General features: G+C 47.9%; 1 protein-coding gene across 1 annotated transcript; it reads right to left on the reverse strand.

Moving 5' to 3' along the window:
• Positions 1 to 3,690: 3,690 nt before the first annotated feature.
• Positions 3,691 to 56,321, reverse strand: NDUFC1 (NADH:ubiquinone oxidoreductase subunit C1). Its single transcript, XM_063946491.1, has 4 exons — positions 56,138 to 56,321; positions 52,156 to 52,259; positions 27,965 to 28,048; positions 3,691 to 3,799 (listed from the first exon to the last, which is right to left on the reverse strand). The coding sequence occupies exons 1-3, from the start codon at positions 56,205 to 56,207 to the stop codon at positions 27,989 to 27,991; spliced, it is 234 nt and encodes a 77-aa protein (XP_063802561.1). The 5' UTR covers positions 56,208 to 56,321; the 3' UTR covers positions 3,691 to 3,799; positions 27,965 to 27,988.
• Positions 56,322 to 72,089: the final 15,768 nt, after the last annotated feature.

Genomic DNA, 72,089 nt, shown 5'->3' on the forward strand with positions numbered 1-72,089 from the left:
GATTAAGGCGAGATCAAGAAACAAGTGGTGCAAATCGTTGTTTCTCTCTGACTGTTCTTTCAACAGAGGGAATGACTGTTGTTCCCAATGACGCAGAGTTCGGAGGTGGGTGTCAGAGTGGATACTGACCGGTTGAGGTTCTGTGTTTTTTCCTGTGGAAAGAGGTCTGAGGATCCAGAGTCGGATCAGATTTATTGTGACAATCCATCAATAGGTTCCGTTAATGAAGCAGGTGGGTGCGGCCTATGGGGCATTATTTGGTGAGCAAGTCATATGCCAGAGTGGTTGTCAAGGGACCAGTTGGAATGTGGTCCGGGCCTCACCTGCACATGCACCAGAATTTAATCCTAATAGCCGGGACTTCGCTCCTGTGGTAGCTGCTCGGTTCTCACCTTCTAGAGGGACAAAAGTTCGGGATCCAGGATTAGGTCCTGGTGTCCATGCATGCAGATCACCGAGGTTGGGGTGCTGTCCTGGCAAAGGTCGTATTTCCAGAGGTGACGGTCAAGCTGGGAAGCTTGTCTGCAATAAGTTTTCTTGGTTTTAAGAGCTATGTTCGACGAAAATATTCGTGTGCTGCTCGTGTTCGTTCTGTCAGTCGACTTGACAGGGGTGGCGTAAGTGAGCCGTTAGGGCGGAACAAGGAGCAAAGCGACGATGGCAGAAGATGCAAAAGTTTGCTGCTGGTGAAAAGACTGGTGAGCGCTTTATTAGCGGTCTTCCTTTCGGAGGTAAACGACGGAGAAATAGATTTCCTCTGCAGACGCGATCTCCGTCCGGGGGAAGACCAGTCGTCATCGAGATGTTTTCACTTAAGTGTCAAGTTTTTGGGGAGTGCCTCAATTGGACGTGTTGGCGCCTCACCCCAACGAGAGGCCTAGGGGATATTGTTCCAGGTCAAAGGACACGCAAGCTATAGCAGTGGATGCCCCGTGACACTTTGGGCGTTTTCAGTCGGTCTTTGGGTCCTCTCTATTTTCATTTTTTTCTGAGGGTGATAAACGTAAAAAGAGCAAAGGTTCAGGCGATCCTATTTGCTCCGGTCTAGCCAAGGAGGGCTTGGTATCCGGTTTTTCAGGGTTTACTCATAGAAGATCCCTGGACTCCTCCTTTACCTGAGGAACTGTTACAGCAAGTTCCGGGAGTGTATCAAGCATTTCCGCGCTTTTTCAGGCTAGAAAAGAAATAACGGCAGAGCTTTACCACTGGAGTTGGCGTATATTATATATATATATATATATATATATATATATATATATTTCCTAGAAGACTCCTATGGAAGTTTTTCAGCTGGGTTGTTCTGCTCCACTCTTTGCAAGCAGGAGTGGCTGCAGGCCTAAAGTTAGGCTCCATTTCGGTGCAGTTTTGGCCTCATAGATTTTCTTTAAAAAAGAAAAGAAAAGGGGGCATTGGCCACCTCTCCGGAAGTTCAGGCTTTCGTGAATGGAGTACTTCTCATCCGACCTTTTTTGTGCACCCTTGGCACCGTGGACACTGGTGTTGCGTTTCTTGTGTCACACTGATTGGAACCTTTATTAAAGGTTGTGTTCAAGTCTCTCTCTTGTAGAGTGGTCTTGTTATTGGCTTTGGGGTCCGCAAGGCGGGTGTTGGACGTGGCGGCTTTGTCTCACATGAGCCCCTGTTGGCTCGTTCCTGTGGATGAAGCGGAATTGAGAACTCGTATAATAGTTCTGCCAAGAAGTGGTTTATGTATTTCGCAGAAACCTGTGGTTTCTTCAAAGTCTCTTGAGGTACTCGGGGCTTTGAATATTTATGTCGCCGGTTTGGCTCATATGGGGAGGACAAAGACTCTGTTTGTCCGGTATGCTCCCAACAGGTTTGGGGCACCTGTGTCTAAGCAGCTTGCTACACACTGGATCTGGGATACGATTAGGTGTGCTGGGTCTACGGCTGGTTTGCAGTTACCGTTGTTGGTGGAGACCCATTCTATTAGGAAGATGGGCTTTCTTTGGGCGGCTGCCCGTGGAGTCTCGGCGGTTCACCATTGCCTAGCGGCTGCTTGGTCGGGTTCAAATTCTTTTGCTAAGCTCTATGTGTTTGATACCCTGGCTGATGTGGACCTCATGTTTGCTCAATCGGTGCTGCAGAGTTGTCTGCACTCTCCCGCCCGGTCTGGAGCTTTGGTATAGACCCCATGGTCCTTTTGGAGTCCCCAGCATCCTCTAGGACGTAAGAGAAAATAGGATTTTAGTACCTACCGGTAAATCCTTTCCTCCTAGTCCGTAGAGGATGCTGGGCGCCCGTCCCAGTGCGTACTATGTCTGCAGTTATTGGTTATGGTTGCATTTTGTGGTGTTTCCTTTCGGTCAGATTGTCACTGACGTTGTTCATGCAGTCACATGCGGTTTCTTATTATTGGTTGTGTTGACACACAGGTTGTGTTGCATATTCTCTCAGCATATGGCTGTATGTTTTGCATACCGTGGACTGGTATTCTGTTGAAGGCCATGTCTTGCGGTATGTTTGTGGTGTGAGCTGGTATAACGCTCACAGTGTTTAAATTATAAATTCTTTCCTCGAAATGTCCATCTCTCCTGGGCACAGTTTTCTAACTGAGGTCTGGAGGAGGGGCATAGAGGGAGGAGCCAGTTCACACCCAGTTTAAGTCTTTATAGTGTGCCCAAGCTATACCCCATGGTCCTTTTGGAGTCCCCAGCATCCTCTACGGACTAGGAGAAAAGGATTTACCGGTAGGTACTAAAATCCTATTTTATCAGTAATTGGAATCAATGCATCATACCTCTTGGGATAAGGTGAGAAATAAAAGCCGTTAACACTCCTTTTTTGTCAAAGCGTTTCGGTAACATGCTGACCTTTATCAAGACTCAAACAGAGCAACAATTGAATTGCTCCATTGGGCGCCATCTAATGGCAGCTGCAGGGGAAACAATTGTATCATTTATGTCCTAACCTATCTTATGGTGTTGCACACTACAAACGTTATTGTGCCCTAAACCCATGTACAGAGTATGTTACCTCTGTGGGTAGCAGATATCCACCATCTTAGTCTCTTAATGTGGTCCTGGAGACACTGCTTTCCGCACAAGGCCTAATTATAAAAACTTCCCATAAGCATAAGATTGTTTTGATAAATTTAGACTCATCCAGGATTTCTTCCAAAGACATAACCATTATAAGGCACACCAACACGAAGAAGGTGACAGACAGGACTTGAGTCCTAAGCATTTATTCTGATATGGACCCTGTTATGTGATCATAAAAACTTTTTTTTGTACCATACTAAAAGAAAGTTATTGCTACAGTAGCATATTGCAGTATTTCACAAACTTTCTGAAATCACGGCACCCTTGAGCTTCAGCTAGGTCAAACGTCTCTTGTTGGAAGAAATCAGTGAACATTAAAAAAAAATAAGCAAATTGTGCTTACCTGCCTTCTTAAGGTTCGTTCAGTTATGCAGTGGCGCATGTCTGTCCACGCATTTCATCATTAGCAGCTACCAGCACTACTGCTTATCACATGGACCATATAGATTACCGATTTTGAACAGGACCACCAGCCTGTGGCACACCTTCAAGTACCCTTCAGCACCCAGTTCGGCAGCCACTGGTCTATAGCAATAATTGCTGAGATACTCACAAAGTGGAGATTCAAATTTGAAACGTTTTTACATTTAACTAGTCATACTCAATAGAAATTATTCAACAAACATTTATAATAATGGAGATATTTATTGAATTGCACAAGGGAAAAAATATGTTCATTTAGGTACTTTAGCCTGTTCAGGAATCCACCATGTCAAGAAAATGTAGTAGTCCATCTGTAAGGAAAATAACATATAGGTCTCAAATACATTTCACAAGGAACATTACTACTACTTAATGACCAGGGTACATTGTAGCATTACTTAAGAAAAATGTATAGATAGTAGTGTGTCTTTAGCTCTACTTCAGCTTATAATACTATTATTATCTTTTTAAAGTCTAAAATTACTTTATTTTAATTAGAATGTCCAACATTAGGTAATAATAGACCTGAAGGGACACCACAGATATAATCCACTTAACGGTTTGTACTCAATTTTGAGTAAATATACCATGGGTTTGTTTTTTTTGCTACCATGACAGCTAATTAGGTTTTCTTAAATCCAGTGTTCATCCTATATCAGGGTGTGCTACTGCAATCATGTAATCATCGGAGGGATAGAGGATGCAGTCAAACCGTATGTTGTATACAGTTCACCGCATTCTGCTGAGCACTGTGCAGAAAGAATGCAGCAGTCATCAACCAATCATAACGTCTTTGAAAGCCCAGCTGCTATTCCCGAAAACAATATGTATATGTTAGCCAATTAGCTGGCTAATATTTTTCCAAAAACTGCTCAGAAATTGTCAGGTTTTTTTATGATTGAATGATGTCAAGAACATCTAGTTAAAACTTATCCAACATGATTTTATTTAAATAAAATAAAAATAGGATTTTAATTACCTACCAGTAAATCCTTTTCTCGTCGTCCGTACAGGATGCTGGGGTCCACATTAGGAATGTGGGGTATAGATGGGTCCACTAGGAGCCACTGGCACTTAAAGAGTTTAATAGTGTGGGCTGGCTCCTCCCTCTATGCCCCTCCAACCAGACTCAGTCTAGGAACTGTGCCCGAGGAGACGGACAACTTAGAGAGAAGGATTTTACAAAGATAGTGACGAGATTCACACAAGCTCACACGAAAAAGGTAAACCAAGCAAACTAGTTCGAAAAAACAACAACTCAGTAACAGCTGAATGACATTACTGAACCAAGTAATAACGCAGTACTTAACTAAGAACCAAGCAGTACTGAACCAAGTGACCACTGCAGGAGAACGAAGCGCTGGGCGGGCGCCCACAGCATCCTCTACGGACTACGAGAAAAGGATTTACCGGTAGGTAAATAAAATAAGAATTTACTCACCGGTAATTCTATTTCTCGTAGTCCGTAGTGGATGCTGGGAACTCCGTAAGGACCATGGGGAATAGCGGGCTCCGAAGGAGGCTGGGCACTCTAGAAAGATCTTAGACTACCTGGTGTGCACTGGCCCCTCCCACTATGACCCTCCTCCAAGCCTCAGTTAGGTACTGTGCCCGGACGAGCGTACACAATAAGGAAGGATTTTGAATCCCGGGTAAGACTCATACCAGCCACACCAATCACACCGTATAACTCGTGATATGAAACCCAGTTAACAGTATGAAACAACTGAGCCTCTCAACAGATGGCTCAACAATAACCCGATTTAGTTAACAATAACTATGTACAAGTATTGCAGATAAACCGCACTTGGGATGGGCGCCCAGCATCCACTACGGACTACGAGAAATAGAATTACCGGTGAGTAAATTCTTATTTTCTCTGACGTCCTAGTGGATGCTGGGAACTCCGTAAGGACCATGGGGATTATACCAAAGCTCCCAAACGGGCGGGAGAGTGCGGATGACTCTGCAACACCGAATGAGAGAACTCCAGGTCCTCCTCAGCCAGGGTATCAAATTTATGGAATTTTGCAAACGTGTTTGCCCCTGACCAAGTAGCAGCTCGGCAAAGTTGTAAAGCCGAGACCCCTCGGGCAGCCGCCCAAGATGAGCCCACCTTCCTTGTGGAATGGGCATTGACAGATTTTGGCTGTGGCAGGCCTGCCACAGAATGTGCAAGCTGAATTGTACTACAAATCCAACGAGCAATAGTCTGCGTAGAAGCAGGAGCACCCAGCTTGTTGGGTGCATATAGGATAAACAGCGAATCAGATTTTTTGACTCCAGCCGTTCTGGAAACATATATTTTCAGGGCCCTGACCACGTCTAACAACTTGGAGTCCTCCAAGTCCCTAGTAGCCGCAGGCACCACAATAGGCTGGTTTAGGTGAAACGCTGACACCAACTTAGGGAGAAACTGGGGACGAGTCCTCAATTCTGCCCTATCCATATGGAAAATCAGATAAGGGCCTTTACATGATAAAGCCACCAATTCTGATACTCGCCTGGCCGAAGCCAAGGCCAATAACATGACCACTTTCCAAGTGAGATATTACAGATCCACGGTCTTTAGTGGTCCCAAGGTGCCACAGGAGGCACAAACGGGGGCTGAATATGCAGCACTCCTTTTATAAATGTCTGAACTTCAGGTACTGAAGCTAGTTCTTTTTGAAAGAAAATCGACAAAGCCGAGATCTGTACCTTAATGGAACCTAATTTAAGGCCCATAGTCACTCCTGCTTGCAGGAAATGCAGAAATCGACCTAGTTGAAATTCCTCTGTTGGGGCCCTTTCGGCCTCACACCAAGCAACATATTTCCGCCATATGCGGTGATAATGATTTGCTGTAACCTCTTTCCTGGCTTTAGTAAGCATAGGAATGACTTCCTCCGGAATGCCCTTTTCCTTCAGGATCCGGTGTTCAACCGCCATGCCGTCAAACGCAGCCGCGGTAAGTCTTGGAACCGACAGGGCCCCTGCTGCCGCAGGTCCTGTCTGAGTGGCAGAGGCCATGGGTCCTCTGATATAAATTCTTGAAGTTCTGGGTACCAAGCTCTTCTTGGCCAGTCCGGAACCACGAGTATCGTTCTTACTCCTCGCCTTCTTATTATTCTCAGTACCTTTGGTATGAGAGGCAGAGGTGAGAACACATAAACCGACTGGTACACCACGGTGTTACCAGAGCGTCCACAGCTATCGCCTGAGGGTCCCTTGACCTGGCGCAATATCTTTTATAGCTTTTTGTTGAGGCGGGACGCCATCATGTCCACCTGTGGCCTTTCCCAATGGTGTACAATCCTTTGGAAGACTTCTGGAGGAAGTCCCCACTCTCCCGGGTGGAGGTCGTGTCTGTTGAGAAGATCTGCTTCCCAGTTGTCCACTCCGGGAATGAACACTGCTGACAGTGCTAACACATGATTTTCCGCCTATCGGATAATCCTTGTGGCTTCTGCCATCGCCATTCTGCTTCTTGTGCCGCCCTGTTGGTTTACATGGGCGACTGCCGTGATGTTGTCTGATTGGATCAGTACCGGCTGGTTTTGAAGCAGAGGCCTTGCCGGCCTCAGGGCATTGTAAATGGCCCTCAGGTCCAGAATATTTATGTGTAGGGAAATCACCTGACTTGACCAAAGTCCCTGGAAGTTTCTTCCCTGTGTGACTGCCCCCCAGCCTCAAAGGCTGGCATCCCATGGTCACTAGGACCTAGTCCTGTATGCCGAACCTGCGGCTCTCTTGAAGATGGGCACTCTACAGCCACCACAGTAGAGATACCCTGGTCCTTGGAGACAGGGTTATCAACCTATGCATCGGAAGATGCGATCCGGACCACTTGTCCAACAGGTCCCTCTGAAAAGTTCTTGTATGAAACCTGCCTAATGGGATTGCTTCGTAGGAAGCTACCATTTTTCCCAGGACTCGCGTGCAATGATGCACCGCTACCTGTTTTGGCTTCAGGAGGTCTCGGACTAGAGATGACAACTCATTGGCTTTCTCCTCCGGGAGAAACACTATTTCTGGTTTATGTCCAGAACCATCCCCAGGAACAGTAGACGCGTCCTAGGAACCAGCTGTGACTTTGGACTGTTTAGAATCCAACCGTGCTGTTGTAGCACTTTCCAAAATAGTGCTACCCCGACTACCAACTGCTCCTTGGACCTCGCCCTTATAAAGAGATTGTCCAATTACAGGATAATTAAAAATAAGAATTTACTTACCGATAATTCTATTTCTCGTAGTCCGTAGTGGATGCTGGGGACTCCGTAAGGACCATGGGGAATAGCGGCTCCGCAGGAGTCTGGGCACAAAAGTAAAGCTTTAGAACTACCTGGTGTGCACTGGCTCCTCCCCCCATGACCCTCCTCCAAGCCTCAGTTAGGATACTGTGCCCGGACGAGCGTACACAATAAGGAAGGATTTTGAATCCCGGGTAAGACTCATACCAGCCACACCAATCACACCATATAACTTGTGATCTAAACCCAGTTAACTGCATGATAACAGAGGAGCCTCTAGAAAAGATGGCTCACTACAGCAATAACCCGATTTTTTGGTAACAATAGCTATGTACCAGTATTGCAGACAATCCGCACTTGGGATGGGCGCCCAGCATCCACTACGGACTACGAGAAATAGAATTATCGGTAAGTAAATTCTTATTTTCTCTGACGTCCTAGTGGATGCTGGGGACTCCGTAAGGACCATGGGGATTATACCAAAGCTCCCAAACGGGCGGGAGAGTGCGGATGACTCTGCAGCACCAAATGAGAGAACTCCAGGTCCTCCTCAGCCAGGGTATCAAATTTGTAGAATTTTACAAACGTATTTGCTCCTGACCAAGTAGCTGCTCGGCAAAGTTGTAAAGCCGAGACCCCTCGGGCAGCCGCCCAAGATGAGCCCACCTTCCTTGTGGAATGGGCTTTTACAGATTTTGGCTGTGGCAGGCCTGCCACAGAATGTGCAAGCTGAATTGTACTACAAATCCAACGAGCAATAGTCTGCTTAGAAGCAGGAGCACCCAGCTTGTTGGGTGCATACAGAATAAACAACGAGTCAGATTTTCTGACTCCAGCCGTCCTGGAAACCTATATTTCCAGGGCTCTGACAACGTCTAGCAACTTGGAGTCCTCCAAGTCCCTAGTAGCTGCAGGCACCACAATAGGTTGATTCAGGTGAAACGCTGAAAACCACCTTAGGGAGAAACTGAGGACAAGTCCTCAATTCCGCCCTGTCCGAATGGAAAATCAGATGAGGGCTTTTACAGGATAAAGCCGCCAATTCTGACACGCACCTGGCCCAGGCCAGGGCCAACAGCATGACCACTTTCCATGTGAGATATTTTAACTCCACATATTTAAGTGGTTCAAACCAATGTGACTTTTGGAACCCAAAAACTACATTTAGATCCCGAGGTGCCACTGGAGGCACAAAAGGAGGCTGTATATACAGTACCCCTTTCACAAACGTCTGAACTTCAGGGACTGAAGCTAGTTCTTTTTGGAAGAAAATTGACAGGGCCGAAATTTGAACCTTAATGGACCCCCATTTCAGGCCCATAGACACTCCTGTTTGCAGGAAATGTAGGAATCGACCTAGATTGAAAATTCCTCCGTCGGGGCCTTACTGGCCTCGCACCACGCAACATATTTTCGCCAAATGCGGTGATAATGTTTTGCGGTTATATCTTTCCTGGCTTTGATCAGGATAGGAATGACTTCATCCGGAATGCCTTTCTCCTTCAGGATCCGGCGTTCAACCGCCATGCCGTCAAACGCAGCCGCGGTAAGTCTTGGAACAGACAGGGTCCTTGCTGGAGCAGGTCCCTTCTTAGAGGTAGAGGCCACGGATCCTCCGTGAGCATCTCTTGAAGTTCCGGTTACCAAGTCCTTCTTGGCCAATCCGGAGCCACGAATATAGTGCTTACTCCTCTCCATCTTATAATTCTCAGTACCTTGGGTATGAGAGGCAGAGGAGGGAACACATACACTGACTGGTACACCCACTGTGTTACCAGAGCGTCTACAGCTATTGCCTGAGGGTCCCTTGACCTGGCGCAATACTTGTCGAGTTTTATAAACATGTGGAAGACTTCTGGGTGAAGTCCCCACTCTCCCGGGTGGAGGTCGTGTCTGCTGAGGAAGTCTGCTTCCCAGTTGTCCACTCCCGGAATGAATACTGCTGACAGTGCTATCACATGATTTTCCGCCCAGCGAAGAATCCTTGCAGCTTCTGCCATTGCCCTCCTGCTTCTTGTGTCACCCTGTCTGTTTACGTGGGTGACTGCCGTGATGTTGTCCGAATGGATCAACTCCGGGTGACCTTGAAGCAGAGGTCTTGCTGAGCTTAGAGCATTGTAAATGGCCCTTAGCTTCAGGATATTTATGTGAAGTGATGTCCCCAGGCTTGACCATAAGCTCTGGAAATTCCTTCCCTGTGCGACTGCTCCCCAGCCTCGCAGGCTGGCATCCGTGGTCACCAGGACCCAGTCCTGAATGTGCGGCCCTCTAGAAGATGAGCACTCTGCAACCACCACAGGAGAGACACCCTTGTGCTTGGTGACAGGGTTATCCGCTGATGCATCTAAAGATGCGACCCGGACCATTTGTCCAGCAGGTCCCACTGGAAAGTTCTTGCGTGGAATCTGCCGAATGGGATTGCTTCGTAGGAAGCCACCATTTTTCCCAGAACCATTTCATTGATGTACTGAGACTTGGCTCGGTTATAGCAGGTTCCCGACTAGCTCGGATAACTCCCTGACTTTCTCCTCCGGGAGAAACACCTTTTTCTGGACTGTGTCCAGGATCATCCCTAGGAACAGAAGACGAGTCGTCGGAATCAGCTGCGATTTTGGAATATTGAGAATCCAATCGTGCTGCCGCAACACTACCTGAGATAGTGCTACACCGACCTCCAACTGTTCCATGGATCTTACCCTTATCAGGGAATCGTCCAAGTAAGGGATAACTAAAATTCCCTTCCTTCGAAGGAGTATCATCATTTCGGCCATTACCTTGGTAAAGACCCGGGGTGCCGTGGACCATCCATACGGCAGCGTCTGAAACTGATAGTGACAGTTCTGTACCATAAACCGGAGGTACCCTTGGTGAGAAGGGTAAATTGGGACATGAAGGTAAGCATCCTTGATGTCCCGAGACATCATGTAGTCCCCTTCTTCCAGGTTCGTAATCACTGCTCTGCTGTGACTCAATCTTGAATTTGAACCTCCGTATGTAAGTGTTCAAGATTTTAGATTTAGAATCGGTCTCACCGAGCCGTCCGGCTTCGGTACCACAACAGTGTGGAATAATACCCCGTTCCCTGTTGCAGGAGGGGTACCTTGATTATCACCTGCTGGGAATACAGCTTGTGAATGGCTTCCAAAACTGCCTCCCTGTCAGAAGGAGACATCGGTAAAGCCGACTTTAGGAAACGGCGAGGGGGAGACGTCTCGAATTCCAATTTGTACCCCTGAGATATCACCTGAAGGATCCAGGGGTCTACTTGCGAGTGAGCCCACTGCGCGCTGAAATTCATTGAGACAGGCCCCCACCGTGCCTGATTCTGCTTGTAAAGCCCCAGCGTCATACTGAGGGCTTGGCAGAGGCGGGAGAGGGCTTCTGTTCCAGGGAACTGGCTGATTTCTGCAGCCTTTTTCCTCTCCCTCTGTCACGGGGCAGAAATGAGGAACCTTTTGCCCGCTTGCCCACGAAAAGACTGCGCCTGATAATACGGCGTCTTCTTATGTTGAGAGGCGACCTGGGGTACAAACGTGGATTTCCCAGCTGTTGCCGTGGCCACCAGGTCTGAAAGACCGACCCCAAATAACTCCTCCCCTTAATAAGGCAATACTTCCAAATGCCGTTTGGAATCCGCATCACCTGACCACTGTCGTGTCCATAACCCTCTACTGGCAGAAATGGACAACGCACTTAGACTTGATGCCAGTCGGCAAATATTCCGCTGTGCATCACGCATATATAGAAATGCATCTTTTAAATGCTCTATAGGCAAAAATATACTGTCCCTATCTAGGGTATCAATATTTTCAGTCAGGGAATCCGACCACGCCAACCCAGCACTGCACATCCAGGCTGAGGCGATTGCTGGTCGCAGTATAACACCAGTATGTGTGTAAATACATTTTAGGATACCCTCCTGCTTTCTATCAGCAGGATCCTTAAGGGCGGCCATCTCAGGAGAGGGTAGAGCCCTTGTTCTTACAAGCGTGTGAGCGCTTTATCCACCCTAGGGGGTGTTTTCCAACGCACCCTAACCTCTGGCGGGAAAGGATATAATGCCAATAACATTTTAGAAATTATCAGTTATCGGGGGAAAACCCACGCATCATCACACACCTCATTTAATTTCTCAGATTCAGGAAAACTACAGGTAGTTTTTCCTCACTGAACACAATACCCCTTTTTGGTGGTACTCGTATTATCAGAAATGTGTAAAACATTTTTCATTGCCTCAATCATGTAACGTGTGGCCCTACTGGAAGTCACATTTGTCTCTTCACCGTCGACACTGGAGTCAGTATCCGTGTCGGCGTCTATATCTGCCATCTGAGGTAACGGGCGCTTTAGAGCCCCTGACGGCCTATGAGACGTCTGGACAGGCACAAGCTGAGTAGCCGGCTGTCTCATGTCAACCACTGTCTTTTATACAGAGCTGACACTGTCACGTAATTCCTTCCAACAGTTCATCCACTCAGGTGTCGACCCCCTAGGGGGTGACATCACTATTACAGGCAATCTGCTCCGTCTCCACATCATTTTTCTCCTCATACATGTCGACACAAACGTACCGACACACAGCACACACACAGGGAATGCTCTGATAGAGGACAGGACCCCACTAGCCCTTTGGGGAGACAGAGGGAGAGTTTGCCAGCACACACCAGAGCGCTATATATATACAGGGATAACCTTATATAAGTGTTTTTCCCCTTATAGCTGCTGTATTTTTAATACTGCGCGTAATTAGTGCCCCCCTCTCTTTTTTAACCCTTTCTGTAGTGTAGTGACTGCAGGGGAGAGCCAGGGAGCTTCCCTCCAACGGAGCTGTGAGGGAAAATGGCGCCAGTGTGCTGAGGAGATAAGGCCGCCGAGAAGGGGGCGGAGCCTATCTCCCGTTTTTCTGTGTATTCTGGCAGGGGTTAAATTCATCCATATAGCCCAGGAGCTATATGTGATGCATTTTTTTTGCCATCCAAGGTGTTTTTATTGCGTCTCAGGGCGCCCCCCCCCCAGCGCCCTGCACCCTCAGTGACCGGAGTGTGAAGTGTGCTGAGAGCAATGGCGCACAGCTGCAGTGCTGTGCGCTACCTTGTTGAAGACAGGACGTCTTCTGCCGCCGATTTTCCGGACCTCTTCTGTCTTCTGGCTCTGTAAGGGGGCCGGCGGCGCGGCTCTGGGACCTATCCATGGCTGGGCCTGTGATCGGTCCCTCTGGAGCTAATGTCCAGTAGCCTAAGAAGCCCAATCCACTCTGCACGCAGGTGAATTCGCTTCTTCTCCCCTTAGTCCCTCGATGCAGTGAGCCTGTTGCCAGCAGGTCTCACTGAACATAAAAAACCTAAAACTAAACTTTTCACTAAGCAGCTCAGGAGAGCCACCTAGTGTGCACCCTTCTCGTTCGGGCACAAAAATCTAACTGAGGCTTGGAGGAGGGTCATGGGGGGAGGAGCCAGTGCACACCAGGTAGTTCTAAAGCTTTACTTTTGTGCCCAGACTCCTGCGGAGCCGCTATTCCCCATGGTCCTTACGGAGTCCCCAGCATCCACTAGGACGTCAGAGAAATTCCCTTTTCTCTATCGTCCTAGTGGATGCTGGGGTTCCTGAAAGGACCATGGGGAATAGCGGCTCCGCAGGAGACAGGGCACAAAAAGTAAAGCTTTTTCAGATCAGGTGGTGTGCACTGGCTCCTCCCCCTATGACCCTCCTCCAGACTCCAGTTAGATTTTTGTGCCCGGCCGAGAAGGGTGCAATCTAGGTGGCTCTCCTAAAGAGCTGCTTAGAAAAAGTTTAGCTAGGTTTTTTATTTTACAGTGATTCCTGCTGGCAACAGGATCACTGCAGCGAGGGACTGAGGGGAGAAGGAGTCAACTCACCTGCGTGCAGGATGGATTGGCTTCTTGGCTACTGGACATCAAGCTCCAGAGGGACGATCACAGGTACAGCCTGGATGGTCACCGGAGCCGCGCCGCCGGCCCCCTTGCAGATGCTGAAGTCAGAAGAGGTCCAGAATCGGCGGCTGAAGACTCCTGCAGTCTTCTAAAGGTAGCGCACAGCACTGCAGCTGTGCGCCATTTTCCTCTCAGCACACTTCACACGGCAGTCACTGAGGGTGCAGGGCGCTGGGAGGGGGGCGCCCTGGGAGGCAAATGAATACCTATAAAGGCTAAAAATACCTCACATATAGCCCCTAGAGGCTATATGGAGATATTTAACCCCTGCCTGAATTTTCTAAATAGCGGGAGACGAGCCCGCCAGAAAAGGGGCGGGGCCTATCTCCTCAGCACACGGCGCCATTTCCTCTCACAGCTCCGCTGGTCAGGACGGCTCCCAAGTCTCTCCCCTGCACTGCACTACAGAAACAGGGTAAAACAGAGAGGGGGGGGCAAATTTATGGCGATATTTTGATATAACAAAGCAGCTATAAGGGAGCACTTATTATAAGGCTATCCCTGATATATATATAGCGCTTTTGGTGTGTGCTGGCAAACTCTCCCTCTGTCTCCCCAAAGGGCTAGTGGGTCCTGTCTTCGTTAAGAGCATTCCCTGTGTGTCTGCTGTGTGTCGGTACGTGTGTGTCGACATGTATGAGGACGATATTGGTGTGGAGGCGGAGCAATTGCCAAATATGAGGATGTCACCCCCTAGGGAGTCGACACCAGAATGGATGCCTTTATTTATGGAACTACGGGATAGTGTCAACACGCTAAAGCAGTCGTTTGACGACATGAGGCGGCCGGACAATCAATTAGTGCCTGTCCAGGCGACTCAAACACCGTCAGGGGCTGTGAAACGCCCTTTGCCTCAGTCGGTCGACACAGACCCAGACACAGGCGATGACTCCAGTGGTGACGGTGACGAATCAACCGTATTTTCCAGTAGGGCCACACGTTATATGATTTTGGCAATGAAGGAGGCGTTACATTTAGCTGATACTACAGGTACCACTAAACAGGGTATTATGTGGGGTATGAAAAAACTACCTATAGTTTTTCCTGAATCAGAAGAATTAAATGACGTGTGTAATGAAGCGTGGGTTGCCCCTGATAAAAAGCTGATAATTTCAAAGAAATTATTGGCATTATACCCTTTCCCGCCAGAGGTTAGGGAGCGCTGGGAAACACCTCCTAGGGTGGACAAGGCGCTAACACGCTTATCTAAACAAGTGGCGTTACCCTCTCCTGAGACGGCCGCACTTAAAGATCCATCAGATAGGAGGATGGAAAATATCCAAAAAAGTATATACACACATGCAGGTGTTATACTACGACCAGCTGTAGCGACTGCCTGGATGGGCAGTGCTGGGGTAGTTTGGTCAGAGTCCCTGATTGAAAATATTGATACCCTGGACAGGGACAATATTTTACTGTCGTTAGAACAAATAAAGGATGCATTTCTTTATATGCGTGATGCACAGAGGGATATCTGCACACTGGCATCACGGGTAAGTGCTATGTCCATTTCGGCCAGAAGAGCTTTATGGACGCGACAGTGGACAGGCGATGCGGATTCAAAACGGCATATGGAAGTTTTGCCGTATAAAGGGGAGGAGTTATTTGGAGTCGGTCTATCAGATTTGGTGGCCACGGCTACAGCCGGGAAATCCACCTTTCTACCTCAAGTCACTCCCGAACAGAAAAAGGCACCGACTTTTCAACCGCAGCCCTTTCGTTCCTTTAAAAATAAGAGAGCAAAGGGCTATTCATATCTGCCACGAGGCAGAGGTCGAGGGAAGAGACAGCAACACGCAGCTCCTTCCCAGGAACAGAAGCCCTCCCCGGCTTCTACAAAAGCCTCAGCATGACGCTGGGGCTTCTCAAGCGGACTCGGGGACGGTGGGCGGTCGTCTCAAAAATTACAGCGCGCAGTGGGCTCACTCGCAGGTAGATCCCTGGATCCTGCAGATAATATCTCAAGGGTACAGGTTGGAATTAGAGACAGATCCACCTCGCCGTTTCCTGAAGTCTGCTTTACCAACGTCCCCCTCCGAAAGGGAGACGGTTTTGGAAGCCATTCACAAGCTGTACTCTCAGCAGGTGATAGTCAAGGTACCTCTTCTACAACAAGGGAAGGGGTATTATTCCACTCTTTTTGTGGTACCGAAGCCGGATGGCTCGGTAAGGCCTATTCTAAATCTGAAGTCCTTGAACCTGTACATAAAGAAGTTCAAGTTCAAGATGGAGTCACTCAGAGCAGTGATAGCGAACCTGGAAGAGGGGGACTTTATGGTATCCTTGGACATCAAGGATGCGTATCTCCACGTTCCAATTTACCCCTCACACCAGGGGTACCTCAGGTTCGTTGTACAAAACTGTCACTATCAGTTTCAGACGCTGCCGTTCGGATTGTCCACGGCACCTCGGATCTTTACAAAGGTAATGGCCGAGATGATGATTCTTCTTCGAAGAAAAGGCATATTAATTATCCCATACTTGGACGATCTCCTAATAAGGGCGAGGTCCAGAGAACAGCTAGAGATGGGATTAGCACTGTCTCAAGAAGTGCTAAAACAGCACGGGTGGATTCTGAATATTCCAAAATCCCAGTTAATGCCGACAACTCGTCTGCTGTTCCTAGGGATGATTCTGGACACGGTTCAGAAAAAGGTTTTTCTCCCGGAGGAAAAAGCCAAGGAGTTATCCGACCTTGTCAGGAACCTCCTAAAACCAGGAAAGGTGTCTGTACATCAATGCACAAGAGTCCTGGGAAAAATGGTGGCTTCTTACGAAGCAATTCCATTCGGCAGATTCCACGCAAGAATTTTCCAAAGGGATCTGTTGGACAAATGGTCAGGGTCGCATCTTCAGATGCACCTACGGATAACCCTGTCTCCAAGGACAAGGGTGTCTCTTCTGTGGTGGTTGCAGAGTCCTCATCTATTGGAGGGCCGCAGATTCGGCATACAGGATTGGATCCTGGTGACCACGGACGCCAGCCTGAGAGGCTGGGGAGCAGTCACACAAGGAAGAAACTTCCAGGGAGTATGGACGAGCCTGGAAACGTCTCTTCACATAAACATTCTGGAACTAAGAGCAATATACAATGCTCTAAGCCAGGCAGAACCTCTGCTTCAGGGAAAACCGGTGTTGATCCAGTCGGACAACATCACGGCAGTCGCCCATGTGAACAGACAGGGCGGCACAAGAAGCAGGAGTGCAATGGCAGAAGCTGCAAGGATTCTTCGCTGGGCAGAGAATCATGTGATAGCACTGTCAGCAGTGTTCATCCCGGGAGTGGACAACTGGGAAGCAGACTTCCTCAGCAGACACGATCTTCACCCGGGAGAGTGGGGACTTCATCCAGAAGTCTTCCACATGCTGGTAACCCGTTGGGAAAGACCAATGGTGGACATGATGGCGTCTCGCCTCAACAAAAAACTGGACAGGTATTGCGCCAGGTCAAGAGATCCGCAGGCAATAGCTGTGGACGCGCTGGTAACGCCTTGGGTGTACCAGTCGGTGTATGTGTTTCCTCCTCTGCCTCTCATACCAAAAGTATTGAGAATTATACGGCAAAGAGGCGTAAGAACGATACTAGTGGTTCCGGATTGGCCAAGAAGGACTTGGTACCCGGAACTTCAAGAGATGATCACGGAAGATCCGTGGCCTCTACCTCTAAGGAGGGACTTGCTTCAGCAGGGTCCCTGTCTGTTTCAAGACTTACCGCGGCTGCGTTTGACGGCATGGCGGTTGAACGCCGGATCCTAAAGGAAAAAGGCATGCCGGAAGAAGTCATTCCTACTTTGATTAAAGCAAGGAAGGAAGTAACCGTGCAACATTATCACCGAATTTGGCGAAAATATGTTGCGTGGTGCGAAGATCGGAGTGCTCCGACGGAGGAATTTCAACTGGGTCGATTCCTACATTTCCTGCAATCAGGATTGTCTATGGGTCTCAAATTGAGATCTATTAAGGTTCAAATTTCGGCCCTGTCGATTTTCTTTCAAAAAGAATTGGCTTCAGTCCCTGAAGTCCAGACCTTTGTTAAGGGAGTGCTGCATATACAGCCTCCTGTGGTGCCTCCAGTGGCACCGTGGGATCTCAATGTGGTTTTGGACTTTCTAAAATCTCATTGGTTTGAACCACTAAATAAGGTGGATTTGAAATATCTCACTTGGAAAGTGACCATGCTTCTAGCCCTGGCTTCTGCCAGGAGAGTATCAGAATTGGCAGCTTTATCTTACAAAAGCCCATATCTGATTTTCCATTCGGACAGGGCAGAACTGCGGACTCGTCCGCATTTTCTCCCTAAGGTGGTGTCAGCATTTCATCTGAACCAGCCTATTGTAGTGCCTGCGGCTACAAGTGACTTGGAGGACTCCAAGTTACTGGACGTTGTCAGAGCATTAAAAATATATATTGCAAGGACAGCTGGAGTCAGAAAATCTGACTCGTTGTTTATATTGTATGCACCCAACAAGATGGGTGCTCCTGCGTCTAAGCAGACGATTGCTCGTTGGATCTGTAGCACAATCCAACTTGCACATTCTGTGGCAGGCCTGCCACAGCCTAAATCTGTAAAGGCCCACTCCACAAGGAAGGTGGGCTCATCTTGGGCGGCTGCCCGAGGGGTCTCGGCATTACAACTTTGCCGAGCAGCTACGTGGTCAGGGGAGAACACGTTTGTAAAATTTTACAAATTTGATACTCTGGCTAAGGAGGACCTGGAGTTCTCTCATTCGGTGCTGCAGAGTCATCCGCACTCTCCCGCCCGTTTGGGAGCTTTGGTATAATCCCCATGGTCCTTTCAGGAACCCCAGCATCCACTAGGACGATAGAGAAAATAAGATTTTACTTACCGATAAATCTATTTCTCGGAGTCCGTAGTGGATGCTGGGCGCCCATCCCAAGTGCGGATTATCTGCATAAATTGTACATAGTTATTGTTAACTAATTCGGGTTATTGTTGAAGGAAGCCATCTTTCAGAGGCTCCGCTGTTATCATACTGTTAACTGGATTTAGATCACAGGTTGTACGGTGTGATTGGTGTGGCTGGTATGAGTCTTACCCGGGATTCAAAATCCTCCCTTATTGTGTACGCTCGTCCGGGCACAGTACCTAACTGGAGTCTGGAGGAGGGTCATAGGGGGAGGAGCCAGTGCACACCACCTGATCTGAAAAAGCTTTACTTTTTGTGCCCTGTCTCCTGCGGAGCCGCTATTCCCCATGGTCCTTTCAGGAACCCCAGCATCCACTACGGACTCCGAGAAATAGATTTATCGGTAAGTAAAATCTTATTTTTTTCGAAGGAGTATCATCATTTCGGCCATTACCTTGATAAAACACCCTCGGTGCCATGTACAGTCCAAACGGCAGTGTCTGGACTTGGTAATGGTAATCCTGTACCACAAATCTGAGGTACTCCTGGCGAGGATGGTAAATGGGGACATGCAGGTAAGCATCCTTGATGTCCCGGGATACCATGTAATCCCCCTCGTCCAGGCTTGCAATAACCGCCCTGAGCGATTCCATCTTGAACTTGAATTTTTTTATGTATGTGTTCAAGGATTTTAAATATAAAATGGGTCACACCGAACCATGCGGTTTCGGTACCCCAAACCGTGTGGAATAGTAACCCCGTCCTTGTTGAAGTAGGGGCACCTTGAGTATTTCCTGCTGGGAATACCGCTTATTAATTGCCTCTAGCACAGCCTCCCTGCCTGAGGGAGTTGTCAGCAAGGCATATTTTAGGAAATGGCTGGGGGGAGACATCTCGAATTCCAGCTTGTACCCCTGAAATACTACTTGACAGAAACAGGGATCCACCTGTGAGCGAGCCCACTAATTGCTGAAATTTTTGAGACGGCCCCCCGCCGTACCTGGCTACACCTGTGGAGCACCCGCGTCATGCTGTGGACTCACAGGAAGCGGGGGAAGAATTTTGATTCTGGGAACAGGCTGACTGGTGCAGCTTTTTCCTCTTCCCTTGTCTCTGTACAGAAAGGAAGCGCCATTTGACCCGCTTGCTTTTCTGAAGCCGAAAGGACTGTACCTTTGTCTGTGAGGAAACCTGAGGTAAAAATATTTCTTCCCAGCAGTTGCTGTGGATACGAGGTCCCAGAGACCATCCCCAAATAAGTCCTCACCCTTATAAGGCAGAATCTCTATGCGCTTTTTAAGTCAGCATCACCTGTCCAGTGACAGGTCTCTAATACCCTCCTGACAGAATGGACATTACATTCATTTTTGGATGCCAGCCGGCAAAATATCCCTCTGTGCATCCCTCATATATAAGACGACGTCTTTAATATGTTCTCATATTAGCAAACTAGTATGCTTGACAGGGTCACCGACCACGCTGCAGCAGCACGATCTGCAGGTTTCAGTCTAGTACCCGAGTGTGTAAATACAGACTTCAGGATAGCCTCCTGCTTTTTATCAACAGGTACCTTCAAAGTGGCCGTTCCTAAAACGGCAGTGCCACCTTTTTTGACAACCGTGTGAGCGCCTTATCCACCCTAGGGGATATCTCCCAGCGTAACTTATCCTCCTGGCGGGAAAGGGTACGCCATCAGTAACTTTTTATAAATTACCAGTTTCTTAACGGGGGAACCCACGCTTTTCACACACTTCATTTATTCATCTGATGGGGGAACAAAACACTGCCTGTTTTTTCTCTAAAACCCATTTTTAGAGGTGCTTGGGTTAATGTCAGAAATGTATAACACATTTTTTATTGCCGGGATCAAGTCACGGATGTTCTTAGTGGATTGTGTATATGTCTCAACCTTGTCGACACTGGAGACAGCTCCGTGTCGACATCTGTGTCTGCCATCTGAGAGAACGGGCGTTTTTGAGCCCCTGATGGCCTTTGAGACGCCTGGGCAGGCGCGGGCTGAGAAGCCGGCTGTCCCACAGCTGTTACGTCATCCACCCTTTTATGTAAGGAGTTGACACTGTCGGTTAATACCTTTCACCTATCCATCCACTCTGGTGTCGGCCCCACAGGGGGCGACATCACATATATCAGCCTCTGTTCCGCCACCATATAAGCCTCCTCATTCAACATGTCGACACAGCCGTACCGACACCCCGCAGACACACAGGGAATGCTCTAAACGAGGACAGGACCCACAAAAGCCCTTTGGGGGGACAGAGTGAGAGTATGCCAGCACACACCAGAGCGCTATACATATATAGGGACTAACTGAGTTTTGTCCCTAATAGCTGCTTTTCAATATAATATACTGTATACAGTGCCAATTTTAATGCCCCCCCTCTCTTTTCCCTCTTACTGTACTGTAGAATTGCAGGGAAGAGCCAGGGAGCTTCCTTCCAGCCGAGCTGTGAGGGAAAAATGGCGCCAGTGTGCTGAGGAGATAGGCTCCGCCCCTTTTTCGCGGCGTATTCTCCCGCTTTTTATGGGATTCTGGCAGGGGTATTTACCTCATATATAGCCCCAGGGGCTATATATTGAGGTATTTTAGCCAGCCAAGGTGTTTTTATTGCTGCCTCAGGGCGCCCCCCCCCCAGCGCCCTGCACCCTCAGTGACCGGAGTGTGAAGTGTGTATGAGGAGCAATGGCGCACAACTGCAGTGCTGTGTGCTACCTTGGTGAAGACAGGATGTCTTCATGCCGCCGATTTTCCGGACCATCTTCTTGCTTCTGGCTCTGTAAGGGGGACGGCGGCGCGGCTCCGGGACCGAACATCAAGGCTGGGCCTGCGGTCGATCCCTCTGGAGCTAATGGTGTCCAGTAGCCTAAGAAGCCCAATCCGGCTGCAAGCAGGCAAGTTCGCTTCTTCTCCCCTTAGTCCCTCGCTGCAGTGAGCCTGTTGCCAGCAGGTCTCACTGAAAATAACAAATTCTAAGACTATAACTTTCTAAGAGCTCAGGAGAGCCCCTAGTGTGCATCCAACCTCGGCCGGGCACGAAATCTAACTGAGGCTTGGAGGAGGGTCATAGTGGGAGGGGTCAGTGCACACCAGGTAGTCTAAGATCTTTCTAGAGTGCCCAGCCTCCTTCGGAGCCCGCTATTCCCCATGGTCCTTACGGAGTTCCCAGCATCCACTAGGACGTCAGAGAAAATCCCATTTTCTCTTACGTCCTAGAGGATGCTGGGGTCCACATTAGTACCATGGGGATGTACCAAAGCTCCCAGAACGGGAGCGAGAGCGCGGAGGCTCCTGCAGAACTGTATGACCAATCTTTAGGTCCTCAGAGACCAAAGTATCGAACTTGTAGAACTTAGCAAACGTGTTCAACCCAGACCAAGTAGCCGGTCGGCAAAGCTGTAAAGCCGAGACACCCCGGGCAGCCGCCCAGGAAGAACCCACCTTACGAGTAGAGTGGGCCTTAACAGATTTTGGACACGGCAGTCCTGCCGTAGAATACGCATGCTGGATAGTGAACCTGATCCAGCGAGAGATCGTCTGCTTAGAATCAGGACACCCATGTTTCTTGGGACCATACAGGACAAACAGAGAGTCCGATTTTCTGTGACGAGCAGTCCTCTTCACATAGATTTTCAGAGCCCTTACAACATCCAAGGACTTTGACGGAATTGAGGAGTCAGTAGCAACTGGCACCACGATAGGTTGGTTGATAATGAAAAGCCTACACAACCTTTGGAAGGAACTGCTGATGAGTCCGGAGCTCAGCTCTATCTTCATGGAAGATCAAATAGGGGCTTTTACAAGACAAAGCCCCCAACTCCAACACACACCGAGCAGAAGCTAAGGCCAACAAAGTGACAGCCTTCCACGTGAGAAACTTGACTTCAACCTCCTGTAGAGGCTCGAACCAATTCGATTGGAGGAACTGCAACACCACGTTAAGATCCCAGGGTGCCGTAGGCGGCACAAAGGGAGGCTGGATGTGCAGAACCCCTTTCAAAAAAGTCTGAACCTCAGGGAGGGAAGCCAGCTGTTTCTGGAAGAAAATGGATAATGCAGAAATCTGGACCTTTGCAGATCCCAACCTCAGACCCATATCCACACCTGATTGCAGGAAGAGGAGAAACCGTCCCAGTTGAAACTCCACCGTAGGAAACTTCTTGGATTCACACCAAGAAACACACTTTTTCCAAATGCGATGGTAATGTTTAGACGTTACTCCTTTCCTAGCCTTTATCAGGGTAGGGATAACCTTGTTCGGAATGCCTTTCCGAGCCAATATCTGGCTTTCAACCTCCATGCCGTCAAACGTAGCCGTGGTAAGTCTTGATAAGCGAACGGCCCCTGTTGTAACAGGTCCTCCTGAGGAGGAAGAGGCCTTGGATCTTCCAGCAGTAGACCCAGAAGATCTGCGTACCAACCCCTTCTTGGCCAGTCTAGAGCAATGAGGATTGCCTGAATTCTTGTTCTCCTTATGAGCTGTAGAATCCTTTGAATGAGTGGAAGTGGAGGAAACACGTACACCGACTGGAACACCCACGGCGACACCAGAGCGTCCACCGCCACTGCTTGTGGGTCTATCGACCTGGAACAATACCTCCGAAGCTTCTTGTTGAGGCGGGAGGCCATCATGTCTATCTGAGAAACCCCCCAAAGATGTGTCACTTCCGTGAACACCTCTGGATGGAGGCCCCACTCTCCTGGATGGAGATAGTGTCTGCTGAGGAAGTCCGCTTCCCAGCTGTCCACTCCCAGAATTAAAATTGCTGACAGTGCCAACGCGTGTTTTTCTGCCCAAAGTAGGATTGTTACCTCTGATATTGCAGCTCTGCTCTTCGTTCCGCCCTGACGTTTGATGTAGGCCACTGTCGTTACATTGTCCGACTGTACTTGAATGGCACGATCTCGCAGAAGATATGCCGCTTGGAGAAGACTGTGGTACAGGGCCCTTAGTTCCAGAATGCTTATTGGAAGACTGGATTCCAGACTTGACCACCTTCCTTGGAAGGTTTCCCCTTGAGTGACTGTGCCTCAACCCCGGAGACTTGCGTCCGTGGTTAGAAGGAACCAGTCCTGAATCCCGAACCGGCGGCCCTCCAGAAGGTGAGACATTTGCAGCCACCAGAGGAGTGAAATCCTTGCTTTTGGCGACAGACGTATCCTCAGGTGCATATGTAGATGAGACCCCGACCACTTGTCTAGGAGATCCAGTTGGAATGATCGAGCATGAAATCTTCCGTACTGTAGAGCCTCGTAGGATGCAACCATCTTCCCCAGAAGGTGAATGCACTGATGAACCGATACCCGGACTGGCTTCAGGACATCCCGGACCATTGTTTGAATAACCAACGCTTTTTCCTCTGGTAGAAACACCCTCTGCACTTCCATGTCGGGGATCATCCCCAGGAAAGACAATCTCCTTGTCGGCTTCAAATGCGACTTCGGAAGGTTCGGGATCCAACGATGTTCCCTGAGCAGACGAGTCGTGAAAGCAATGGGCTGCAACAAGGTCTCCCTGGTCGACGCCGATGCCTTTATTTGCAGATCGTCCAGATATGGAATTTTGTTCACTCCCTGTCTGCGGAGGAGAACCATCATCCCTGCCATCACCTTGGTGAATACCCTCGGTGCCGTGGAGAGACCGAATGGCAGTGCCTGAAACTGATAGTGACTGTCTAAAGAGCAAACCTGAGATAAGCCTGGTGCGGCGGCCAAATCGGAATGTGGAGGTATGCATCCTTGATATCTAGGGATACAAGAAACTCTCCTTCCTCTAGACCTGAGATCACCGCTCTCAGAGACTCCATTTTGAACTTGAACACCCTCAGATAAGGGTTTAACGATTTCAAGTTCAAAATCGGTCTGACCGAACCATCCGGTTTCGGTACCACGAAAAGGTTTGAATAGTAACCCTTGTTTTGCATATGCGGTGGAACTGTAACAATGACCGCTGACCTTTCCAATTTTTGAATGGCTTCCTCTAGGACATCCCTGTCTGTCAGTAAAGCTGGCAAGCCTGATTTAAAGAATCGTGTGGCGGGAGTTCTTGAAACTCCAGTCTGTAGCCCTGGGATACAATACCCTGTACCCAGGGGTCCAGGCCAGACGGCACCCAGACGTGGCTGAAACGTCTGAGCCTCGCACCCACCAGACCGTCCTCCAGGCTGTGCGGTCCACCGTCATGCTGAGGATTTTAAGGAACCAGAAGCAGGCTTCTGGTCCTGGGAGCCTGCAGGTGCAGGCTTTTTGGATTTTGCACGCCCACCTCTAAAGAAAGTGGTAGGGGGCTTGGACTTTTTTGTCTTAGCGGTCCGAAAGGACTGCGATGCAGATGAAGAAAAGGGTTTCTTCGTAGAAGGTGTAGCTGAGGGAAGAAAAGGTGACTTACCCGCGGTTGCCGTGGAAATCCATGCATCCAACGCTTCCCCAAATAGAGCCGGACCTGTGTAGGGTAGGTTCTCCACACTTCTCCTGGATTCCGTGTGTGCCGACCATTGGCATAGCCAGAGTCCCCTGCGAGCTGAGACAGACATGGAAGATTTCCGTGCATTCAGCGTACCCATGTCCTTCATGGATTCCACCATGAACCCCGGAGCCGGGTCTTTTAATGCGGTAGATCCAGGGACAGGTAAAACCACCTGTTTTGACAGTCTGGAGACAGATGCGTCAACTATGGGTGAGTTTTCCCATCTTTTTCTCAGGGGTTTCCCAGGATTTTACAAATAAAGCATTTAATTCTTTAGACGCAGGAAAGGTTAGCGAGGCTTTCGTATTGTCTGTGAGGAAGCCTCCTCAACCTGCTCAGGTGGTGTGTCCGTAATGTTTAATACATCTCTAATGGCCTCAATCATAAGCTACACCCCCTTAGCCAGAGATGCCGCCCCCCTAAGCACATCTCCATCACCGTCTGCCGTGTCAGAGTCGGTATCCGTGTCATCTTGCATAATCTGAGCAAGTGCACGTTTCTTTGGGAATATGCTAGGGGATTGAAAAGGAATAGGAACAAAACCTGACCAAACAGCCATAGAATTCTTTAAAACCTGAGTTTCTGTCTCAGTATGAGCTACCCTAGTAGAGATCTGACAGATAATTCCCTTAATAGAAGTCAGCCATTCTGGCTCTTTAATAGGAATCTGAGACAATACATTACATCCTGGGTACATGGAATGGATTCCTCTGGGTATGAAACGTCCTCTGCAGCATAGAACACAGAGTCCCTGGACATGACTATGTGAGAAAACATACACCCACACACACAGGAAAATGTCAGACACAGTTTCCCCCAAGTACCTTCAGAGAAACACAGAGCTTGGAGCCAGCACACACACAGCGCTTCCCTAGGTATAAATATATTCCGGGTGCTGGCCGTGTACCTTAATAGACTACACAGTAATTATACAGCGCCCCCCTTCTACCACCCCCTGGTACCGCACAGGATAGCTGGAGTCGTGTGGAGGGACAGCTCTCCCTGTCAGCGTCTCTGTAGCTGGATCTGCAGGGAGGAAAATGGCGCTGAACGCCGCTGGGTCCGCTCTGAGGAGAAGCTCCGTCCCATGAAACATGGCGCTGCTTCCCGCATTTTACATCTTTATACTGGCCTGAGGTATGGTGCTGGCAGCGTTACCGAGGTTCCTGACAGCCTGAGTGACCAGTGTAGGATATAGGCGCTGGCTCAGGGCGCCCCTCATAGAACCGCACTGTGTACCGCTGAGCCTCCGGAGCGCAGTTAGTACTGCGCTCCCACCCTGTTGCCGCCATCTTCACACCGGCTCACCGCTTGCCGGGGCGCCGGTGACTCACTCGGAATCTTCTGGCTCTGTTAGGGGGTGGCGGCATGCTGCGGGAGTGAGCAGTCGACTGGGGCGGCTAACGATTATCACCCTCAGAAGCTCAGTGTCCTGTCAGCGGAGATAGTGGCCATTAACCTCTCAGGGTTGGACACTACTCCCCCCCTAAGTCCCACAAAGCAGGGAGGCTGTTGCCAGCAGCCTCCCTGTGCCTAAGTCTAATAAAAACATTAAAACTAGAAAAACTCCTATGGAGCTCCCCTAGCTGTGACCGGCTCCACCGGGCACATTTTCTAAACTGAGTCTGGTAGGAGGGGCATAGAGGGAGGAGCCAGCCCACACTCTCAAACTCTTAAAGTGCCAGTGGCTCCTAGAGGACCCGTCTATACCCCATGGTACTAATGTGGACCACAGCATCCTCTAGGACGTAAGAGAAAACAACTTTTTTCTTTTTTGAAACGCAGTATACCATTATATTTCCCCAGCATTGTGAGGAGCAGCACTCGGTGTATAGTACACAGGGGGAAAGTGGCTGCGTTTATTACAATCTACCGGCTTCTACGAGGAACAGTGCTGGTTACACAGGGGCAGTGGCTGAGCTGCATTTATTACATTCCCCCGGCAGCTGAAAGGAGCAGCGCAGAGGCTCCATTTATAATATTTCCCCAGTGCCTGCGAGGAGCAGTGCTGGGTATACAAGGGAGCAGCGACTCCGCTGATTTCATTTCCCCGGCATCTGCAGAGAAGAGCAGCACCTAGTAAGTGAGGGGGGTACAGGGGCTGGCAGATCACTGTGATCAGCGGACACTGGGAGAGGATACGAAGGTGCAGCAGGGCCGTGAGGTCACTCCGAGACTGGTGGCTGAAGGAAAATTTCCTTCCAACAGCCACCCACGGGGCGTTTCTGACTGACCTCTAATGTGACAATGCAAGGCAAATGGTTAAAGCACCATGCTGCTCGACGTAAGAAGGTGTTTGGAAGTTTTAAATGAACACCCCGCTCTTTCTAATATATATGATAAGGCAACAAATCAAATCAACCTGAATCTGGTCATATTTGTGGTAATTTTGGTAACCAACTCGGCAGAGATGACTACATGTGGGTCTCCACCACTATCATTTATATCCCAAAAGGATTACAATCCATTGAATTTAATTGGACCTATTTATAAAAGCAACAGTTATTTATCTAATGCATTTAATAAAGCCCGACATGATTGGGGCATTCGTACTTGCCAATGAATTACTGAGCTGTCTAATCTGGCTTTACATTTCTGACCAACATACTGTAGAAGAAGATCTGGTCAGACCAAACATTCAGACCTTTGAGTTCCACCCAAATGAATACTCCTCTCAATACCAGTCTACTGCACCCCCCTTTCTTTTTATGTGTGAAGTATAACAATTTTTTACATTTTTAACTGTACCCAGGATTTGAAAGGAAACAGACACTAAAAAGAAAACCCACGGATAGAAGGACTAAAAATGTCCCGCACTACTGAAATGACAGCCTAAGCATTGCTTATATCAGCCAAAGTAAGCACCAGGCAAATCTAACACCAAGCAAAGCAGGAAGCATTACATGATAGTGACAAGTTCCCAGTCTAATATATTTTACTTACAATATAGTATTTGATGGTATTGTTTCACTGCAACCCATTTCTTCTTTTATACTCAGCCACATCATCATTGTGTTGCTTGATGAGCTGTAAATTACATAAAATAATGAATATTAATATAAAAAAAAAAAACAACAACTGGATTTTGGTACCTACCGGTAAATCCTTTTCTCTGATTCCACAGGGGACAATGGAGAGCTTACGCTGGGAATAGAGACTTGCTTGCTGGTAAATGGCACATGTTTATTAATAAAAGTATGTAGCTCTTCCCCCTCTAGTCCCAATCATCTCCCAGTTAGAAAAATGTAGAACGAGAGGAAATGGAACATAGAAAGGATGAACTAGGAGAACACACATACAGAACAGACCAACAGGTCAAACTCCAAAAACTATCTACAAGAAGCAGGTGAGAGCCATGGAGGGCGTCCAGCGTCCCCCTGTGGAAACAGAGAAAAGGATTTACATGCAGGTACCAAAATCCAGTTTACTCTTTCATCCACTAGTGGACACTGGAAAGCTTACGCTGAGGATGTCACAAAGTTTTCCCCCTGGGTGGGAGAGCTCTGAGGAACCTGCAGCACTAATTGGCCAAAAGAAGAAGCCGAAGCTGCAAACGTGTCAAAACAAGAAAACTAAATAAAGGTATTAGATAAAGACCAAGTGGCCGCCCGGCAAAGTTGTAGGGTAAAAGCACCCCTACATACCCACCTATCAGGTGTAATGCGCTACTAGAGAAGGCGGAGGCTGTAGGCCTCTGTTGACATATGCCTGATGGATGGTTAATTGAATCCATCTAGCTAAAGTTCGCGTGGAAGCCAGCCAGACCCTACAGACAGGGTCATACAACACGAAGAGCGTGCAGATATCCATAAGGTAGCCGTTCTAGAGACAGAAATGCACAAAGCTCGTACCACATCTAGAGTGGAGGAGTGTCCAGAACACTCTCGAAACACCAGCACTATAAATTGGTTGATTTATGTGAAAAGCTAACACAACCGTCGGCAAGAAAGCAGCCGGAGTGCGAAGTTCCACTCTGTCGTCATGAAACACAAGGTATAGCGGTTTGCACGACAGTGCACCCAATTCTGTTACACGGCGAGCAGATGTCAGTGTCAATAAAAGAATAGTCCTCCAGATGATAAACCTAATGTCCACGTCCTCCCAAGGTTCAAACGTGGAGGACAGAAGGAAGGACAACACCAAATTCCGATCCCATAGTGCCGGAGTGGGAACAAAAGGAGGCTGAAGTCTGAGCGCTGCCTGGAGAAATTACTGTACTGTAAAAATGTCGAGCGCAGAAATCAGGGACCGTTAAGGAACCTAAAACAGAGACCAGCGTCGAATCCGTGTTGAAGAAAAATAATCTAGATAGATGAAAAGATCGGAAGGGATATGTCGACCCTGACACCAGGAAAATAAGATTTTAAACCTACAGGTAAATCTTTTTCTCGTAGTCCGTACAGGATGCTGGGGACTCCGTAAGGACCATGGGGATAGACGGGCTCCACAGGAGACATGGGCACTTTAAGAAAGAACTTTAGGTATGGGTGTGCACTGGCTCCTCCCTCTATGCCCCTCCTCCAGACCTCAGTTAGAGAAACTGTGCCCAGAGGAGACGGACAGTACGAGGAAAGGATTTTTGTTAATCCAAGGGCAAGATTCATACCAGCCCACACCATTCACACCGTATAACTTGTGATAAACTAACCAGTTAACAGTATGAAAACAACACAGCATCAGTCTGATACCGATTAAAACTATAACATAACCCTTATGTAAGCAAAACTATATACAAGTCTTGCAGAAGTAGTCCGCACTTGGGACGGGCGCCCAGCATCCTCTACGGACTACGAGAAAAAGATTTACCGGTAGGTTTAAAATCTTATTTTCTCTTACGTCCTAGTGGATGCTGGGGACTCCGTAAGGACCATGGGGATTATACCAAAGCTCCCAAACGGGCGGGAGAGTGTGGATGACTCTGCAGCACCGATTGAGCAAACAGGAGGTCCTCCTCAACCAGGGTATCAAACTTATAGAACTTTGCAAAGGTGTTTGACCCTGACCAAGTAGCAGCTCGACACAGTTGTAATGCCGAGACACCTCGGGCAGCCGCCCAAGAAGAGCCCAACTTCCTAGTGGAATGGGCTTTAACCGATTTTGGTAACAGCAACCCAGCCGTAGAATAAGCCTGCTGAATCGTGTTACAGATCCAGCGAGCAATAGTCTGTTTTGAAGCAGGAGCACCAACCTTCTTGGCTGCATACTGGACAAACAGTGCTTCTGTTTTTCTGACCCTAGCCGTTCTGGCCACGTAAATTTTCAAAGCCCTGACCACATCAAGGGACTCGGAATCCTCCAAGTCTCGCGTAGCCACAGGCACCACAATAGGTTGGTTCATATGAAAAGATGACACCACCTTAGGCAAAAATTGAGGACGGGTTCGCAATTCCACTCTTTCCATATGGAAAACCAGATAGGGGCTTTTACGAGACAAAACCGCCAATTCCGACACTCGCCTAGCCGAAGCCAAGGCTAACAACATGACCACCTTCCAAGTGAGATATTTTAACTCCACTGTTTTAAGTGGTTCAAACCAGTGCGACTTAAGGAAACTCAACACCACGTTAAGGTCCAAAGGCGCCACCGGAGGTACAAAAGGAGGCTGAATATGCAGCACTCCCTTCACAAAAGTCTGTACTTCTGGGAGAGAAGCTAATTCCTTCTGAAAAAAAATGGATAAGGCCGAAATCTGAACCTTAATGGAGCCTAATTTTAGGCCCAAATTCACTCCAGTTTGTAGGAAGTGAAGGAAACGGCCCAGATGGAATTCTTCCGTAGGAGCATTCCTGGCCTCACACCAAGAAACATACTTTCGCCATATACGGTGATAATGTTTTGCTGTCACGTCCTTCCTAGCCTTTATCAGAGTAGGAATGACCTCATCCGGAATGCCCTTTTCCGCTAGGATCCGGCGTTCAACTGCCATGCCATCAAACGCAGCAAGTCTTGGAACAGACAGGGTCCCTGTTGCAAAAGGTCCTGTCTTAGAGGAAGAGGCCACGGATCTTCTGTGAGCATCTCCTGCAGATCCGGATACCAGGCCCTTCGCGGCCAATACGGAACAATGAGAATTGTCTGCACTCCTCTTTTTCTTATTATTCTCAACACCTTTGGGATGAGAGGAAGAGGAGGAAACACATAGACCAACTGGAAAACCCACGGTGTCACTAGGGTGTCCACAGCCACTGCCTGAGGGTCTCTTGACCTGGCGCAATACCTCTGTAGCTTTCTGTTGAGGCGGGACGCCATCATGTCTATCTGTGGCAGTCCCCACTGACTTGCAATCTGTGCGAAGATTCCTGATGAAGTCCCCACTCTCCTGGATGCAGGTCGTGTCTGCTGAGGAAGTCTGCTTCCCAGTTGTCCACTCCCGGAATGAACACTGCCGACAGTGCGCTTACATGATTTTCCGCCCAACGAAGAATCCTGGTGGCTTCCGCCATTGCCACTCTGCTCCTTGTGCCGCCTTGGCGGTTTACATGAGCCACTGCGGTGATGTTGCCTGACTGGATCAGAACCGGTAGGTCGCGAAGCAAGGTCTCCGCTTGACGAAGGGCGTTGTATATGGCCCTCAGCTCCAGGACGTTGATGTGAAGACAAGTATCTTGACTTGACCAAAGACCTTGGAAGTTTCTTCCCTGTGTGACTGCTCCCCAACCTCGGAGGCTCGCGTCCGTGGTTACCAGAATCCAGTCCTGAATGCCGAACCTGCGACCCTCTAGAAGGGGAGTACTCTGTAGCCACCACATGAGAGATACCCTGGCCCTGGGGGACAGGGTGATCAACTGATGAATCTGTAGATGTGACCCGGACCACTTGTCCAGTATGTCCCATTGGAAAGTCCTCGCATGGAAACTGCCGAAGGAAATGGCCTCGTAAGATGCCACCATCTTCCCCAGGACCCGAGGGCAGTGATGCACTGACACTTGTTTTGGCTTCAATAGGTTCCTGACCAGAGTCATGAGTTCCTGGGCCTTTTCTATCGAAAGATAAACCCTTTTCTGGTCCGTATCCAGAATCATGCCTAAGAAGGTTAGACGAGTCGTAGGAACCCACTGCGACTTCGGGATATATAGAATCCAGCCGTGTTGCTGTAACACCTTCAGTGAAAGTGACACGCTGTTCAGCAACTGCTCTCGTGATCTCGCTTTTATGAGGAGTTCGTCCAAGTACGGGATAATTGTGACACCTTGCTTGCGTAGGAGCACCATCATTTCCGCCATTACCTTGGTGAAAATCCTCGGAGCCGTGGAAAGCCCAAACGGCAACGTCTGAAATTGGTAATGACAATCCTGTACCGCAAATCTCAGGTACACCTGATGAGGTGGATATATGGGAACATGAAGGTATGCATTTTATGTCCAGGGATACCATAAAATCCCGCCCTTCCAGGCTGGCGATGACCGCTCTGAGCGATTCCATCTTGAACTTGAACCTTTTCAAGTATAGGTTCAGGGATTTTAAATTTAGAATGGGTCTGACCGAACCGTCCGGTTTCGGGACTACAAACAGGGTTGCGTAATATCCCCTCCCTTGTTGAAGTAGGGGAACTTTTACCACCACCTGTTGAAGATACAATTTGTGAATTGCATTTAACACTATCTCCCTTTATGGGGGAAAAGCCGGTAAGGCCGATTTGAAAAACCGGCGAGGAGGCACCTCTTCGAATTCCAGCTTGTAACCCTGAGAAACAATTTCTATTGCCCAGGGATCCACCTGTGAGTGAACCCAGATGTGGCTGAAAAGTCGAAGATGTGCCCCCACTGGGACGGACTCCCTTAGCGGAGCCCCAGCGTCATGCGGTGGATTTAGTAGAGGCCGGGGAGGACTTCTGTTCCTGGGAACTAGCTGTGTTTTGCAGCTTTTTCCCTCTGCCCTTACCTCTGGCAAGAAAGGACGCACCTCGTACTCTCTTGTTTCTCTGTGACCGAAAAGGACTGCATTTGATAATGTGGCGCTTTCTTAGGCTGTGAGGGAACATAAGGCAAAAATAAGAATTTACTCACCGGTAATTCTATTTCTCGTAGTCCGTAGTGGATGCTGGGTACTCCGTAAGGACCATGGGGAATAGACGGGCTCCGCAGGAGACTGGGCACTCTTAAAAGAAAGATTAGGTACTACATCTGGTGTGCACTGGCTCCTCCCACTATGCCCCTCCTCCTGACCTCAGTTAGGGAAACTGTGCCCGGAAGAGCTGACATTACTAGGAAAGGATTTGGAATCCAGGTTAAGACTCATACCAGCCACACCAATCACACCGTACAACTTGTGATAACTATACCCAGTTAACAGTATGAACAACAACTGAGCCTCATTCAACAGATGGCTCAGAACAATAACCCTATAGTTAAGCAATAACTATACACAAGTATTGCAGAAAGTCCGCACTTGGGACGGGCTCCCAGCATCCACTACGGACTACGAGAAATAGAATTACCGGTGAGTAAATTCTTATTTTCTCTGACGTCCTAATGGATGCTGGGTACTCCGTAAGGACCATGGGGATAATACCAAAGCTCCCAAACAGGCGGGAGAGTGCGGATGACTCTGCAGCACCAAATGAGCAAACTCAAGGTCCTCCTCAGCCAGGGTATCAAACTTGTAGAATTTAGCAAAAGTGTTTGATCCCGACCAAGTAGCAGCTCGGCAAAGTTGTAAAGCCGAGACCCCTCGGGCAGCCGCCCAAGAAGAGCCCACCTTCCTCGTGGATTGGGCTTTTACTGATTTAGGATGCGGCAGTCCAGCCGCAGAATGTGCAAGTTGAATCGTGCTACAGATCCAGCGAGCAATAGTCTGCTTAGAAGCAGGAGCACCCAGCTTGTTGGGTGCATGCAGGATAAACAGCGAGTCAGTTTTTCTAACTCTAGCCGTCCTGGAAACATAGATTTTCAGGGCCCGGACTACGTCCAGCAACTTGGAATCCTCCAAGTCCCGAGTAGCCGCAGGCACCACAATAGGTTGGTTCAAATGAAACGCTGATACCACCTTTGGGAGAAATTGGGGACGAGCCCTCAATTCTGCCCTGTCCATATGGAAAATCAGATATGGGCTTTTACAGGACAAAGCCGCCAATTCTGACACACACCTAGCTGAGGCCAAGGCCAACAGCATGACTACCTTCCACGTGAGATACTTCAACTCAACTGTCTGAAGTGGCTCAAACCAATGTGATTTTAGGAAATCCAACACTACGTTGAGATCCCAAGGTGCCACTGGAGGCACAAAAGGGGGCTGAATATGCAGCACTCCCTTAACAACGTCTGAACTTCAGGCAGCGTCTTTCCTAGCCTTTAACAGCGTAGGAATCACTTCATCTGGAACACCCTTTTCCGTTAGGATCCGGCGTTCAACCGCCAAGCCTTCAAACGCAGCCGCGGTAAGTCTTGGAACAGACAGGGCCCCTGCAGTAACAGGTCCTGTCTGAGAGACAGAGGCCATGGGTCCTCCGAGATCATTTCTTGTTGTTCTGGGTACCCAGTTCTTCTTGGCCAATCCGGAACTACGAGTATAGTTCTTACTCCTCTCTTTCTTACTATCCTCAGTACCTTGGGTATGAGAGGAAGAGGAGGGAACACATAAACCGACTGGTACACCAACGGTGTCACTAGTGCGTCCACAGCTATCGCCTGAGGGTCTCTTGACCTGGCGCAATACTTTTTTAGCTTTTTGTTGAGGCGGGACGCCATCATGTCCACCTGTGGCCGTTCCCAATGGTTTACAATCTGCGTGAAGACTTCTGGATGAAGTCCCCACTCTCCCGGGTGGAGGTCATGCCTGCTGAGGCAGTCTGCTTCCAGTTTTCCACACCCGGAATGAACACTGCTGACAGTGTTAGCACGTGATTCTCCGCCCATCGGAGAATCCCTGTGGCTTCTTCCAACGCCATCCTGCTTCTTGTGCCGCCTTGTCTGTTTACATGGGCGACAGCCGTGATGTTGTCTGACTGAATCAGCACCGGCTGGTTTTGAAGCAGGGGTTCTACTTGACTTAAGGCATTGTAAATGGCCCTTAGGTCCAGAATATTTATGTGTAGGGAAGTCTCCTGACTCGACCATTGTCCTTGGAAGTTTCTTCCCTGAGTGACTGCTCCCCAACCTCGGAGGCTTGCATCCGTGGTCACCAGGACCCAGTCCTGAATGCCGAATCTGCGGCCCTCGAGAAGATGAGCACTCTGCAGCCACCACAGCAGAGACACCCTGGCCCTCGGGGACAGGGTGATTAGCCGATGCATCTGAAGATGCGATCCTCACTTGTCCAACAGATCCCACTGAAAGTTCCTTGCATGGAACCTGCCGAAGGGAATTGCTTCGTAAGAAGCTACCATCTTTCCCAGGACTTGCGTGCAGTGATGCACCGACACCTGTTTTGGTTTCAGGAGGTCTCTGACCAGAGATGACAACTCCTTGGCCTTCTCCACCTTCTTCTGTTCTGTGTCCAGAAACATGCCCAATATCAGCAGACACGTCGTAGGAACCAGCTGCGACTTCAGGATATTTAGAATCCAGCTGTGCTGTTGTAGTACTTCCTGAGATAGTGCTACTCCGACCAACAACTGCTCCTTGGACCTCGCCTTTATAAGGAGATCGTCCAAGTATGGGATAATTATAACTCCCTTCTTTCGAAGGAGTATCATCATTTCGGCCATTACCTTGGTACATACCCTCGGTGCCCTGGACAGAACAAACGGCAACGTCTGGAATTGGTAATGGCAGTCCTGTACCACAAACCTGAGGTACTCCTGGTGAGGTGGGTAAATGGGGACATGTAGGTAAGCATCCTTGATGTCCAGTGACACCATAAAATCCCCCTCTTCCAGGCTTGCAATAACCGCCCTGAGCGATTCCATTTTGAACTTGAACTTCCTTATGTAAGTGTTCAAGGATTTCAAATTTAGAATGGGTCTCACCGAATTGTCTGGTTTCGGTACCACAAACATTGTGGAAAAGTAACCTCGTCCCTGTTGAAGGAGAGGAACTTTGATTATCACCTGCTGGAGGTACAGCTTGTGAATTGCCGCCAGTACTACCTCCCTTTCCTTGGGAGTAGCTGTCAAGGCTGATTTGAGGTAATGGCGAGGGGGAGACGTCTCGAACTCCAGCTTGTATCCCTGAGATACCACTTGTAGAACCCAGAGATCCACCTGTGAGCGAACCCACTGGTCGCTGAAGTTCCGGAGACGGGCCCCCACCGCACCTGGCTCCACCTGTGGAGCCCCAGCGTCATGCGGTGGACTTAGTGGAAGCAGGGGAGGATATTTGTTCCTGGGAACTGGCTGTCTGGTGCAGCTTTTTCCCTCTACCCCTGCCTCTGGGCAGAAAGGACGCGCCTCTGACCCACTTGCCTTTCTGAGGCCGAAAGGACTGTACTTGATAATACGGTGCTTTCTTAGGCTGTGAGGGAACCTGAGGTAAAAAAGTCGACTTCCCAGCTGTTGCTGTGGATACGAGGTCCGAGAGACAGTCCCCAAACAATTCCTCAGCCTTATAAGGCAAAACTTCCATGTGCCTTTTAGAATCAGCATCACCTGTCCACTGCCGAGTCCATAATACTCTCCTGGCAGAAATGGACATTGCATTAATTCTAGATGCCAGCCGGCAAATGTCCCTCTGTGCATCCCTCATATATAAGACTACGTCTTTAATATGCTCTATGGTTAGCAAAATAGTATCCCTGTCAAGGGAATCAATGTTATCTGACAGGGAATCAGACCATGCTGCTGCAGCACTACACATCCATGCTGAAGCAATAGCAGGTCTCAGTATAGTACCTGAGTGTGTATACACAGGACTTCAGGATAGCCTCCTGCTTTCTATCTGCAGGCTCCTTTAAGGCGGCCGTATCCTGAGACGGCAGTGCCACCTTTTTTGATAAGCGTGTGAGCGCCTTGTCCACCCTAGGGGATGTTTCCCAACGCAACCTGTCCGTTGGCGGGAAAGGGTACGCCATTAGTAACCGCTTAGAAATCACTCATTTCTTATCTGGGGAACACCACGCTTCTTCACACAAGTCATTTAACTCATCAGATGGGGGAAAAGTCACTGGCTGCTTTTTCTCCCCAAACATAATACCCTTTTTTGTGGTAACCGGGTTAATGTCAGAAATGTGCAACACATTTTTCATTGCCGTAATCATGCATCGGATGGCCCTTGTGGATTGTACATTTGTCTCATCCTCGTCGACACTGGAGTCAGACTCCGTGTCGACATCTGTGTCTGCCATCTGAGGTAACGGGCGTTTTTGAGCCCCTGATGGCCTCTGAGACGCTTGGGCAGGCGCGGGCTGAGATACCGGCTGTCCCAAAGCTGTTACGTCATCGAACCTTTTATGCAAGGGGTTGACACAGTCGGTTAATGCCTTCCACATATCCATCCACTCTGGTGTCGGCCCCGCAGGGGGCGACATCACACTTATCGGCTCCTGCTCCGCCTCCACGTAAGCGTCCTCATCAAACATGTCGACACAGCCGTCCAGCACACACCAGAGCGCTATATAACAGAGGGATTTACACTATACACAAAGTGAATTTTCCCCCAATAGCTGCTTCTCACAATTTGCGCCTAAATTTATGTGCCCCCCCCTCTCTTTTTTACCCTTTCCGTAGTGTATACTGCAGGGGAGAGCCTGGGGAGCGTCCTTCCAGCGGAGCTGTGAAGAGAAAATGGCGCTGGCTGTGCTGAGGAAGATAGCCCCGCCCCTTCAGCGGCGGGCTTCTCCCGCTTTTTTAATAATTATGGCGGGGGATTAGGCACATATACAGTTTAGAACTGTATTATGTGCGTTTTGCCACTTAAGGTATACTAATTGCAGCCCAGGGCGCCCCCCCCCCCCCCAGCGCCCTGCACCCACCAGTGACCGGAGCGTGTGGTGTGCTGTGGGAGCAATGGCGCACAGCTGCAGTGCTGTGCGCTACCTTATTGAAGACCGGAGTCTTCAGCCGCCGATTTTCTCCGGAATCTTCCGTCTTCTGGCTCTGCAAGGGGGACGGCGGCGCGGCTCCGGGAACGGACGATCGAGGTCGGGCCCTGTGTTCGATCCCTCTGGAGCTAATGGTGTCCAGTAGCCTTAGAAGCACAAGCTAGCTGCAAGCAGGTAGGTTTGCTTCTCTCCCCTAACTCCCACGTAGCAGTGAGTCTGTTGCCAGCAGATCTCACTGAAAATAAAAAACCTAACAAATACTTTCTTTTTAGTGAACTCAGGAGAGCCCACTAAGTGCATCCAGCTCTGGCCGGGCACAGATTCTAACTGAGGTCTGGAGGAGGGGCATAGAGGGAGGAGCCAGTGCACACCAGATGTAGTACCTAATCTTTCTTTTAAGAGTGCCCAGTCTCCTGCGGAGCCCGTCTATTCCCCATGGTCCTTATGGAGTACCCAGCATCCACTAGGACGTCAGAGAAAAATTTGATTTACCTGCAGTAACTGTGGAGACCAGGTCCGAGAGACCGTCCCCAAACAGTTCCTCACCCTTGTAAGGTAAAACCTCCATATGCCTCTTTGAGTCGGCATCACCTGTCCATTGCCGGGTCCATAGGACTCGTCTAGCAGAATTCGACATAGCGTTGACTCTAGAACCCAGTAGACCAATGTCTCTTTGAGCATCTCTCATGTATAAGACAGCATCTTTAATATGTCCTAGGGTCAATAAAATGGTATCCTTATCCAGGGTATCAATTTCCGTCGATAAGGTATCTGTCCACGCTGCTACAAACCCAAGCCGACGCTATTGCCGGTCTGAGTAAGGTACCAGAATGTGTGTAAATGGACTTCAAGGTACCCTCCTGCTTGCGATCAGCAGGATCCCTAAGGGTAGCCGTATCTTGGGATGGCAGCGCTACCTTTTTGGATAAGCGTGTCAACGCTTTGTCCACCCTAGGGGAGGATTCCCACCGTATCCTGTCCTTTGCCGGGAAAGGATACGCCATAAGAATCCTTTTGGGAATCTGCAGTTTCTTGTCTGGAGATTCCCACGCTTTTTCACACAACTCGTTCAGCTCATGAGAGGGGGGAAAGGTTACCTCAGCTTTCTTTCTCTTAAACATGTGTACCCTCGTGTCAGGGACAGAGGGGTCATCAGTGATATGCAGTACATCCTTTATTGCAATAATCATATATCGAATACTTTTAGCCAATTTTGGCTGTAATTTTGCATCATCGTAGTCGACACTGGAGTCAAAATCCATGTCGGTATCAGTGTCTACTATTTGGGATAGTGGACGCTTTTGAGACCCCGAAGGCCCCTGCGACATAGGGACAGGCAGGGGTTGACTCCCTTCCTGTTCCCTAGCTTCAGCTTTGTCCAGTCTTTTGTGCAATAAATTCACATTAGCACTTAAAACAATCCACATATCCATCCAGTCAGGTGTCGGCGTTGTCGACGGAGACACGCGCGTACCGACACCACACACACAGGGAATCCTCTTATCTGAAGACAGTTCCCCCACAAGGCCCTTTGGAGAGACAGAGAGAGAGTATGCCAGCACACACCCAGCGCCAATGACCCAGGAAAAAACACACAATATGTTTACCCAGAAAGCGCTGTAATCTGTATTTTGCGCCAAATTCTGTGCCCCCCCCCCCCCCCCTTCTTTAAAACCCTCTTTCACCGTGGATAAGCAGGGGAGAGTCCAAGGAGCTTCCTCTCAGCGCGGTGCTGTGGAGAAAATGGCGCTGGCGAGTGCTGAGGAACAAGCTCCGCCCCCTCAGCGGCGGGCTTCGGTCCCGCTCAAATATTGAAAAAAACTGGCGGGGGCTCTTTTATATACAGTGCCTAGCTGTATATATGTACTTTTGCCAGAAAATGAGGTTTATATTGCTGCCCAGGGCGCCCCCCTGCGCCCTTACAGTGACTGCCGTGTGTGAGCTGTATGGGAGCAATGGAGCACAGCATTACCGCTGTGCGTTACCTCTATGAAGATCTGAAGTCTTCTGCCGCCTCTGAAGTCTTCTTCCTTCTCATACTCACCCGGCTTCTATCTTCCGGCTCTGCGAGGAGGACGGCGGCGCGGCTCTAGGACGGACGGCGAGGGCGAGACCTGCGTACCGATCCCTCTGGAGCTAATGGTGTCCAGTAGCCTAAGAAACAGAGCCTAACATTAAAGTAGGTCTGTTTCTCTCTCCTCAGTCCCTCGATGCAGGGAGTCTGTTGCCAGCAGGCTCCCTGAAAATAAAAAACCTAACAAATATACTTTATTTTCAGGAAACTCAGGAGAGCTCCCTGTAATGCACCCAGTCTCCTCTGGGCACAGTAATAAACCGAGGTCTGGAGGAGGGGCATAGAGGGAGGAGCCAGTGCACACCCATACCTAAAGTTCTTTCTTAAAGTGCCCATGTCTCCTGCGGAGCCCGTCTATCCCCATGGTCCTTACGGAGTCCCCAGCATCCTCTAGGATGTAAGAGAAACATAAGAATGCCAGATACGGTGATAATGAGCCGCCGTGAAAGGTTTCCTGGCCCGTAACATGGTAGGGATCACGGAATCCAGAATACCCCTACGTCTTTGGATAGCAGTTTCAACAGCCACCCCGTCACACGCAGCTGTGTTAAGTTGGGGTGGAGAAAGGCAACCTGTCGTAGAAGGTCCATCCGGAGCGGCAGAGTCCACAGTTCGTCTGCCAGAAGGAGATGAAGATCCGTAAACCAGCTTCTCCAAGGCCAGTCCGGTGCTACCAGAATAACCCCGACTGACTCGAGTTTTATGCGTTTTAGAACACAAGGAAGAAGCGGAATGGGTGTAGACAGGTACCCCAGATTGAAATTCCAGGGAGTCTTAAGTGCATCCACTACTTCTGCTGCTGGATCTCTTCTTCTGGACACGTACCTTGGTAGTTGATGATGCAACCGTGACGCCATGAGGTCAATTTGAGGACAACCCCACTTTTGAACGAGACTCTGACACCTCCAGGTCTAGTGCCCACTCCCCCCGGATGTCCTGGCGACTAAGTTAATCCACTTCCCAGTTGTTTACGCCTGGGATGAACACGGCGGACAAAATCACTCGATTTGACTCGGACCATTTCAAAATCCAATAAACCGCTTGCATCGCCATGCGACTGCGGGTTCCGCCTTGTCTGTTGATGTACGCAATAGCCGTTGCATTATCGGATGGCACACGAAAAGGACTATTCTGAAGACACTGGTAAGCTGCCGTCAGTGCGTTGCAGATTGCCCTAAGTTCAAGGACGTTTATAGGTAACCGGCTTTCTTGAAACGACCACCGTCCCTGCAAGTGATAGTCTAGGACCACTGCACCCCAACCTTGGAGACTCGCATCTATTGTTAGAATAGTCCAATTCCAAGTTCCGAAACAACGTCCCGCCACCAGGTTGTCGATTTGGAACCACCAGAGAAGGGACAGTCATGTCCGAGGAGATAAGTGAACCCGTCGATGTAGATGGAGATGAGAGCCCGACCATTTTGTCAGAAGATCCAGTTGGAATGGACTGGGAGCGTCCCAGTTGTGCTGCGAAGGCCGCCACCATCGTTCTTAACAGTTGGGTACAAAGGTGTAACAATACCCATTTTATCTGTAAGACCAACTGGACCATCCTACGGATGTCCTGAGCCTTGTCCATTGGTAGGACGACTGTCGGTTCGTGTCGAGAATCAACCTCAGAAACTGAAGACGTTGAGTCGGGGGCAGCTGAAATTTGTCGAAGTTGATCCAGCCATGACGTATTAAAGTCTGGTATGTCAGCGAAGCATGCTCCATAAGAGTCGTCCTTATTGATGCCTTGATTAATAAGTCATCCAAATAAGGAACAATGGTTACACCCAAAGGACCATAGACGGACGATCATCACAGACATGACACAAATTAATATTCGGGGTGCCGATGATAATCCGAACATCAGTGCACGAGACGGATAATGCAAAATGGCGAACCGCAAGTAGGCCTGATGCGGTTCCCAATTGGGTATGTGCAGGTAAGCATCCTTTACATCCAACGAGATCAGATACTCTTCTGGTTCTGAGTTCGCTATTACAGATTGAATGGAGTCAATCTTAAAACGATAAAACATCAGGTACTCGGTTAAGGACTTCAAGTTTAGAATCTGACCGATCCGTCTGTTTGCGAACCACAAAGAGGCTGGAGTAGAATCCTCGACCCCTGTGATGCATTGGGATTGGTATCAATACCAGTGATACGAGAAGGGATTGAATGGCCTTCTGTAACACAGCTGCCTTGTCGGGGATGGTGGAAGTCTCGTTGTAAAGAATCGGTCTGGGAGGAAAACTGAGATTTCTATTCTGTACCCTGACAACACCAAACATTGAATCCAAGGATCTAATGTGGAGTGTCTCCAAACCCGATGGAATGTCAGTTGACGCGCACCCACCTGTGGAGCACCCAGGTGCGGTGGTAACTCATCATGCCACTTGTTTTTCATTCGCCTTGGTCTTTGGACGACGCACAGCTGTGTGTGGCCGACCTTTGGCTCTGCCCCCTCTGTTTTGGGAGGAAAATACTCTACCTCTCCCACAAAACGACTGTTGAGGTCGAAAGGACTGAAAAGAAGGGCCCGTATAGGGGCGATTGGAATGCGGAGGTGCAGATGGTAAAAATGTGGATATGCCCCCACTAGTTTGAGAAATCCATTTGTCCACTTCTACTCCAAACAAAATATCACCTGTAAATGGAAGAGCTTCAGTTAACTCTTTAGATTCAGTTACCGAATCCAAGATCGAAAACACAAAGAACACCATGCTGAAATAGAGGCAGAAAGTCTAGCACTAATTAGACTGATGTCTTTGGCAGCCGTAACTAAGTAACCTGCTGATTCACGTATGTCTTCAGCAATGACCCTCAGGTCGGACCTAGGTACATCGGAGTCCAACCCATTGCTCAGTTCTTCCGCCCACTTGACAATGGCAGTGTTAACCCATGCACTCACCAGTGTGGGCCTGAGCTGGACCCCCAAGGCAGAGTAAATGGACTTTAAAATAGCCTCAAGTCTGCAATCCGATGTGTCCTTAAGAGAAGTGGCTCCTGGTACAAGCAAGGTCGCCCTCTTGGACAGTCTAGATATTGACGCATCCACTGGCGGTAGATTTTTCCCACTTACCTGTCATGCCTGAAAAGGATAATGAGAGATAAATTTCCTTGGTATCTAGAAATGCTTGTCTGGCTGTTTCCATGCCATCGCCAGGTGGTCATGTAATTGTTGAGAAAAGGAAAAGATCACCGCAGACTGCTGTTGTTTACCAAACAACTGGAATTCTTTTGGTTCAGGTACACGGTCCTCTGGAAAATTGAGTACCTTCCTTACTACTAGAATCAACGGTTCTACACCCTGGTCACCGGAGTCCATATCCTGTACTGGTTTATCCAGAACTTCCTCCTATTCGCCTTCATCCACGACTTTGTCGTGGTGTTGCTCCTCGTCTGAATCGTCAGACTGAAGAATCGCAGGAAGCAGACGTTTTTGCCTAAGGGAAGAATGAGTAGAAGGTCTGCTAGAAGACCCAATAACTGTAACGAGGCCCTCCATGGACTTTGCTAAGTCCTTAGCCCAGGCCAGTTCTGACTTATGGGACTCGGCCAATTCGGTCGAGAAAGCCGCCACAGATCCTGCCAGAACTGACATCCAAGGTGGTGTGTTAGAAACATCATCGGACTTGTGTGAGTCCGTCATAGCTCGCACAAAGTAGTTATCTTGTGGATTTGATAAGAGTAAATTTAGAGTTGTACTGAATACAGAAAAAGAGCTTCTGAGAAACCTTTGTGTTTGACCTCATGCTGTAGAATACACTCACAGGGAAACAGTACACACAGACACGTGGAAGGTGATAGTGCTTAGAAAAAACAGAATAGAAAATGATGTGGAAGTAGAGGGAGGGATCATACAACCCAACCCGAATTCCCCATCTCCACCAACCAGCCCAACACCCCAGTGTACTCACGATCTTCAGAGTGAGGGATGTTCACAATAGGTAGGAGACACTTCAGCTTTGTATAATAAGCTGTATTGGTTCTGTCTCTTGTCTGGATCTAGTAGTAGATTTTGTTAGCAGACTTTCACCTGTGCTCAGCCTGCATAGAGAGATACAAGGGATAATGAGGCTGTATAAATATGTACTTTGCAAACAGCCTGTGTAAAAATCCTGTGCAGCACAGTACTGTCTGCATGCTGTGCTTGGCGCCAGTGTGAAGCACCGCCCCATTCCCTGAACATAAAGTTAATATAGTTAATGGCCGCTGAGGAACTTAATTTGTGCAGCCTGCAAGCAAGTCTCTATTCCCAGCGTAAGCTCTCCAGTGTCCCCTAGTGGATGAAAGAGAAAAAGGCACAGGAAATGATGAGTGGCATAGGGTAAAGCTGGGTACACACTTGTGCGACGGCCAAACGTCCCAGTGGTCGAGCCAAATACCCTTCAAGCCTTGACCAGCAAGGATTGGCTGTACACATCACAAGGATGGCACATATCGTTCCGTTCTTCATTTGCATAACACTAGGTCGCAAGTGACTTCTTCCGTCGGCCCTGCAAATTGTACCAACGTCGCGCTAATGCAAACCTTGCTTAACGATCCGCTAAAATAGCAGCTAATTTGGTAAGCATATACATTTAGCAACTGGCACCTTAACATGTCTGTGCAGATATCACAGCTGGGTGGCAATTTGAATTTGCCAGTCTAGCTGTGATGTCAGTCCCTGCAGCCAGTGTACAGGCTGTCTGTACATACAGCCAGAAATGCAGATACATATCTGCAATATATACCGGCATCGGCTCTGCTAAAGGGCCGACGCGATACACGTCTGTACAATGCTGTTCACAGATATCGGCTGTACACACCTGCTGACCCCCTACCAATATATATATCGTTCGTTGCTCGAACAGACAACATATTGTTCCAGTGTGTACCCAAGGCAATGGCTCCCATACATCAGACAGCCTGTTTCCCTAATCAGCCACCAGCGATGACTGGCAGTCCATCGGGGGGAATTAAACATGTTAAAAATACCCTATTTGCCTATCCTGACCGGGGAACCTGGAAATCACGGATTTTTAAATATGTTTAATATTTCAGATTCTCAGACCCAGTCGTCGTGGCATTGGGACATTGCCCAAATCTGTGATGTATGGGGGCCATTAGGCAGATAAACTAGATCAAAATAGTAAAAATGTGCATATATTATAAAGGATCACACCCACAACACTAGGTAATTTCCTTTAATAACACAAATGGCAGGGGGGATGAGGAGGTCTGTGATTGGTCAACACTGCCACTGCCTAATTAACATTCCTGAGCTGTAGCGGTTATAGCTAGGTCATCCAAACTCAGAAGGTAAAGATGGCCCTGTGCAAATGAGATTACTATATAAGAGGTTTGGAGAAAATCTTGATACATAAGGCATGAGAGATACATGATAATGACCCACTGTAGCTCTAAGCTTAGAAGGCCACACAATAAACTTGCATAGTCACATGCCAGTTATAGGGCTACTAAAATACAAATGTTTGATGTTATAAATACCAGACTGTAAAGTACCCAAGTAAGGTATAATAAGAATTTACTTACCGATAATTCTATTTCTCGGAGTCCGTAGTGGATGCTGGGGTTCCTGAAAGGACCATGGGGAATAGCGGCTCCGCAGGAGACAGGGCACAAAAGTAAAGCTTTTACAGGTCAGGTGGTGTGTACTGGCTCCTCCCCCTATGACCCTCCTCCAGACTCCAGTTAGGTACTGTGCCCGGACGAGCGTACACAATAAGGGAGGATTTTGAATCCCGGGTAAGACTCATACCAGCCACACCAATCACACCGTACAACTTGTGATCTAAACCCAGTTAACAGTATGATAACAGAGGAGCCTCTGAAAGATGGCTTCCTAAACAATAACCCGAATTAGTTAACAATAACTATGTACAAGTATTGCAGATAATCCGCACTTGGGATGGGCGCCCAGCATCCACTACGGACTCCGAGAAATAGAATTATCGGTAAGTAAATTCTTATTTTCTCTATCGTCCTAAGTGGATGCTGGGGTTCCTGAAAGGACCATGGGGATTATACCAAAGCTCCCAAACGGGCGGGAGAGTGCGGATGACTCTGCAGCACCGAATGAGAGAACTCCAGGTCCTCCTTTGCCAGGGTATCAAATTTGTAAAAATTTACAAACGTGTTCTCCCCTGACCACGTAGCTGCTCGGCAGAGTAGTAATGCCGAGACCCCTCGGGCAGCCGCCCAAGATGAGCCCACCTTCCTTGCGGAATGGGCCTTAACAGATTTAGGCTGTGGCAGGCCTGCCACAGAATGTACAAGTTGAATTTTGTTACAAATCCAACGAGCAATCGACTGCTTAGAAGCAGGTGCACCCAACTTGTTGGGTGCATACAGTATAAACAGCGAGTCAGATTTTCTGACTCCAGCCGTCCTTTAAATGTATATTTTTAAGGCTCTGACAACGTCCAACAACTTGGAGTCCTTCAAGTCGTCTGTAGCCGCAGGCACTACAATAGGCTGGTTCAGGTGAAACGCTGATACCACCTTAGGGAGAAAATGCGGACGCGTCCGCAGCTCTGCCCTATGTCGAATGGAAAATTAAATAAGGGCTTTTATAAAACAAAGCCGCCAGTTCAGATACTCTCCCGGCCGAAGCCAGGGCCAGTAACATAGTCACTTTCCATGTGAGATATTTCAAATCCACCTTCTTTAGTGGTTCAAACCAATTTGATTTGAGGAAATCTAAAACTACATTTAGATCCCACGGTGCCACCTTAGGCACCACAGGAGGCTGTATATGCAGTACTCCTTTGATAAAAATCTGGACCTCAGGGACTGAGGCCAATTCTTTTTGGAAGAATATTGATAGGGCCGAAATTTGAACCTTAATAGATCCCAATTTGAGACCCATAGACAATCCTGATTGCAGGAAATGTAGGAAAACGACCCAGTTGAAATTCCTCCATCGGAGCACTCCGCTGCTCGCACCACGCAACATTTTCGCCAAATACGGCGATAATGCTTCGCGGTGACTTCCTTCCTTGCCTTTATCAAGGTAGGAATGACTTCTTCTGGAATGCCTTTTCCTTTTAGGATCTGGCATTCAAACGCCATGCCGTCAAACGCAGCCGCGGTAAGTCTTGAAAAAGACAAGTACCCTGCTGAAGCAGGTCCCTTCTCAGAAGTAGAGGCCACGGATCGTCCGTGACCATCTCTTGAAGTTCCGGGTACCAAGTCCTTCTTGGCCAATCCGGAGCCACTAGTCTTACTCCACTTTGCCGTATAATCCTCAATACCTTTGGTATGAGAGGCAGAGGAGGAAACACATATACCGACTGGTACACCCAAGGTGTTACCAGCGCGTCCACAGCTATTGCCTGCGGATCTCTTGACCTGGCGCAATACCTGTCCAGTGTTTTGTTGAGGCGAGACGCCATCATGTCCACCATTGGTTTTACCCAACGGTTTAATAGCATGTGGAAAACTTCTGGATGAAGTCTCCACTCTCCCGGGTGAAGGTCGTGTCTGCGGAGGAAGTCTGCTTCCCAGTTGTCCACGCCCGGGATGAATACTGCTGACAGTGCTATCACGTGATTCTCCGCCCAGCGAAGGATCCTGGCAGCTTCTGCCATTGCCCTCCTGCTTCTTGTGCCGCCCTGTCTGTTTACATGGGCGACTGCCGTGATGTTGTCCGACTGGATCAACACCGGTCTTCCTTGAAGCAGAGGTTCCGCCTGGCTTAGAGCATTGTAGATTGCTCTTAGTTCCAGAATGCTTATGTGAAGAGACTTTTTCAGGCTCGACCACACTCCCTGGAAATTTCTTCCCTGTGTGACTGCTCCCCAGCCTCTCTGGCTGGCACCCGTGGTCACCAGGATCCAATCCTGCATGCCGAATCTGCGGCCCTCCAATAGATGAGCCTCCTGCAACCACCACAGAAGGGATACCCTTGTCCTCGGCGACAGGGTTATCCGCAGGTGCATCTGAAGATGCGACCCTGACCATTTGTCCAACAGATCCCTTTGCATGGAATCTGCCGAAAGGGATTGCTTCGTAAGAAGCTACCATTTTTTCCCAGGACTCTTGTGCATTGATGTACAGACACCTTTCCTGGTTTTAGGAGGTTCCTGACCAGGTCAGATAACTCCTTGGCTTTTTCTTCGGGAAGAAAAACCTTTTCTGAACTGTGTCCAGAATCATCCCCAGGAACAGCAGACGAGTTGTCGGCATTAATTGGGATTTTGGAATATTCAGAATCCATCCGTGCTGCTTTAGCACCTCTTGAGATAGTGCTAAACCCATCTCTAGCTGTTCTCTGGACCTTGCCCTTATTAGGAGATCGTCCAAGTATGGGATAATTAATACGCCTTTTCTTCGAAGAAGAAATATTATCTCGGCCATTACCTTTGTAAAGACCCGAGGTGCCGTGGACAAACCAAACGGCAGCGTCTGAAACTGATAGTGACAGTTTTGTACAACGAACCTGAGGTACCCCTGGTGTGAGGGGTAATTGGAACGTGGAGATACGCATCCTTGATGTCCAAGGATACCATAAAGTCCCCTTCTTCCAGGTTCGCTATCACTGCTCTGAGTGACTCCATCTTGAACTTGAACTTCTTTATGTACAGGTTCAAGGACTTCAGATTTAGAATAGGCCTTACCGAGCCATCCGGCTTCGGTACCACAAAAAGAGTGGAATAATACCCCTTCCCTTGTTGTAGAAGAGGTACCTTGACTATCACCTGCTGAGAATACAGCTTGTGAATGGCTTCCAAAACCGTCTCCCTTTCTGAGGGGGACGTTGGTAAAGCAGACTTCAGGAAACGGCGAGGTGGCTCTGTCTCTAATTTCAACCTGTACCCCTGAGATATTATCTGCAGGATCCAGGGATTTACCTGCGAGTGAGCCCACTGCGCGCTGTAATTCTTGAGACGACCGCCTACCGCCCCCGAGTCCGCTTGCGAAGCCCCAGCGTCATGCTGAGGCTTTTGTAGAAGCCGGGGAGGGCTTCTGTTCCTGGGAAGGAGCTGCCTGTTGCTGTCTCTTCCCTCGTCCTCTGCCTCGTGGCAGATATGAATAGCCCTTTGCTCTCTTATTTTTAAAGGAACGAAAAGGCTGCGGTTGAAAGGTCGGTGCCTTTTTCTGTTGGGGAGTGACTTGAGGTAGAAAGGTGGATTTCCCGGCCGTAGCCGTGGCCACCAAATCCGATAGACCGACCCCAAATAACTCCTCTACGCATCGCCTGTCCACTGTCGTGTCCATAAAGCTCTTCTGGCCGAAATGGACATAGCACTTACCCGTGATGCCAGTGTGCAGATATCTCTCTGTGCATCACGCATATAAAGAAATGCATCCTTTATTTGTTCTAACGACAGTAAAATATTGTCCCTGTCCAGGGTATCAATATTTTCGATCAGGGACTCTGACCAAACTACCCCAGCACTGCACATCCAGGCAGTCGCAATAGCTGGTCGTAGTATAACACCTGCATGTGTGTATATACCTTTTTGGATATTTTCCATCCTCCTATCTGATGGATCTTTAAGTGCGGCCGTCTCAGGAGAGGGTAACGCCACTTGTTTTGATAAGCGTGTTAGCGCTTTGTCCACCCTAGGAGGTGTTTCCCAGCGCTCCCTAACCTCTGGCGGGAAAGGGTATAAAGCCAATAACTTCTTTGAAATTAGCAGTTTTTTATCGGGGCACCCCACGCTTCATCACACACGTCATTCATCACACACGTCATTCTCCTACCCACCCGAACTAAGATCTGATCAAAATGTTATCCCACTCCTACTTCTGCCACTAGTTACCTGCTATTATGTTTTTTTTTCTTTCCATTGCTCGCTTCACCCCACCATGTGTTTTTCCTGTAATGTTTACCTCCACTGATTGCACACTTTGCCATTGTGCCCTACATGCAGGGTACATCATACTACTACATAAGCATCAGTTTTCCCATATATGAACTTGGCCCTTGTATGGCTCACCTCCCACAGTGTAACCTTCAAAGTGCGCCCAACATGGCTGCCCCATATGGTACACTTGTGGATGGGATGAAAAATACATGGACCTTGTGGTTTTGTTGGAACCCTACTCTAAACTGTAGGACTCTGAAATCACCCCCATTTTGTGTCATCTCTTCTAGGGGTGGACTATTCCACCCTGGGTAATCCTACGCTTAGCGCCCAAGACGGCTGCTGCACTTGGTACCTATAAGGGTGGAATACACAACCCTTGGAAGTTATTACCCAAAATGCCTGCACCAATCCTGCGTTATGCTTTCTGTGGGCTTAAGGTTTTCTTTTATGTCTGTGTTGCTTGTCTATTGTTGTATTACTCAAATCCTCTGTATTATGTGCATTGTTTTTGATGTCTGTAAAGCGCCTTGAGTCCTGTTGGAGAAAGAGCGCTATATAAATAAAAATTATTATTATTATTATTATTATTATTTAATTCTTCTGATTCGGTAAAAACTACTGGTAGTTTTTTCACACCCCACATAATACCCTGTTTAGTGGTACCTGTAGTATCAGCTAAATGTAACATCTCCTTTATTGCCAAAATCATATAACGTGTGGCCCTTTTGGAAAATACGGTTGATTCGTCACCTTCACTACCGGAATCAGTGCCTGTGTCTGGGTCTGTGTCGACCGACTGAGGCAAGGGGCGTTTTACAGCCCCTGACGGTGTTTGAGGCGCCTGGACAGGCACTAAGTGAGTGTCCGGCCGCCTCATGTCGGCAAACGACTGCTTAAGCGAGTTGACGCTATCCCGTAATTCCACAAATAAAGGCATCCATTCTGGTGTCGACCCCCTAGAAGGTGACATCCTCATATTTGGCAATTGCTCCGCCTCCACACCAATAACGTCCTCATACATGTCGACACACACGTACCGACACACAGCAGACACACAGGGAATGCTCTATACGAAGACAGGACCCACTAGCCCTTTGGGGAGACAGAGGGAGAGTCTGCCAGCACACACCAAAAAGCGCTATATATGACAGGGATAGCCTTATGATTAAGTGCTCCCTTATAGCTGCTTTTATATTAATATATTGCCATTTATTTTGCCCCCCCTCTCTGTTATACCCTGTTTCTGTAGTGCAGTGCAGGGGAGAGACCTGGGAGCCTTCCTGACCAGCGGAGCTGTGACAGAAAATGGCGCCGTGTGCTGAGGATAGGCCCCGCCCCTTTTCCGGCGGGCTCGTCTCCCGCTATTTAGTACATTTAGGCAGGGGTAAATATCTCCATATAGCCTCTGGGGCTATATGTGAGGTATTTTTAGCCTTTTTAAAGGTTTACATTTGCCTCCCAGGGCGCCCCCCCCCAGCGCCCTGCACCCTCAGTGACTGCCGTGTGAAGTGTGCTGAGAGGAAAATGGCGCACAGCTGCAGTGCTGTGCGCTACCTTAAGAAGACTGCAGGAGTCTTCAGCCGCCGATTCTGGACCTCTTCTTGCTTCAGCATCTGTGAGGGGGCCGGCGGCGTGGCTCCGGTGACCATCCAGGCTGTACCTGTGATCGTCCCTCTGGAGCTTCATGTCCAGTAGCCAAGAAGCCAATCCATCCTGCACGCAGGTGAGTTCACTTCTTCTCCCCTCTGTCCCTCGTTGCAGTGATCCTGTTGCCAGCAGGAATCACTGTAAAATAAAAAACCTAAGCTAAACTCTCTAAGCAGCTCTTTATGAGAGCCACCTAGAATTGCACCCTTCTCGGCCGGGCACAAAAATCTAACTGGAGTCTGGAGGAGGGTCATAGGGGGAGGAGCCAGTACACACCACCTGACCTGTAAAAGCTTTACTTTTGTGCCCTGTCTCCTGCGGAGCCGCTATTCCCCATGGTCCTTTCAGGAACCCCAGCATCCACTTAGGACGATAGAGAAAAGGATAATGGATAATGTGAAGGTGAAAAAACCCAGCATTATTCTTCTCAGTTTGCTCACGTGTACCATCGCTCATTTACGTCTGTGATACAGGGTCACTGGGAGTATGGACATTTGTCCATTCTACTACATTCTAGGATATATGGCAGTCTAGCAGGTAACATACATGTGCAACTATACTGAAGATATTTGTTTTGTGATGATGCCATACACCCTCAATAGGTTTGGTCATGAATACTTATCCTGCCTATTCAGAGGGAAATTGTTCTTGCATTATTAGCAATATTTTCCATTTTGTGACACACTCACCAAAACCCAGAGTCCAACTGTAGTCCCTAGTGCCAGGCCAACTTTCAACCAGTATGGTTTAGCAGGATCATGTGCTCTCGCAGTAAACATCGATCGAGCAAGAACTGAAACAGTTGCAATAAACTTATTAGAAGAAAGGAATACTGCAATATGAATTTTGAATAAAATGTTTTACAATCCCATTAATCTGGAGCATGATTGTTTAAAATACATTTAAACATAAATAAATAATTGTACCCCGCATATTTATTGTTGATTATTTGGCAGATGTAGTTACGAAAGTGAAAACTGTTCTAACATACAAATAATATAAATAAATGAGCTATTAAGCCGTAAGTAGACAATCTTCAATTACTTTGAGACTGGTCAACTTTTTACAATAAACATATGAGAATTAAATGAGATATTAAACACAGAAGACAATATTGAGAGTATAGCAATAATTTGTATTCACACTTTTCCTTTTCGCAATACTTTAGCTTTTATATAGTTTTAGGATGGTTAATAAAAGTTCAGTTTTAACATGATTTTTACAGACCTCTAATATTATTAAACAAGGGGGGAATTTAATTGTTTTGGGTGTCAAATATCCTGTCTAAACGAGACTTTTTAGACGCCCAAACAAGTGTCATGATTTAATTGATACTTGTGCGCCCCAAGCATATTGCGCATATCACACTCAAACAGATAAAGTTTAGCCGTGTAAAACTATAAAACCCATGTAAAGTCCTGCTTTGGGCATCCAAATTTCTGTTTGGACGCCCAAAGTGATGACTTAGCACACATTTCTCCTCGCACCTCAGAAGGCTGCGAGACGGACTGTCATCCCCACGGCTAACGGGCATTTAAACGGAGCAACAAATTAACTGCTCCGTTTTGCGCCCCCTCGTGGTAGCTGTGGGGTAAAATAATTGAATCGGCCCCAACGTCTATTTAGAATGGTGTAATCTTCCAGTGAGTGCACCATATAGGAATACTTTGCGCTACATTTTTTCCTTAGGTCTTTGTAAGGATATTCACTTCCAACAGTCATGCTGCACAACCATAGGTCATTTATTGATTGATGTGCGTTCAATGTTTGAGTCTTTGGGGGGTCATTCCGAGTTGATCGCCTGCTAGCTATTTTTTGCAGCGCTGCGAACAGATAGTCGCCGCCTATAGGGGAGTGTATTTTTGCCTTGCAAGCGTGCGATCGTATGTGCAGCTGAGCACTACAAAAAAAGTTTTCTGCACTTTCTGAGTAGCTCAGAACTTACTCAGCCGCTGCGATCACTTCAGCCTACTCTTGTCCGGAACTTACGTCGGACACCCGCCCTTCAAACGCTTGGACACGCCTGCGTTTTTCCAAACACTCCCACAAAACGGTCAGTTGCCACCCACAAACGCCCTCTTCCTGTCTATCTCCTTGCGATTGGATGTGCGAATGGATTCTTCGTTAAATCCATCGATCAGACCCATACGACGCGCCTGCGCATTTGCAGTGCATATGCATGCACAGTAGTGACCTGATCGCAGCACAAAGAAAAATTCTAGCGTGCGATCAGGTCGGAACGACCCCCTTTATACATAAGTAAATCTGAGATGCCTCCAGTGGCCATCTCGATACAAATCCTGGTGGCTACATTTGCACATTTATGCACAGCTACAATTACTAAATCGCAGCTGCAATGGCATTTGCTTACATCTCTGTACCCATAATAAGGGGTTGGGAACGGGATCCTGACAGAACACAGACAGCGGTATGCCGACATTGTTTGAAAGGTAAGCTGACCATACCTTTTACCCTTCCCTCTAGCAACCTAACCCTAACCCTCCCTGGCATACTAACATTCAGGATTCTGGCTGTCAAGATTTCAGTGCCGGTCTTCTGACCTGCGGCATCATGAACATTAGGATGCCAACCACATTCCATAATCAGAAGGCACCAGAGTGTACGTATGTATATTTGTGTGTGTGAAAATATTACATCTGCTCTGCCAGTGTGGTAGTTGTTCTCCATGACTAAATATCTGCAAGCACCAGATTTGCCCTTTTAAGTACTAAGAGGTTAATTTATCACCATCCGCATCTGATGTTGCGGATGACAGGTAATAAACTCGACCAAACTCGCACTGCGATACTTGAGTACATCGCATGCATATATCAATTATCGCATGCAGGGACAGGGGTTGTGGTCAAGTTCTGTTCCTGCGATGCCTCTTGGCAGCATCATCGGGGTATTTTTCGTAAAAAATACCCCGATAGCCTGCTGCGCATGCGCCGCCGCCCGTTGCAACCGCCGCCACGTCCCCCATCCTTCCCCCGCTGGATAGAGAACCCCCCCCCCCCCCCCCCCCGGTATCATACTTACCAGTCCCAGGAGCCAATGTCAGCTGCACCGGTGAGCACTGCCAGGTGCCTCTTCTGCGCTGTGATCTGAGATGCTGTAAAGTGAGCTGTCGTTTTGCAGCGTCACTTTACTGCACCGGGACCCGGCAGCGCTCAGCGGACACCGGCTCCTGGGTGCTGGTAAGTATGCTTTCTAATTTACTTTTTTCTTTTTTCACACTGTGATCAGCTTGTGGCACACATAGCTGATCACTAGAGCCCGGTCCCCGCACAGCTTTGTCTGCCAGGGGGCAGAGAAAGCTGTGCAAAGAGTGCAGGTCGCAGTGCTGCCCTGTGATCTCGCCAGCCTGAGCTGGCGAAATTATCACAGGGCACACTGCAGTATTTTTATTTTTTTTTAGTAAATTTGGCCACATCGCATTTCCCATTATAAGTATGGGGAATGAGATGTGGATTACTAAGAAAATTACAATTTTCACAGCAGTGAAGTGAGCGATCTACTAGATTTGGCATGCATGCATGCCAAATCTAGAGCCAGTGATAGCGACGCGCTGGGCCACGCATTGCTATGGGCATACACACGGAGAAATCTGTGCTTAATTTCTAAGCAATCTAGTCAGATTGCTTAGAATGTAAGCACGGCTCTCTGTGTGTACCCCCCTTTAGGCTCCGCAGTTGTTGTTGTTCAGCAACATAATGCAGAAAGTGACTGATCAGTTATAGCTCAACAACCGCCAGAGTAGTAATACCCTACAACAGTGGTTCTCAAACTCGGTCCTCAGGACCCCACACAGTTCATGTTTTCCAGATTACCTAGCAGGTGCACAGGTATATTCATTACTCACTGACCCATTTTAAAAGATGCACAGGTGGAGCTAATTATGTATTAGTGATTGTGAGAGGAGACCTGGAAAACATGCACTGTGTGGGGTCCTGAGGACCGAGTTTGAGAACCTGTGCCCTACAAGATAGACTTTACACAATGCTTCCAGATTTACAGTGGTGGCTTTTAAAAAAAAATAAAAAAAAAACAATGAAAAGACATGCAGTAACATTTTTCTGTTTGACCCTTATTGAAAGATTGATTACGTGAATTATGCATATTGACAAGGAGGACACCAGTCAGCAGCAACATACAAATTTACTGGCTTTTAGCGTCGCACAGATAAATGTGACACTACAGGATTAGAAACATGGATGCAGAAACTAAGCCGTGTTCATAAAACAGGTCAATAGGATATATATATATATATCTATATACATATATACATACATACCTCATTTCACACACATATACAATACTATATACAGTATATGATGCCGGATAAAGCATTCGCCCTAGCGCAGCAGAGGACACTGCCACATCTAACAGCGTGGTCAAGGTCACTTGTTTTGTTTACATAATCACATTATTACTAGGCTAGTTTTATTATATATAATTTTGTTTTTAAAAGCTAATATTAAATGAAGAGACGGCATAATATCTGCATGATCCCATACTATAGCACTGAGCATAGCATAGCATTGCATTGCATTGCATTGCATTCCATTCCATTCCCCCCCACAGGAACACACTACGCTATACCGTGACCATGCTCTGTACTTGCCATATACATATATACAGGGCGACCGCAGGAATAGATAACACACGTACCTATGGAGGATGAAGCAGCAGCAGGCCTTCCCCTCCCCAGCGCCCCGGCCGCCAGCTGAAACACCGACATAGCAAAGACAAACGCTACGGAACGATACAGCCCAGGAGAGATCAGCTCGGCAATCCTTCCCCCTACTTCCTAGACGTAAATAATCGACCACTGAGCTTTCGATCAAGCAGAGTATTGTATAACATCAGGACTGTAGAATGGCCACGTGACTGCCTTTGGACGTCCAGTCGTACACTTTGGGGGTGAAACCGACTTGATCGTAGCTGTGCTAAATTTAGCACAGCTATGATCAAGGGGGGTCATTCCGAGTTGATCGCTCGCTGCTGATTTCCGCAGCGCAGGGATCATGTAAAAAAAGGGCAAAACTGCGCATAGCCGCATACGTATGCACCACAATGCGCAGGCGCATCATATGGGTACAAAGCAGATCGTTGCTGTACAATGCTTCTAGCGACTAATCCATTCGCACAGCCGATTGCAAGGAGATTGACAGGAAGAGGGCGTTTATGGGTGTCAACTGACCGTTTTCTGGGAGTGGTAGGGAAAATGCAGGTGTGACCAGGCATTTGCAGGACGGGTATCTGACGTCAATTTCGGGACCTCCGACGCTAGAATCATCGCACAGGATAAGTAACTACGGGGCTGGTCTTGTTTTGCACAGAATGATTTTGTACCGCTCGGCTACAAATGCGATCGCACACTTGCAAAGCAAAAATACACTCCCGTGGGCAGCGACTATGCGTTTGCACGGTTGCTAAAAGTAGCTAGCGAGTGATCAACTCGGAATGAGGGCCCAGCACAGGGCTAGCCCGCCCCGCATGTCAGTCCCTGCCCCGTTGCGGAAGTGCAAAAGCATCGCACAGCGGTGATGCTTTTGCACTTCAGGAGTAGCTCCCGGCCAGCGCAGCTTTTGCGTGCTGGCCAGGAGCTACTCGTCACTGCCCGGGTCGCAAGCGGCTGTGTGTGACGTCACGCAGCCGCTGCGGCCTGCCCCCCGCACGGTCTGGCCACACCTACATTGGACGGACCGCGCCCACAAAACGGCAGCCAAATGCCACCCAGCGACTGCCTCTGCCTGTTGATCAGGTACCGGCACATGCACAGTTTTGACCTGATTGCTGTGCTGCGTAGAACTGCAGTGAGCGTCAGGTCAGAATGACCCCCTTTGTTTTGTGTTTTTAAATTATACAAAAGATCCATGGGGGCGGCAGATGTACTAAGCCTAGGAGAGAGGTAAAGTGGAGCGAGATAAAGTACCAGCCAATCAGTGTTTAACTGTCATGTTACAGGCTGTGTTTAGAAAATGACAGGAGCTGATTGGCTGGTAGTTTATCTCTCTGCAAGGCTTAGTGCAGCACATTTGCCCCATAGGACAATTACTTGCTGGTGCAGGAAATACATTAGAGATGATGAGCAGGGCCGGATTAAGCCCTCGGGGGGCCCAGGGCACTCAAGACAGGGGGCCCACCCTACCAGCAACCATCCCCCGCAGGTGCAAATGCAGGATTCGGAAGGGGGGGGGGCGGATTTGATGCATGCATGCATGTGTGTGTGTGTGTGTGTGTGTATATATATATATATATATATATACATACATGTACACACCCACATACACACAAATACATACACAAAAAACACACACATAGAAAATATACACACATACATATACACACATAGAACATATACGCACAAACACACACACAGAGAGAACACATGAACACACACATAGACACACACACACATAGAACACAAACTGTGCGCACACTTACACTGAAGCCTGCCCTGAGGAAAGGGGGGTGAAGAAGCCGCAGTACATATTACTGGGAGCCAGGGCAACAGTTCACCATTCGACCCTGCCCCAGAGCAAAATGCCGCAATGGAAGGGGGCGGGGCTAATAGACGTAATTCTATAAGAGTTATTTAATATTAGCCCCCTCTGCTCTGACCCACCAATTGCGGCATACACCTACGAGTGGACGGGGCTCCGAGCAGCGGCCATTGAAAAAAAAAATGTATCCACTCCGCACAAAACCCACCACTGGCGAAAGGAGCCGTCGGGGGAAAGGCCCCACACTGCAGTGGGGGGTAGCGAGGAGGAGGAGAGGAGAAAGACGCTGGGCTGCTGGGGAGGGAGGATTCCACGCTGCCAGCGGGTGTGTGATGTCCCGCATGTGGCTGTGCGTGCGGCTCCCTCCGCCCTCCTCACGGGCTGCGCGGGTCAGGGACTAATACAGGCAGCAATCTCCAACCTCCATTGCTGTCAGGAGAGCTGCTAGCAGTGTAGGCTGGAGAGGGGACAACAGCTCCAGAGCAGGAGGTCCCTCATGACGGGGGCCTGGGGTACTGACCCCCTGGGACCCCCTTAATCTGGCTCTGATGATGAGTAATAGCTAGGGATGCCATTATCAATCGATTCAAAATCATCAGTGGTTTGGTCACTGTTGAATAATGTTACCATGGATGTGGGAAAAGCAGATGGTTTCCCGCCACTGATGGTATAGAATCACACGATGGTTCTTCACACACACCCCTACAGAATGAAGAGACACAGAGAATAGCTCTGCCGCCTACTCCTGCAAAGTCCAGCCCCAGCTTCTGATTGGCCCCCAGGCCAATCAGTAAAAATACAGGGATGACCATCGGGTTGTGTAACCATCGATGGTTATCTATTGCATAGTATGCAACGATGGAAATATGCTGTTTCTCGATCGATGGTGACCATCGATGGCAGGCACGCCAATGGCCATCCCTAGTAATAGAGCAGGTGTAATAGTTGATAATGTCGATATTATCTTAAACCATAAAGCTATACCTCTAGATACACTTTTACCGTAGAGCCGCTATGGCCGCTAGACTGAATACACGTGCTACGCACTTTGTACGCTATTTGCGTACAGAGTCCCGTACGTGGTACGTACTTGGCGTACACACGCCGCACTGAGTGTACAGAGTACGCACAGCGCGCGCACACACAATTGATAACCTTTAAACCTTATTCGTAATGCAATGCACTGTTATTCTTACACTCTAAACCATGTGTTGCAAAGCACTGTAATGATGTTATACTTTAAACCTTAAGTAGCGCTGGCGGTATAAAGTACCCGCAGTGCGTACACCTTATCAATACTTATAAACCTTATACAGTTAAATACGCTTTAAACCCTTGCAGGAAAGTGAGGACACAACACCGATTTGTAGTTGAAACCACAGGGTTCTAAGGCCACAGTGGATTATTTCAAAAGGTAAAACAGTACAAATCATACACTACAGGCTAACAAGATAAATCTAAAACAGAATAATGGCTACAGAAAATGTACATAAGTGAGAATGTTTGCAAGCGAAATCTGGACCAGTCCTCCGCTTATCAGGTAGAAAGCGTTCAGAGTCTTCTGACCGGCCAGGCAACAACGGGCTTTTTATACACAACTTACATACGCAATACATCGGTCACTGTAATCTCATTGTCCATTGGACACAGAGATGTGTCTTTACATTACAGGAGAGGTCATATGTTGATTTGAAAAGGTGGGCGATGTCTTTCTCAACTGCCCTTGGGGGTGGTATCCTCTGGATTCCCGCCGCATACATAATATACAGTAAATACATTTAAGGTTCATATTCTACTTTTGCACATAACTATACGCTGGAACATGCGATCTTTCTCTAACAATACCGGAATGTTACCCTTAAAATACCCTACAGTTGGATACTAGACATCACCTTCTAACCTTTATCTGACCCTTCCTATCATGCAAAGGCGAATCCCTTAGTCCTGGAACTGTTTAAACTGTTGATACTCGCTGATGTGGTGCAAGGGAGCTATATCTAAAATGTACACTATTTGGGTTAAATATGTAATGTTCTAATAACCCTCTATGCGCTCACAAACTCCGCCGTAAATACCCATACCACGCGCAGGAACGCGGGGGCGATCATACGCAAATTGCGGATATGTGCACGCACGGCGAAGTAAGTGCACGCGCAGTGGGCATGTGCATGGGGTTAGTACATGGTGTATGCATTACAATATTTTTCGACTTTGACATAGTGCAGCAGGATTACATGTCAGGGCTCCCCTGCTGGAAGTGCTGTTAATCGGTTGTAGGAAAAACATTATAAAAAAGCAATGCTAGGTACTCACCTGAACAAATTCACTCACAATCTGGCCAACAATTTCTAGAGGGTTTAAACATTTTAGAGCAGTAGTTATCCACCTCAGCCTTCAGCCTCTGAACAGGTATTGGGCAAGAAAGATGTACCAAACCTTAGAGAGACATATAGAAAATTGGCCAAAGATTTCAATACGCCTCTAAGGCTGGGTACTGGGTGAGTGCTTGAATCTTTGTACTCAAATGTAACTATTTCACCTTCCTAGATGATTGGTATGTGCATACCTGCGGCATAGCGATGGGCACTATTTGTGCACCCAGCCTTGCTAGGCACAGAGATAATGAAAGTTAGCCAAAGCTTTCAATCAGCTTCTAAGGCTGGGTACTGGGTAAGTACTTGAATTTTGTACTCAAACGTAACTATTTCACCTTCTTTGATGAGTGAGATGTGCAGACCTGCGGCACAGCGATGGGCACAATTTGTGCACCCATCGTTGCTAATATCTATATAGGAACCTGGTAAGATGAGATGGCTATGTATGAAAAATCTAAGCACATTGTCTTTTTTAAACGTTTTATAGATGACGTATTGATTGTATGGGACAGGACTGTAAATGCGTTCAAGGAATTTATTCAGCCATTAATATTAATGCGTTCAATTTGAAGTTCACGCATAAGATCCACGGTGATAATATTGAATTCTTGGACCCCATTTTTGATACTACTAACTTCACCGTCAATGGGAAAATTGAGACATATACCTTCTTCAAAAAGGTGGATGTTAATAGGTATTTAGAAGTCACAATTTGCCACTACCCACAGTGGAAGAAAAACATCCCTTATTCTCAGTTCTCTAGACTAAGAATAAATTGTATGAGTCTTGAAATGTTTGATCAGCAAGCTGAAATATATGTGGATCGGTTCCATGAAAGGGGTTACCCTAGAGGGATTATTCAGCAGTCTCAACAAAGAGCCAGGGACAGGGATAAAGTGGAATTATTGGTGTATAAGGACAAAGATACCATTGTGACTATGACAAATAGTCCTTTTATCACCAATTACAACGGGTGGAGATGCTGAGAGGCTGACCTGGTGGAGACGCTGACCTGAAATGCCGGGACATGCTGACCGATACCAGAACTGACGAGTGCGTGACGTGCATGCACAGGAGGAAGCCGGGGCAAATGGGGGAGCGGGGAGCCACAGAGAGAGGGAGCCAGGGGCCTGGAATGGGGGAGCCGGAGCCAGGGACCTGGAACGGGGGAGCCCATTGGTGAGGGGCTGAGAGGAGCTGGCGGTACAGAGACGCTGAGGGGGAAGCAGGTGCTGCTGTTTCGGCTGGACGGTGCTGGCTGGACGAAGATGCTGAGAGGGAAGCAAGGTGCTGCAGCTGCTGGATGGTACTAGCTGGACAGAGAGCTGAAGTTAAAGCTGGTACCTGGAAGCAGGTGCTGCTGCTGGGCGGTGCTGGTTGGACGGAGACGCTGAGGGGGAAGCTGGCACCTGGAAGCAGGTCCTGCTGCTGCTGCTACAAGTCCTGACTACCTCCGGATACACAAGTATCATTATCATTACTGTGTTGACTGTTTTGCATTGATACATTATTACACATTGATACATTATTACACATTGTATTTTTCTGTTGTTGAATATTGTTTCTCTTCACAGCTAGGCTATAGTACCGTATTGTATGCATAGTTTGTACTGTTTTTCTTAAGGTAACAGGGAGTCAGAGTTTACAAACAAAATGGGTGGGGCCGTGATTGAGAATCTCACTCAGTGCATGTCGTGCAAGATGTATGCACACCTGGAAGCAACTGCCTCAGTGCGAATACATCTGCGCAAGGTGTGTGCAAAAGGTTGCCCTGAAAGCCCAGGTAACTGATCTACAGCAAACCGTTACAAGACTGAGAGATATTCACAATCACGAGCATAGCTCAAATAGAACGGTGGATGAGTTGCGGGGGAAGGGGGGGGAGGACACTTGTAGATGAGGACACACAGGCAGCCAGCTGGGTCACAGAAGGAAGAAAAAAAAGAAGGGGAGGCAGGACATCTCTGAACTGCCAAATCCCAATAAATTTGCCTGATTGGATGAAGATTCTGTGGATGGCAGTGAGGAAATGATGGAGCTGGAGGACACCGTTCCCTCTAACAACCGGAGGAGCGGTCCCTCCAGCACAGATGGGATAAGCGCGTTACCTAGTCAGATTGTGGTGGCAGGGGATTCTATTATCAGGAAGACAGACAGGGCAATCTGTTACCGGGACCATGATCGCCATACAGTCTGTTGTCTCCCAGGTGCTCGGGTACAACACATTGCGTACCAGGTAGAAAGATTGTTGGGAGGGGCTGGGAACGACCCGGCGGTCTTGGTGCACGCTGGCACCAATGACAAAGTTAGTGGTAGGTGGGATGTCCTTAAGAAAGATTATAGGACTTAGGCTAGAAACTAAAGGCAAGGACATCTAGGGTAATATTCTCAGAAATATTACCTGTGCCATGCACTATGCCAGGGAGGCAGAGGGAGATTAGGGCGGTAAATGTGTGGCTTAGAAATGTAAATTTGTGGCTTGTAGGAAAAAGGTGTTTATGTTCCTGGAACACTGGGCAGACTTCTCAGTCAGACGCCATCTTTTTTATTGCGATGGATTGCACCAGAATGAGGAGGGGCAGCAGTTCTGGAAGGAAGGATTGTTAGAAGGTTGGAGAAGATGTTAAAGTAGGTGACTCGGGGAAGGGTTTAGCTAGAAACTATTGGTCAAACAGAGAGAAAAGAAAGGCTGGAGGTAGTGAGAAGGGGGGAGGGAAAGAACAGCCGGCAAGGGTATCACCAAGGGTATTACCAAAACACAATTTAACGATGAATATTGATCACCAATAATGCATATAGAAAATTATGTTCCTAGCATAAGAGGGAATACTCATATTAATTGTATGTATGTAAACACTAGAAGCCTTACAGGGAAAAAGAGGGAACTAGAAGTCCTTGCAGCAAACAAACAGTATGATATTATAGGTATTACTGAAATTTGGTGGGACGAATCTCATGATTGGACAGTTAATCTGGAGGATTATACTCAATTCCGTAGAGACAGATTAAATAAACAGGGAGAAGGGGTATGTCATTATATAAAGCCTTTTTTAAGACCTGATATAAAGGAAGACATTCGCAATGGGCCTGTAGATACTGTGGAGACTTTATGGGTAGAAATTGCATATGGGCAGGGCCGAAACTAGGTGTCTCGGCACCCGGGGCGAGGCGGGAATTTAGCGCCCCACTCCCCCCCCAAAAAAATAAATAAATAAATAAATGTTATATATATATATATATAAATAAAAATAAATAAATAAAAATAATAAAAATATCTATATATATACGTGTACAGTGTATATATACACACACACACACACACACACACACACACACACACACACACACACACACACACACACACTATATATAGTGCCAGTCAAAAGTTTGGACACACTTTCTCATTCATTTGAATGAAAAAGTGTGTCCAAACTTTTGACTGGTGCTGTGTGTGTGTGTGTGTGTGTGTGTGTGTGTGTGTGTGTGTGTGTGTGTGTGTGTGTGTGTGTGTGTTTGTGTATATATATACATATACACACATGTATATGTATATATATATACACGTGTGTATGTATATATATATATATATATATATATGTATATACACGTGTGTATGTATGTATATATATATATATATATACTATATATATTGTAAAGCCTCTTTCCCAGCCCCCCTCCCTCACAATGCCCACTTGCCTCAGTGCAAAGTATTGGAAGCTGTTAACTTGTCTCCGGCTCTGTACTCTCTCAGCATCCCTCTGGAGGTCTTGGCAAGCAGTTAGACCGCCGGGCAGGAGAGAGTGCGGAGGCGCTCCGAAGCTGGAGGGCAGAGGGTGGCCGGCGGCCGCACATGCAGAGGGAGGCAGATGGAGACTTTGCAGCAGCGGCTGGACCGTAACGTGACGGTCGTGGTGTCATACGCGGCTGCTGCTGCTGCAGGAGATGATCGCGACGGGCAGGTGGGGAGGAGCGACCAGGTAAGGGGACCTGGGAAGTGTTCTCTGTTGTCTGCGCCCCCCTCAAGTCCCGTGCCCGGGGCACGTGACCCCTTAGCCCCCCCTAGTTACGCCCGTGATATGGGGAAAGGAAACTAAAAAGCTACTAACAGGGATTTGCTACGAGCCGTCTAATATTAATGTGTCTGATGAGGAATTATTACTGAAGGAAATTGAAAAAGCAGCAGAATTAGGAGACGTAATAGTGTTGGGAGATTTTAACTATCCAGAGATTAATTGGACAAATGATTTATGTGAAACTGCTTGGGGAAACAGGTTTTCTCTATCGTCCTAGTGGATGCTGGGGTTCCTGAAAGGACCATGGGGAATAGCGGCTCCGCAGGAGACAGGGCACAAAAAGTAAAGCTTTAGGATCAGGTGGTGTGCACTGGCTCCTCCCCCTATGACCCTCCTCCAAGCCAGTTAGATTTTTGTGCCCGGCCGAGAAGGGTGCAATCTAGGTGGCTCTCCTAAAGAGCTGCTTAGGAAAGTTTAGCTTAGGTTTTTTATTTTACAGTGAGTCCTGCTGGCAACAGGATCACTGCAACGAGGGACTTAGGGGAGAAGAAGTGAACTCACCTGCGTGCAGGATGGATTGGCTTCTTGGCTACTGGACATCAGCTCCAGAGGGACGATCACAGGTACAGCCTGGATGGTCACCGGAGCCTTGCCGCCGGCCCCCTTGCAGATGCTGAAGTAAGAAGAGGTCCAGAATCGGCGGCAGAAGACTCCTCAGTCTTCTAAAGGTAGCGCACAGCACTGCAGCTGTGCGCCATTTTCCTCTCAGCACACTTCACACGGCAGTCACTGAGGGTGCAGGGCGCTGGGAGGGGGGCGCCCTGGGAGGCAAATGAATACCTATTTTGGCTAAAAATACCTCACATATAGCCTCCGGAGGCTATATGGAGATATTTAACCCCTGCCAGAATCCGTTAAGAGCGGGAGACGAGGCCGCCGAAAAAGGGGCGGGGCCTATCTCCTCAGCACACAGCGCCATTTTCCCTCACAGAAAGGCTGGAGGGAAGGCTCCCAGGCTCTCCCCTGCACTGCACTACAGAAACAGGGTTAAAACAGAGAGGGGGGGCACTAATTTGGCGATATGCTTATATATATATTAAGATGCTATAAGGGAAAACACTTATATAAGGTTGTCCCTATATAATTATAGCGTTTTTGGTGTGTGCTGGCAAACTCTCCCTCTGTCTCTCCAAAGGGCTAGTGGGTCCTGTCCTCTATCAGAGCATTCCCTGTGTGTGTGCTGTGTGTCGGTACGTGTGTGTCGACCGGTAGGAGGACGATGTTGGTGAGGAGGCGGAGCAATTGCCTGTAATGGTGATGTCACTCTCTAGGGAGTCGACACCGGAATGGATGGCTTATTTAGGAAATTACGTGATAATGTCAACACGCTGCAAGGTCGGTTGACGACATGAGACGGCCGACAAACAATTAGTACGGTCCAGACGTCTCAAAAACACCGTCAAGGGTTTTAAAACGCCCGTTTACTTTAGTCGGTCGACACAGACACAGACAGGGACACTGAATCCAGTGTCGACGGTGAATAAACAAACGTATTCCTTATTAGGGCCACACGTTAAAGGCAATGAAGGAGGTGTTACGTATTTCTGATACTACAAGTACCACAAAAGAGGGTATTATGTGGGATGTGAAAAAACTACCATAGTTTTTCCTGAATCAGATAAATTAAATAAAGTGTGTGATGATGCGTGGGTTCCCCCCGATAGAAAATTATGGGCGGTATACCCTTTCCCGCCAGAAGTTAGGGCGCGTTGGGAAACACCCTTTAAGGTGGATAAGGCGCTCACACGCTTATCAAAACAAGTGGCGGTACCGTCTATAGATAGGGCCGTCCTCAAGGACCAGCTGACAAGGCTGGAAAATATAATAAAAAGTATATACACACATACTGGTGTTATACTGCGGCCAGCGATCGCCTCAGCCTGGATGTGCAGAGCTAGGGTGGCTTGGTCGGATTCCCTGACTAAAAATATTGATACCCTTGACAGGGACAGTATTTTATTGACTATAGAGCATTTCTATATATGCGAGATGCACAGAGGGATATTTGCACTCTGGCATCATGAATAAACGCGATGTCCATAACTGCCAGAAGATGTTATGGACACGACAGTGGTCAGGTGATGCAGATTCCAAACGGCACAGTATGGCCGTATACAGGAAGAGGACTTGTTTGGGGTCGGTCCATCGGACCTGGTGGTCACGGCAACTGCTGGAAAATCCACCGTTTTTTACCCTAAGTCACATCTCTGCAGAAAAAGACACCGTCTTTTCGGCCTCAGTCCTCTCGTCCCTATAAGATCATATCTGCCCAGGGATAGAGGAAAGGGAAGAAGACTGCAGCAGGCAGCCCATTCCCAGGAACAGAAGCGTTCCACCGCGTCTGACAAGTTCTCAGCATGGCGCTGAGACCGTACAGGACCCCTGGATCCTACAAGTAGTATCCCGGGGGTACAGATGGGAATGTCGAGACGTTTCCCCTTCGCAGGCTCCTGAAGTCTGCTTTACCAAGTCTCCCTCCGACAAGGAGGTAGTATGGGAAAAAATTCACAAGCTGTATTCCCAGCAGGTGATAATTAAATTACCCCTCCTACTACAGAAAAGGGGTATTATTCCACACTATATTGTGGTACTGAAGCCAGAAGGCTAGGTGAGACTTATTCTAAAAATTTGTTTTTGAACACTTACAAAGGTTCAAATTAAGATGAAGTCACTCAGAGCAGTGATAACGAACCAGGAATAAGGGGACTATATAGTGTCCCGGGACATCAGGGATGCTTACCTCTATGTCCCAAATTTGCCCTTCTCACTAAGGGTACCTCAGGTTCGTGGTGCAGAACTGTCACTATCAGTTTCAGACGCTGCCGTTTGGATTGTCCACGGCACCCTGGGGTCTTTACCAAGGTAATGGCCGAATTGATGATTCTTCTTCGAAGAAAAGGCGTCTTAATTATCCCTTACTTGGACGATCTCCTGATAGGGGCATAGTCCAGGGAACAGTTGGAGGTCGGAGTAGCACTATCTCGGATACTGCTACAATCAGCACGGGTGGATTCTAAATATTCCAAAATCGCAGCTGATCCCGACGACACGTCTGCTGTGCCTAGGGATGATTCTGGACACAGTCCAGAAAAAGGTGTTTCTCCCGGAAGAGAAAGCCAGGGAGTTATCCGAGCAAGTCAGGAACCTCCTAAAAACAGTGCATCATTGCACAAGGGTCCTGGTAAAAATGGTGGCTTCCTACGAAGCAATTCCATTCGGCAGATTTCAAGTAAGAACTTTTCAGTGGGATCTGCTGGACAAATGGTCCGGATCGCATCTTCAGATGCATCAGCGGATAACCCAATATCCAAGGACAAGGGTGTCTCTCCTGTGGTGGTTATAGAGTGCTCATCTTCTAGAGGGCAGCAGATTCGGCATTCAGGATTGGATGCTGGTAACCACGGAGCCCAGCCTGAGAGGCTGGGGAGCAGTCACACAAGGAAAAAATTTCCAGGGAGTGTGATCAAGTATGGAGACTTTTCTCCACATAAATATACTGGAGCTAAGGGTAAATTTATAATGCTCTAAGCTTAGCAAGACCTCTGCTTCAAGGTCAGCCGGTATTGATCCAGTGGGAAAAACATCACGGCAGTCGCCCACGTAAACAGACAGGGCGACACAAGAAGCAGGAGGGCAATGGCAGAAACTGCAAGGACTTTTCGCTGGGCGGAAAATCATGTGATAACACTGTCAGCAGTTTTTCATCCCGGGAATGGAAACTGGGAAGCAGACTTCCTCAGCACGACCTCCACCCGGGAGAGTGGAAACTTCATTGAGAAGTTTTTTTCCACATGATTGTAAACCGTTGGGAAATACCAAAGGTGGACATGATGGCGTCCCGTCTGAACAAAAAACGGGACAGGTATTGCGCCAGGTCAAGAGACCCTCAGGCAATAGATGTGGACGTTCTGGTAACACCGTGGGTGTACCAGTCGGTGTATGTGTTCCCTCCTCTGCTTCTCATACCTAAGGTGCTGAGAATTATAAGACGTAGAGGAGTAAGAACTATACTCATGGCTCCGGATTGGCCAAGAAGGACTTGGTACCCGGAACTTCAAGAGATGCTTACAGAGGTCTTATGGCCTCTGCCGCTAAGAAGGGACTTGCTTCAGCAAGTACCATGTCTGTTCCAAGACTTACCGCAGCTGCGTTTGTCGGCATGGCGATGGAAAGCCGGATCCTAAGGGAAAAAAGGCATTCCGGAAGAGGTCATTCCTACCCTGGTCAAAGCCAGAAAGGAGGTGACCGCACAACATTATCACCACGTGTGGCGAAAATATGTTGCGTGGTGTGAGGCCAGGAAGGCCCCACAAAGAAATTTCAACTCGGTCGTTTCCTGCATTTCCTGCAAACAGGAGTGTCTATGGGCCTCAAATTGGGGTCCATTAAGGTTCAAATTCGGCCCTGTAAATTTTCTTCCAGAAAGAATTGGCTTCAGTTCCTGAAGTCCAGAAGTTTGTCAAGGGAGTATTGCATATACAAACCCCTTTTTTGTGCCTCCAGTGGCACTGTGGGATCTCAACGTAGTTCTGGGATTCCTCAAATCACATTGGTTTAAAACCAGTCAAATATGTGGATTTGAAGCATCTCACATAAAAAGTGACCATGCTCTTGGCCCTGGCCTGGACCAGGCGAGTGTCAAATTGGTGGTTTTTTCTTAAAAAAAGCCCATATCTGTTTGTCCATTCGGACAGGGCAGAGCTGCGGACTCGTCCCCAGTTCTCTCCCTAAGGTGGTGTCAGTGTTTCACCTGAACCAGCTTATTGTGGTGCCTTGCACCTACTAGGGACTTGGAAGACTCCAAGTTGCTAGGAGTTGTCAGGGCCCTGAAAATATGTTCCAGGACAGCTGGAGTCAGAAAATCTGACTCGCTGTTTATACTGTATGCACCCAACAAGTTGGGTGCGCCTGCTTCTAAGCAGGCGATTGCTCGTTGGATTTGTAACACAATTCAACTTGCACATTCTGAGGCAGGCCTGCCACAGTCTAAATCGGTTAAGGCCCATTCCACAAGGAAGGTGGGCTCATCTTGGGCGGCTGCCCGAGAGGTCTCGGCATTACAACTCTGCCGAGCAGCTACGTGGTCAGGGGAGAACACGTTTGTAAAATTCTACAAATTTGATATCCTGGCAAAAGAGGACCTGGAGTTCTCTCATTCGGTGCTGCAGAGTCATCCGCACTCTCCCGCCCGTTTGGGAGCTTTGGTATAATCCCCATGGTCCTTTCAGGAACCCCAGCATCCACTAGGACGATAGAGAAAATAAGAATTTACTTACCGATAATTCTATTTCTCGGAGTCCGTAGTGGATGCTGGGCGCCCATCCCAAGTGCGGATTATCTGCAATACTTGTACATAGTTACAAAAATCGGGTTATTATTGTTGTGAGCCATCTTTTCAGAGGCTCCGCTGTTATCATACTGTTAACTGGGTTTAGATCACAAGTTGTACGGTGTGATTGGTGTGGCTGGTATGAGTCTTACCCGGGATTCATAATTCCTCCCTTATTGTGTACGCTCGTCCGGGCACAGTACCTAACTGGCTTGGAGGAGGGTCATAGGGGGAGGAGCCAGTGCACACCACCTGATCCTAAAGCTTTACTTTTTGTGCCCTGTCTCCTGCGGAGCCGCTATTCCCCATGGTCCTTTCAGGAACCCCAGCATCCACTACGGACTCCGAGAAATAGAATTATCGGTAAGTAAATTCTTATTTTTAAACAAACTAAATGATCACTACATACTTTAACTAATCGAGAAACCAACTAGGTACAATGCAATCTTAGACCTGGTTTAAACAAACAATGGGGAATTGATATCAAATATTATAGTAGGGGAGCCAATGGGAAACAGCGACCATAATATGGTCACATTCAATATCAGTTTTTACAAGCAGCCCTATAGAGGCTCAACTAAGACTCTAAACTTTAGCAAAGCCAAATTTGACATGATGGGGGAAGTTTTAAGGGACATGGACTGGGAAATTTAGTTTCAAGGCAAGAATACTACTGAGAAATGGGATGTATTGAAAATGTTCCACGCTAGTTATACTCGTTCCCATGGGCAGCAAACGAAGGAATAATAATTCCAAACCAATGTGGCTCAACAAAAAAATGAAGGAACTAATGGTCAAAAAGAGGCGAGCATTCAAAAAGTAAAAAGTGGATGGGAGGGCGGAGTCATTCCAGTACTATAAGGATTGTAACAAAATATGTAAAAAAGAAATCGGATCGTCTAAAATAGAAATGGAAGAGCTAATATCAAAGGAAAGTAAATCGAACCCCAAATTTTTTTAAATGCATCAACTGCTAAATATTAAAGAAGGAGAGTATTGGCCCTTTAAAAGGCAAGTTGGGCATCCTAATCAAATATGACAATGACGTAACGGAAACATTAAACACATTTTTCTCATCTGTATTCACAAGAGAGGACCAGATGGCGGGATTAACGCATAACCTCAGCAATGGTAATGTCCCACTGCTAAATGCTTATTTAAGTGAGTAAGTAGTCTGTGACCGATTAAAAAAAAAATAAGATGAATAAGTAACCTGGTCCCAATGGAATTCACCCAAGGGTTCTCATGGAGCTACACTCCGAACTAGCAAGACCCCTATATTTGATTTTCAATGACTTACTTACATCAGGCATAGTTCCCAAAGACTGGTGAATAGCAGAAGTAGTGCCAATATTTAAAAAGGGAAGTAAATCTGGACTGGGTAATTATAGACCAATAAGTCTTACATCTATAGTGGGGAAGTACTGTAAGGTATTTTAAGGGATAGAACATAGGAGTTCCTTGAAGCCAATAAGGTTATTAATAGGAACCAACATGGATTAGTGAAGAATAGATCATGTCAAACTAACTTAATAGTCTTTTATGAAACAGTTAGTGCGAACCTAGATCATGGTAAAGAGGTGGATGTAATCTTTTTAGACTTTGCCAAAGCTTTCGATACAGTACCTCACAAGAGATTCATCTACAAATTAAGAGAACTTCGGCTAGGGAGCACATTATGCACTTGGGTCAGAAATTGGTTGGACAAAAGTGAGCAGCGAGTTTTGGTAAATGGAACTTTTTCAAAATGTACTAAAGTACTAAGTGGTGTGCCACAATGGTGTGTACTTGGACCACTATTGTTCAACATTTTCATAAATGATATAGAAATAGGTCTAGAGAAAATGGTGTAAATTTTTGCAGACGATACCAAACTGTGTAAGGTTATAAATTCGGAGGGCATACTGAGTCTCTTCAGAATGGCTTATTTAAACTGGAAGCATGGGCCGCAAAATGGAGAATGAGGTTCAATATAGACAAATGTAAGGTAATGCACTTTGGTAGCAAGAACAAAAATACTACCTACATACTAACTGGGGGAAAACTAGAGGACTCTGTACTGGAAAAAGATGTAGGTGTTCACATAGATAATAAACTTAGCAGTAGTACCCAAAGTAGGATTGCAGCAAGTAAGGCAAACAAGGTATTAGCATGCATAAAGTGGGGAATTGATGCATGGGATGAGAGTGTTATTCCCCCATTATATAAATCACTAGTAAAGACACATCTTGAATACTGTGCACAATTATGGGCACCATACTACAAAAAATATATCCTGAAACTAGAAAAGGTTCAGAGATGAGTGACCAATTGATTAAGGGGATGGAGACGCTAGAA

The sequence above is a fragment of the Pseudophryne corroboree genome, chromosome 1, assembly GCF_028390025.1.
Source record: "Pseudophryne corroboree isolate aPseCor3 chromosome 1, aPseCor3.hap2, whole genome shotgun sequence".
NCBI lineage: Eukaryota > Metazoa > Chordata > Amphibia > Anura > Myobatrachidae > Pseudophryne > Pseudophryne corroboree.

Bases quoted from the DNA above. Each gene is read 5' to 3' on its own strand.
- NDUFC1 (XM_063946491.1), bottom strand. From the start codon at position 56,207: ATGTCGGTGTTTCAGCTGGCGGCCGGGGCGCTGGGGAGGGGAAGGCCT. The intron at 52,260-56,137 runs GTACGTGTGTTA...CAACTGTTTCAG, and splicing joins TGCTGCTTCATCCTCCATAG to TTCTTGCTCGATCGATGTTT. The intron at 28,049-52,155 runs GTGAGTGTGTCA...TGTAATTTACAG, and splicing joins CAGTTGGACTCTGGGTTTTG to CTCATCAAGCAACACAATGA.